We start from the raw sequence: 72,089 nt of genomic DNA on the forward strand, positions 1-72,089 counted from the left end.
AAGATTTTGATCCTAAAGACTTGTCTTGCAATCAAATTTAAAGCTATCCTCTCCCAGAAGAACGAGTCTATTTCGCCTGTCTTTGAGATGCTCGAGGCTTCCAGTCTGATGAAGTTATCACTTGTCGTTCTGTTTTAAATCTTTCTATGGTTAAACAGTTATTCGCTTATGCAAGGATGGATCATGGAAGCATCAATTGTACCATATGTGGATCGAACTACATCATCTCCAAACAGTGCTTCAAAGGTGCCCTGGAACTGCTTACAACTGGCTTGGCAAAAGTTTCTGACCTTCCAGGTGTGAAAGCCGATATCTAGAGTTATGGGATCTCTCGGGATGGAAGCCTTATCTCTATTCCGACAGAGAAGGATGATTTGAAGGTGGAACTCTGTTTTTTGGCCACGTCAACCCTAATGGCCAAAGTAGGGGCCTATGACAATATCACCCGAGAGAAGTATATATGGTGATCACATCAAAGATCAGTGTAAAACTGGTCTAACATCTTGTTTTGGACTCTCTGCAAAATGAGCAAGGGAAAGGGTCAATCTGAAGGCTTTGCTCTGCAGATCTGCTTGGACTGTTGAAGGTGACGTTTGGTATTACTGAACCGCCGCATCCCAAGAAATGGTTCAATGCTGCAACAATGAACCATTCCAGAATTTAAGAGTAATACTACCACCGCAGCCAATTCACTGAAGATCAAGATGGTGAGCGGTGTTGAGCAAGAGTCTCAGAAGCAGAAAAAAAGCACCGAATAAGGCACCAATGAAGAGAAAGATGGTCTACTTTGCGAATGATTAATAGGACAATCAGTGGAACGCACCTCTTAAACAAGTCTTCACCAAGCCCAAAAATCAGACCGATTCATTCAAACGGTTGGATGTTGTTGACCCAAAGTGGTCAAAAAGCGATAAAGAGCCCATGAAGAAGAAGCTCAAGTTGGTGCCAGAGGTGACTCAATCGGAGCTGATCCCACAAGTCCATCACACTCGATCGGTGGATTTTACTCGCATTTCTGATGGCGCTGCTCCTTCAACTACTTCTGTTGTTCCCCAAATGGAACCCAAGGATAGGGGAAAGAAGAATATGTAACCTCCATCCAAGACTCCTACAGCTGTTCAGACAGATGCGTTTCTGAAACTGTCTCAAGTGTTCAAGGTTGTGGCCAAGAAAATGAAGATGTTCGACATATGGTTTGAATATCGAACCTCTGTCCTGTTCAAGACCATCCTGGAGGAGGATCTACTGGAGAAGTTCAAAATGTGCATGAATAAGTTCAAGAGTTCAAAGAAGCATAGCAACAATGCCATAGTCACCTTGTCTAGACAGATAACCCAAGAACCAATACTTGAGGCTCGTATTGACGATCTTCAAGCTACTCTTGGCACTTAACTACCAGAAATGATGGATCATTTTCACTTGAGGATTCCTCAGAGATAGACTGTTCTGAGTCTGAATCAACCTACTTGCTTTTGCCTTCTTCTGCAACTAAGACTCGTTGATCTTTCTTCATGGCAAACTTCTTATCATATTTGGACCATCTTCTCTCAGCCGGTTTCTTCTCATCCCTCTTTGGCCTATTACTTTTTGCAATAAAATTCCTCTTTTTGGCACAGTTAAAGCATGTTTGACCATCATCTATATGGTCTTTTTTGTAATATGATTTAATAAAATTAGATTGATTTTTGCGCATGAATTTACCAAATTTCTTAACGAACAGAGACATAGATTTATTGCTTAATTGCTCAGCTGATGTAACGTCCGAAAAATCAACCTACGTAAACCACATGCATGCAAATTACTTGAATTGCTTAATTGTTTTATTTAATTGATTTTTTATGCTTGCACGATATTTATTAAATGATTAAAGGTATGATTACATGATTAAATGATTATATGACATTATTTCATGAGATTGAAGGATTTTACCCGAATATTCAATAATAGGCAGGGGAAAAGAGACCGGAGACGTATTTATTTAATGGGACGACCAAGACAAGAATATTTATTTTTCATTAAATAATTGCAAGGCTTCCTAATATGATTAAAAATGATTTAATTTTTCCTAAAATTTTTAGAGTTTGAATTATTTTACGAGTCGATCTCGATTTTTCCCGGGAAGCCGGTTTTGGGCAAACGAGGAGTTTTTAAAAGATCAAAAATATTATTTTTGGGAAACTAATTTTATAACCTTGTATGTTTCAATTAAATAAAAGTTATTGGGCCCAATTTAATTATTTAAAGTAGGCCTAGTTGCTCCTAAGCTTGCAAGCCCAAAACTCAAGCCCATTAACATGTTTCTTAAAATTATAAATAGGTACCTAGGACTTCTTCCACCCCATATTTCACTTCAAATCAGCCGAAACACACAGAACACACACACACACACACACACCATATTTTTGACAATAAGGGAGGAAGAAAATGCTAGGATTCTTAGTTCTCCGGTCATCCATCTTCGCACCCTTGCCAACAATTGAGTATTCGAGCGTTTTAAACGCAAATGCACGTTTACTAAACTCTTTTAAACAACATACAGATCATAATATCACTACAAGAAATTTATTTATCAACAACACACATGCTACAACGGTTTTAATTAAAACCGTTGTTAAAAATTTTTAACAACGGTTTTAAAACCATTGTCGTAGAGCGTTTTTTTAAGCAAAAGACAAAAGTTTTATAAAACCGTTGTCTTTTGAAGGTAATGCGGCTCGCTTTGGGGGCTCGACCAATTCTGGAGTATGGGTCATAAGGGACGTGGTTAGGTCCTAGGAAGAGTCCTAGCATGGCTAGGACTCGTGTATCAGGGCTGGGGAAGAGTCCACGAAGGTTAGGACTCTCCGCAAGCAACTCCTCGATCGGATGCTGCACAAGGGGGCTGCGGCTCGGTAGGGCCGTGGGCTAGGTGGTCTAGGCAGTGGCCAAGGATGGTCCAGAGAGGGTTAGGAAGGATCAGGGCTCCTGGTGGCTTGAGCAAGAGCCCACGCGAATGGAATACGGGGTCTCGCGCGGCGCTGTGTTGTTGCAGTGTCTTGCTGCATGGCTTAGAGGCTCAGGCTGCGGTGGTTCAGGTCAAGTACTGGTCTAGGGTCATTGAGGGTCGTGGGTGGTCAGTGGTTAAGGGTTGGTAGAGTCCTAAGTCAACTAGGAATCCTAATACACCTAGAATTCACGCACACACAAAAGGGTCTAGGGAAGCAGACTTTAACGCGGGACAAGGGGTGGTTCATGGGCTTGGGGCTGGTCAGTAGGGTCCATAAACGAGTTGGCTAGGGTCTGGCTCGAGGTGTCTCGGCCGTGGCTTGAGTAAATTATGAGATGGCTCGGTGTCTTCGATTAAGGGTCAAAACGAGAATTTAATAAGAGAAATTGAAACGATGGGACCAAGGGTTTGGTTCATGGCTCACAAGGGTAGTTTAGGTAATAAAGTGGTTATGTTTAAAATTTGAGAAAAAAATATTAAGTTTTGAATTTATTCGGCAATTAAACGCCTCACGAATAGTTAATTAAAGAATTAATTAGAAAGCCTGGAATTAAGCTGAATAAAATTTTGAAAAATTAGATTTAAGATTAATTAATTATTTTGGATAAGCCTGTGTCATTAAAAGTGAGAAAAAGATAAAATCGAGAATTTTTACGTCTAGTGGCAAAACGGTCATTTTACATTTGTGAAATATGTAAAAGCTTAGCAGCGTCCCAAAGGATCATAATGCATGTTAAATGATTTTTTTATGATTTTAAATGATGATTTTTATGAAAATATGAGATTTTATTATTTATGGTAAAGATGTGCAATTTTTACTGTTAAAAATGTTATTTTTGAATGTAATCATATTTTATGCTTTTAAAGGAAAAATGAAAAATATTTTGAGGGATGTGAATTGACTGTGACAAATGATATATGATATGTGGGGAATTCGTTTTAAGATGGAACTGTGAACTTATGATTTTGTGGGGATATCGTGAGGGACAAGACCCAGAGGGACCCCGTGCATGGGACAAGGCCCAGAGGGACCCTGACGATCGTATTTTCATGGTGGAGCCTAGTACCCACTCCCATGGGCCATGTGGAGCTGAAGACTGATCAGTCGGTCAAAGGATAAAAGCTAGTCACTTTCAACTATCAAACTTCACCCAAAATGATAAATGATTGAAAGCTTTACGATTAAATGATTTTTACGATTTATGATTTATTTATGCTTAAAATTATTTTAAATAGTTTATTTATGATTAAAAGCTATTTTAAATAAAAATATGATTTTTAAATACATGTGATTGTATATATATTATTTGTTATTCATGTTTAGAACGTGCTGAGTCATTAGACTCACTGGGTTTGTATGATGCAGGATTTGATGATATTATGGGAGACACCGACGATTAAGTGGATCGAGTGCCGAGATACCTTTATTTTCCGCACTAGCTTGATAGATAAAATATTTGAAAGATTTATGTTAATGACTATATTAGAGATTTTTATGCTTTATCTTATTGTTAGTTGATCTTTTTAAAGATTGAGATATGAATTTTGGTTAGTTGACGATTTATAGATTTATTTTATGCAATTTAAGTTTAAAATGTTAAGTTATTTTGGCCAATTAAAATATTAATTTAGTTTGAAAGGTGATTTTCGAAGTTTATGTTTTAAAAAAAAAGTCGAGGTCGTTTCAGTTGATATCAGAGCCAAGGTTTTCCCCAAAGGGTTGTGTACTGTCACTCTTCGAAGCCCAAGAAGTCACGCCTTAAATATGTGAGTTTTGATGCTTTATATTTTATATGCTAAAATTATTTTAAACGCTTTTATGATGATACATGTTATACATGTTAGTTGCATGTTGCATGAAAATATTTTAGTGCATGTTTGTTACGAGGTTTGGACGACGTATACAAAGATGCCTCCTAGATTTATTTTGCGTAGGAATGGTGAGGCTAGACATGAGGAGGAGATTCAACAGCCTCTACCTAATCAAGATGCTAGTGCCCGTGTACTAGCCGGCATGGCTCGTTTACGAGAGCAACATGTAGGAAATGGAGCGAGAGTTAGACCAGAGGCTGCATATGAGCGTTTTAAGAGGATGAACCCCGGGGATTTTCATGGCACTACTGATCCAGTCGTTGCTGAGGATGGATTCGATCTTTGGAGGTGATTTTTCGTTATATGGATATGGCGGACCTTGACCGAGTTCGTTGTACCATCTATCTGCTGAAAGGCGACGCTTTCTTATAATGGGAGGGAGCGGAGCGAGGGGTGAATCTAGCGACATTGTCTTGGGGGGGGGTTCAAGAGGGTGTTCTATGATAAGTACTTCACATCTGACGTTCGTTTTAGGCTTCAGAGAGAGTTCACGAGTCTCCGTCAGGGGGATTGGTCTGTTGCCGAGTTTTTGCAGAAGTTTGATAGGGGCCGTCACTTTGTGCCTTTGATTGCGAATGATGCTGCTGAAAAATTACGACACTTTCTAAATGGTTTGAGGCCGACTATCTGACGTGATGTGATGGTCAGTGATCCTACTGATTATACTACTGTCGTTCCCAAAGCTTTTAGAGTTGAGCAGTCACTTAAAGATATAGATTGGGAGATGCAGCGAAAGAGGAATCGTGCTCAGCAAGCTAATCAGAATAATAAGAAGCCTTATACGGGACCACCTAAGCAACTAGAACCACCAAAACCACAAGGAAACCACTTAGGGAGAACATTTCGAAGAATGATGAGAAACCATTGTGCAAGGAGTGCAATCGTCCACACTATGACAAGTGCATGTGGGGCACATGCCACTGCTTCAAGTGCGGAGAATTGAGACACGAGGCTAGGGATTGCCCAAAGTTCAAGCAACCCACTGTTGGAAGGGTCTAATTGGTGCAAGCTGAGGAGGCTGAGGCAGAGCCGGCACTACACTGATTACTAGGTTACCTAGTTGTTTAACATTGTTACGATGCTTTTATTGCATGAAATGTTGAAATGAGTTAAGGGAATTGATTGGAATAATGAAGAATTAGAGGAGAATAGGGTGGATGCACTACTTGAGCTGGATTTAGGAGACGACATTGGGAACTTTTGGGATAAAAATACAATTATCGAGATTGCGAGGATCGAAATGAAGAGGAAAATTTAAGCTAAGAGGGTTAACTATGAAGTGATTAGGGGAGCCAAGCTTTACAATTATCAAAGACAAGAAAAAATTCGAGGAAGAAATTCTATTCAGGGGGGAGATTTGTAACGTCCGAAAAACCAACCTACGTAAACCACATGCATGCAAATTACTTGAATTGCTTAATTGTTTTATTTAATTGATTTTTTATGCTTGCATGATATATACTAAATGATTAAAGATATGATTGCATGATTAAATGATTATATGACATGATTTCATGAAATTGAAGGATTTTACGTGAATATTCAATAATAGGCAGGGGAAAGGAGACCGAGAACGACCAATACAAGAATATTTATTTTTCATTAAATAATTGCAAAGCTTCCTAATATGATTAAAAATGATTTAATTTTTCCTAAAAATGTTAGATTTCGAATTATTTTATTAGTCGAGCTCGATTTTTCTCGGGAAGCCGGTTTTGAGCAAACGAGAAGTTTTTAAAAGATCAAAAATATTATTTTTGGGAAACTAATTTATAAAATTTTATGTTTCAATTAAATAAAAGTTATTGGACGCAATTTAATTATTTAAAATAGGCTCAATTGCTCCTAAGCTTGCAATCCCAAAACTCAAGCCCATTAACATGTTCATTAAAATTATAAATTGGTACCTAGGGCTTCTTCCACTCCATATTTCACTTCAAATCAGCCGAAACACATAGAACGCACACACACACACACACACACACACACCATTTCGAAAATAAGGGAGGAAGAAAAAGCTATGATTCTTCGTCGTCCGTTCGTCCATCTTATCACCCTCGCCAACGATTGAGTATTCGAGCGTTTTAAACACAAATACACGTTTTATAAACCCTTTTAAACATCATACAAATCATAATATAAATGTTTTAATTAATTATGCATGAAAAATACCGGTGTTCGATTATTTTACGTAATGCTTCGTATTTTCAAAGTTTTAACGATTTTACATTTGTTGATGTAACATTATGATTTATAAGGGTTAAGCTGCCAAAAAAAGATGTTTTATGGATCGAATAAACACAATTCATGTATGAAATGAGGGCTGGAACGTTTCATGATCAAAGGGAAGTGAGCCTAGGGTTTTCTAGCAACCAAGTGCATGCCCACCTCCATAGGGCGCGGTTGGATGCGAGGCTCGCTAGGGGGCTCGACCAGGTCTGGAGTATGGGTCATAAAGGACGTGGTTAGGTCCTAGGAAGAGTCCTAGCATGGCTAGGACTCGTATATCAGGGCTGGGGAGGAGTCCATGAAGGTTAGGACTCTCCCGAAGCAATTACTCGATCAGCTGCTGCACAAGGGGGATGCGGCTTGGTAGGGGTGTGGGCTAGGTGGTCTAGAAAGTGGCCAAAGACTGTCCGGAGAGGGTTAGGAAGGAGCAGGGCTTGTGGTGGCTCGAGCAAGAGCCCATGCAAATGGAATATGGGGTCTCGCGCGGCACTGTGTTGTTGCAGCGTCTTGCTGCGTGGCTTAGAGGCTCGGGCTGGGGTGGCTCGGGTCAGGGACTGGTCTAGGGTCAGTGAGAGTCGTGGGTGGTCAGTGATTAAGGGCTGGTAGAGTCCTAAGGCAACTAGGAGTCCTAATACACCTAGAACTCACGCAGATACAAAAGGGTCTAGGGCAGCAGGCTTTAATGCATGCCAAGGGCTTGTTCATGGGCTTGGGGCTGGTCAGTAGGGTCCATAAACGAGTTGGCTAGGGTCTGGCTTGAGGTGGCTCGGCCTTGGATCGAGTAAATAATGAGATGGCTCGATGTCTTCGATTAAGGGTCAAAATGAGAATTTAATAAGAAAAATTGAAACCATGGATCCACATGTTTGGTTCATGGCTCACAAGGGTAGTTTAGGTAATAAAAGGTTATGTTTAAAATTTGGGAAGAAAATATTAAGTTTTGAATATATTCGGCTATTAAACACCTCACGAATAGTTAATTAAAGAATTAATTAGAAAGCCTTGAATAAAGATGAATAAAATTATGAAAAATTAGATTTAAGAATAATTAATTGTTTGGTGTAAGCCCATCTCATTAAAAGTGAGAAAAAGATAAAATCGAGAATTTTTACGTCTAGAGACAAAACGGTCATTCTACACTTCGGAAATACGTAAAAGCTTGGCAGTGTTCCGAATGATCATAATGCATGTTAAATAATATTTTATGATTTTAAATGATGATTTTTATGAAAATATGAAATTTTATGATTTATGGTAAAGTTGAGTAATTTTTACTGTTAAAAATGCTATTTTTGAATGTCATAATATTTTATACTTTTAAAGGAAAAATGAAAAATATTTTGAGGGATGTGAATTGACTGTGACAAATGATATATGATATGTGGGGGATCCGTTTTAAGAAGGAACGGTGAACTTATGATTTTGTGAGGATATCGTGAGGGACAAGACCCCAGAGGGACCCTGATGATCGTATTTTCATGGTGGAGCCTAGTGCCCACCCCCATGGGCCATGTGGAAGATTGATCAGTCGACCAAAGGATAAAAGCTAGTAACTTTCAAGGATCAAATTTAACCCAAAATGATAAAGGATTGAAAGCTTTACGATTAAATTGTTTTTATGATTTATGATTAATTTATGTTTAAAATTATTTTAAATGGTTTATTTATGTTTAAAAGCTATTTTAAGTAAAAATATAATTTTTAAATGCATGTGATTATATATGTATTATTTGCTATTTATGTTTAGAACGTGCTGTGTCATTAAACTCACTGGGTTTGTATGATGCCGGATTTGATGATATTATGGGAGACACTGAGGATTGAGTGGATCGAGTGCTGCACTACATTCCTGAGGGACATTTATTTTCCGCACTAACTTGATAGATAAAATATTTGAAAGATTTATGTTAATGACTTTATTAGAGATTTTTATGCTTTATCTTATTGTTAGTTGATCTTTTTAAAGGTTGAGATATGAATTTTGGTTAGCTGACGATTTAGAGATTTATTTTATGCAATTGAAGTTTAAAATGTTAATTTATTTTGGTCAATGAAAATATTAATTTAGTTTGAATGGTGATTTTCGAAGTTTATGTTTTTTTTATTAAAAAAGTCGAGGTCGTTTCAGCTGATTTTTTAATTGGAGACTCTTCGACCGGAAGAGTTACTGTGGTTGCAGCAAGAGACTTGGTTGGTCGAGGTGTAGATGGTTCTTCCTCAGTTTGAATTCCAAGTTCGAACTCATATGCTTTGAGATCATCGAAAAGGTCATGAAGCTCTATCTTGTTTAGATTCTTTGATTCTCGCATAGCCACCGTCTTTATATCTTATTCTTTGGGAAGGGCTCTTATCACCTTCAAAGCAATTTAACGATTAAAATATTCTTTACCAATAGATATAAGTTCAATAATGATACTACTAAATCGTTCATCAAACTTAGAAAGAGTTTCTACAGGCTTCATTTTGACATTGTCAAACTTTTGGATGACAACAGTTAGTTTATTATCCTTGGTTTGATCATGACCTTCACACAATTGTGTGAGCTTCTCCCAGATCTTCTTTGCTATAGAACAAATTTTAATTTTAACAAACGTATTTTTATCTAAATTTTTGTGAAGGATATCCTTGGCCACATTGTCAAGGTTTGTCTTCTTCTTATCTTCTGCAGCCCATTCAGATCGATGATTTTCCAACATCCGTGGAGCACCTTCAGTTATAACAACAGTTGGATTAACTTTTTGAATTTTCATATGACTGTTCTGACAACTGAGCTCTACTTGTGCATTCTTCAACTTCTTCATTTATATAGACTAACAGACAAACACTCTACAGAGGACATTTAACGTAAACTTGCAACATTTAAAATGATATGTCACTATCAACTGCTGTGCAAACATTTAATGTTCTATTTGTCTGTGAAACTTTGAGTCCCGTTCTTATGAAAAGTTGCCGCTAGATGTCCTGTTTATGGTAACTGTTAGTTCCATCAGAACTAGTTGGATATTTGAATAATCTTTCCATTTTTAGGATAATGACAGAGATATCAGAAGGATAAAAATCTTTATCGGGAGTGGAGCAAGGCACGGTTGACTTGTAGCGGTGCAACCCATTGATCCTCAGCCGGTCAGAGAATGTTCTTCATAGGTGTTCAATAAATAGCTCCTTAAATGAAGTGGTTGAAGTCTTTAGACAGCCGGTTGGAAAATATCTAACGGCTAAAACTATTCAAGTTGCTGAGATGCTGCAAGCGGTTGAAGCGTTCCTGTTGTACAAGGGAGATTGCGGCTGTTTCCTGAAACAATTGGGTGTTGTTTTGATTTTGTCGATCACGAAAACTTAAGGGTAATAACAATACCTTAACATATATATAGTGTATTACTGAATAGTTGCATAGATTTAAGGACCATGTATATCAATATTTGTATATGTTCTCTAACCATCATCTGTAGAGTTTGAATTGATTGTAGCTTATTTTGATGATATTTATCCTAGATATGATAAATCAAATCTCAAAATATTTATTATCTTAATCCAAATAATATTCTTGATTTATCTTAAGGCATTGATCATTTCAATCCAGATATTATTCTTGATTTAACTTCTTTTAAATATGATACGTCTCTCACATTTATCTTAATGAAATATGTTGCCCACAATTAAATTATTTTATGAACTTAATAAAATAATTTAACAGAGCCTGCTTGAATTTTTTTTTAAGAATTAAATATATAAAATTTCCTACCTAGTTGTTTGCTATTAATATTTTGAGTAACATTAATAGAAGTTTACCACATATACTGATTATGATAATATGTATTGACTATGAAAAGTTAAAAGAAGTCATACAACTCATTAACTATAAATGTTTCAGATAATATTGTCCACTCGTAAACGGCGAGAATTGGAGAGATATTTAATTTGTTTTCTTTAAATATACAATATATTTTACTTTGTGAAATATATTAATCCAAATTCATCGCAAAAATAATAGTATATTAACCGTGACATTTCACCATAATCATATCATACCATATCACATCACATTTTTATCTATCCATATGTTATGCCATCATTTTTCCTATTCTAACCTAGCTAGCTTGGAATAAAGCTTTTATGCCAAATCTAAGTCTACTAGATTTTCACATGAAAGACCATATCATTTCAAAATGAATACATTCTCTCTCTAAAATCTCCTTAAGAAATATATTACTAAAAGTGTCTTATTTCATAGACTTCTAGAACATGAACATTTTTGAATGGGTTTTTCAATAATTTTCCAAATATTGGTTTTTTAGAAAAGTAATTTTTTTGTCTACTAATTTGTCCAGATTTTGGATTTTTTAGTTTATTAACTTGTCAAACTTTTATCTTAGTACACTAACTTTTAATTTTTGACTATTTTGGTTCATTTGCAAACATAGTTCTGGACATGTCAGTATTTTTCATCTCTACATCAGCAATTTCACATGACACATCAGCATTTTCTAGTAAAACAACAAGACTCCAACGAGATAAGACCAAAAACAGAAAACAAAATTGAAGTTACTACATCAAATCAAACATTAAATACTTAATGGACAAAATCTAACATGCAACAAGTTAATGAATTATTTTCCTTTTTTTTTTACTACATTTGTTAGAGTGGGGGTATTTTTTGGCTTTTACACGACTTTGAGCTCACGACTCTTCTTCGAAGGGTAAATGTTTGTCATTTTAACCAGATGGTGGTGACATATTTTTGTCAACATTATTAAATAAATTTATCAAACGATGAGTGAATTGATCATAAAAGGAGGATTAATACAATGCCAAGAGAAGCGTTATGGTAAGTGTCATACGAAGGAAATAGTAGATGCGTACCGAGACAAGAATGTGATTCAAAATGAAAGCAAAGTCAGCAAAGAGATTGATAGAAAAGAGTGGGCTAAAAAGAGTGAGATGATAAGAGAATACTATTTTGTTTTCAATTTTTTGGTAGATGTGGTCTCAACCCACTACTTTCTTGGACACATATATTCTCCAATGGCAGTCTCCAAGGGTAATTTTCATGTGCCAATGTCGAATGTAAAGGCTTTTCTTGCGAGCCGATCGATATTGGATAATTGGGTGTATTAGCACGACCTCTCGTTTGTGACACGAAAAACTTTAGGATTCCGTCCTTGAAACCAGTCCATCGTTCCCCAGTTTTGTTCATAAACAAAAATGTCTTTCATTAAGCACTGAAAAATATCATATGGTGGTGAGTGACTTAGGAATTTATTGTGAAAAAGGACAGTGTCCTAACTCTGTATTTAATGACCCAAAATTATTTGTATATATGAGATCCAATATGAAAAAGTATGGATATCACATTTGCAAATAATATTAAATCATTCGATGCATAATCATGATACTCATGGTAGCATCGAACTCCGGGTAGATGATCAGATCCCTGGGGATGATTTGCTCTTTCAAGAAAATCTAGAAATTAATGATAGTTGGATTGTGTAAGTTTTATTTTCTATATAAAAAGATATATTAATTAATGGATAAATAATTGGTTTTTTGCTTTATGAAATGAATTTATGATTCAATGGATTTTTACGATCGACTGAGATTTCGTCTGGATTTTAACAAAATAACCCAAATTTTAATCAATGAACATGATAAAAAATCGTGGAAATATTTACGAGATTACCCATAATAATGGAGAAAGAAACACGAAAAAGTAAGTTATTTAATATTTTTTGGTGTTAATCAATCTAAAGTTTTTAAAATATGTATCTTTGAAGTTTGTGACGTGCAAGAAGGGACATGAAACATCAACTTTAATCATCACTTTAAAAATCTAACTCTTCTTATATAAATATAATGCTAAGAAAAAATAGATATAATATAAAGCAAATTTAAATTTGAAGGAAAAAAATTAAGGAAAAATAAATTTTATATTCTAAAAATATTGAAAAAGTTTTGTTGATGTATTGATAACTGAAAATACCTAAAATTCAGCAGTAAAAAAGTTCATCAAAAGCATTTCAAAAGACCTTTTGCGCCTATTTCAGATGACATTATCTAAGGCTCTATACGTCTACCGATTTCGATATGGAGAAGCCTATGTTGTAAATACAGTTAATATCTTTTGGCTCTACTGAATCTGAACTCTGAACATTTTTCATATGTGGACAAATTCAATCATCAACAAATTATATGATTCAGAGAATGTTTTCAGCGCAAACACAAATTTATTATGACTGTTTATATCAATATTCCAGTAATTTATTTTCATATTCTATTTTGGGATAAAGATAAATGAGACCTGACATCGGGTGCTATTTTTGTTATAGTCTCAGTACGATCGATTATAGTAGTTCAAATATGAACGTTGCAAGTTTAAAACTCAGAATATACTCTACGAAGTGCAGACATTCATTATCTATATGATATTTCTTGAGTGAAAGATATTTTGTTTAACATAAAAGATATAAATGTCGTGTGTGTCAAACATCAATGTTGTCACTAGATGTTAGTCCCAGATGTTGTGACATCAAGCGACAACAAGCAGCTGAATAATGTACCACACAAAGAAATAACTTTAGAGATAATTATGCACAATTATAAATACTTATGTCATGCTTGAGGGAAAAATAATAACTAAGAAAAACAAATTGAGTTTACAAAACCAATACCAGTGATTCTATGAAAAACTATCTTCCCTAACAAGTCAAAGAATCAAATTGCAATCTTAAAACAACAATAGAATAACAAAATAATGCAAAAACTATATGCCAAAAACTGGAGCAACAAAATGAAATCTTCAACCAGCACTTTCACTAGTGTTGTCTTCAAATGTCTCCAACAACCACAACAACACAGTTGTAAATAACATTAATCTTCAAACTTGCAGCACTCTACTACTTAATTCTTCTCTCTGTGAGTATTTTTTTCTTTCTCTCGACACTTGTGCACAAAATATGATTCTCATGGTAAGAATTGTTTTATACACATGCTTTTTCCTAGAATTGTTTCCTTGATTATAGACATGCTTTTTCCTAGAATTGTTTCCTTGATTATAAACACAGTTATATATGATTTATAGACATGCTTTTTCCTAGAATTGTTTCCTTGATTATATACCTATAAATCGTGGTAAGATAAAATTTATAAGGAAACAAACACTTTTAATTATACCAGATCAATTCTAGAGTTAATCTCTATAAAAATATAGAAAGACAAAACTCTAATAAAATATTTAACAAAATCTTATCAATAAGAAAAATAAATTTTAAGGAATAAATTATATCTTTGAACCCAAAAAATATTTTTCCTTTCAATCTTTTTTCTTTTTTTTGCTTTTTTGGTAAAAAACAACACAAACACGACTTTCTAGGTTAACTTCATTTAACTCCTCCTGAATGTGAAAACATATATCTCACTGAATTTGATCATGTTAGCTTGGATGTTTTTATAAGTGTCGTCAACATGGAGAAGAAACATTTATCAGTTTATATTATGAGATATACAACTTCTGGACAAAAATAAAGTGTAAATGAGCTATATATGTGTGTATAGAAAAGTCAAAATTCTTTTTGAAATTGAAAGTGATACTGGGAGATGTTGTCAACATCGCATATAAACAATTCACAATTAGATCACATGTCTGAAATTTATTTAATATATTAAATTTTAAGCATAATTATGGCATGCATGTTAATAGTTATGTGATTTTATCCCGGTTAATAAGTTATTAGATTTGAAATTGTGACATTTGAATGAAACCTAATGTTCTTGATTTAGAATATTCTTGATTGATTTATGGTGAAATAGTGTGTCGAGTCGATGAGGAGTTAAATTTGAATGGTTTTTTTGAAATATACTCGCACCGGTTCAACTTTTGTTAGTATTGGGTAAAAAACAAAATTTGATTGATGATCAGTATGTTTTTGGCAGGAAAATTGTTATCATTGGAAGCCGTATCATTTAAATGATTGTCATAATCGCATAATTTTATCACTGTTAATTAACTTGTCTATCTTTTCCAACTCTATTTGCCCTTACTTTTCTTGTTCTCTGCACGAATTCTTGTTGTGTTTATCACAATTTTCATCTGTAATTTTTTGTTACATCTCGCAGATGACTAGAACCGAATACAATCCTAACGACGTGTTGGAACATTTCATGTTCGTAATCTTGATTTTGATGATCGCAAAACTTGGATAAACAATCGATTCAACAAACATATTTATCCCCCAAATATGAGTCCAGCTGGTGAAAAATTGCTCTGTCATTGTAGGCAGTTGGATTGGTAGGATCATAGTTCATGCGTAGCTGAGCTGTGACTTCAGCTAGCTTCTTGACACACATCAGATCAAAGAAATAATTCATCCTCTCCAGCGCTCGAGCAATCGTGGCAGCTTTAACTGTCTTTAGAACTGTTGTTTCCAAGGCGATGAACTTGTTCAAAACCGATGTTTTCTGCAATCACCTGGCAAACACTTCAGTCCTAAATCTGACCCATTCATTATACACTTTCAACTCTGATTCAGAAAACTCATTTATTTCTTCCCATATCAAATCAATATAAGTTTGAACCGGGTTGGTTGGTCTGGGCTCTTCAACAATTGTATATTCATGTAAATTTCCAAAGTTCAACCTCAGAAGAGCATGCTAAACCTTCAACAAATCAGTCAGAGCCATCCAAGGAAGCAGTTGCTGAACAAACTGAGCAAGTAATTGTATCTTCTTCCAAGGATGCTCAACCGTCATCTTCTGCTCCTAAATCTCCTCCAGCAGGTTTTCAACTATACACCATTGCTGAGTTGTCACTGGCAAATGTCGATGGAGTAATAAAATCAATTACCACTGACATCCAGCTGAACGTTTTAACTGATGAACCAGTTGAAGACCAGAACATAACTGAACAATCAGCCTCAGAGGCTGTTTTACAAGAACCTGAAGGAAGAACTAGTTCAGTCGGCTGCCACGACTGAACAAGCCAATCAAGCTAACATGGCTCAGTTGCACTAAAACCAAACAGAAAATGTGCCAGTGCCAACTGAAGTGCCAGCTGATAAACCAACTAAAGATCCTACCAGCTCAACTGATGCTCAACCTTCCACCTCTGCTGAATACACCCATTAGAAATCAGTTGAAGATATTATTCCAGCATTAGTTCAAACTGAGACTTAATAAAAAAATTGGCCTTGGTTATTTTCGATGACGAAGAAAAGGAGAAAGAACATGATCCATCTGAATCTCTGTCTCCTGAAATACCAGTGGCTGCTGAAATTATGCTCGAAGGAATTCAATCCGGTTTGCACACTCTTATCTCAACCATTTCCGATATGAAGTCAACCCATTTCTGCACACATTGAATATTGATTCTACGAAGTATAGTACTTTGAAGAGCCTTAACCAGGTAACCAAAGTCATTAATAACTTATTCATCCTTGTAAATCAGTTGAAGAAGGACAAAGTGACGGTTCCAGCTCTTTTCCAAACTCAAGACATGCTAATAAATCGCATTGATTTTGTGCAAACAACAATGACAAAGAAAATGGATTTGATGCAGGAACAATAGCTGAATGCTATATCCCAAGTCACTTCAGAGTTCTGTATCTTATCCAATAAAGTTGGCGGTGTTGACAAAAAGGGGGAAGAGTACAGAGAAGAGCAGCAACAACTATCTAAGAAAAGACCAAGTCAACCAAATGATCAAGGACCAGCTGATAAAAGAACCAAGAATGAAGAACCGTTCAGATCAGTTAGAAGGCAGTCTCTACATTCAGTTATTAGTCTTGGCAGATTTTCAGTTAGTAGAAGATTCTTTTATTCTTTCATTTTTGTATAAATCTGTACAGTGAAAGATTTTTCAATAAAAGATTATTTTATTTACAAATGTTCAGTTTGATCAATTCATAAATTCTAAGTTTTGTCAAACACAAAAAAGAAAGAAATTGTTGGAATTATAATTTCGGAGTTTGAAAAATTGAGCGTGAAAAGATTGAAGAACAGATCAAGACAACTGAAGATAACTGAACTGAAGATGTGAAACAGATAGTTGCCAGAACTAAAGATTAATGCACAAATTATTAAAGGCAACTGAACTATTCAGATCTAACTGAAACTGTGTAGCCAACTGGACAATCAGTTTAGACTGATCAATTACACATCAATCAGTTATTCCTATCGGCTATAAAGAGTCAACTGATAAATCAGCTTGACACGTCATCAGTTAAAGAGCGTATCCAACAACCGACAAATTGTACAAGAGCATACTGCAACTTATAGTAGGAATGCCGCATTTCAGAAAATATATAGTGTACGATTGTCAGAAGATTGTTGACGTGTCTAACATATATAAAGATTCAAATACATTCATATTACTGTTGGAAGAAAGCCTATAAATAACCGAGAAGATCAGCTGAGAAAAACACTCGAAGTGCGTACATTCAGTCTTGAGCTAAATAGTTTGTAAAGATTAGTTACAAGAAGCTCACACTCATCAGATTTATTTATAGCGTTAAGGCTATATTTTGAGCACATACATAAGCACTCATTGTTATCTTATTCGATCTTTTCAAATCAAGTTGTGCTTAGGAAACATATCAGTCGCGTACTGATAAAAGTTGTAAATATACTAAGAGTTTCAGTTTGGCAGTGTTAAGTCCAAATTGAAGTGTGTTATTACAATTGCTGTAATTAATCAAAGTCCAAATTGAAGTGTTTTATTACAATTACTGTAATTAATCAAAGTCTTTTAGTAAATATCATAACTTTGAGATAGAAGAGGTGACGTAGGGACATTTGAAGTCTCAGAACATCCACAAATCTTACGTTCTTTATTCTCAGTTTTATTATATATGTCATTCAATTATTTTCGCACTTTCATTAGTTAACTGATTTTCATTGACAACAAGATTCGCGAATTCAGTTTATCACTAAACTGATTCATCCTTTGAAAAGTTGTGAAAATTGTCAAGTGTTTATTCAACCCCCCTTCTAAATACTTTATCACTCGACCGATCCTAACAAGACATTTGAAGCCAAATTGCGGCACGTGGAGGTGTTCCACCCGGTGTGGCAAATCCTCCTACAGAACCCCATACTATTGAATATCTTCAAATGTTTGTGTTTCCGAGGATCCAATCCCGGGGCATGCGGGTGATAAAATATATGTGGATAATCCACCACACTTTTAAGTGATGAATCGTGTATCTCATGTTTCTCTGCAGCCTAGAAGAGCGAAAAGACAAGAAGGGTATGACACTGATTTTGTCCCATCTAAAAAGTTCCGAGCATCCTCATCCACTGCTAATCTTATGGATCCTGACTTCTCATCTGGAAATGATTATGATGATGAAGACTTTGAGTTGGACACAAGAACATGACCTGTTGCTGCTGAAAAGAACATGCCCCCTACTATAACCGAGGAAAAAATACTTGTTTTTGAAGAACCAACTGGTCTTACTGAGGATGAATATTCGCTGACTGAGTTTCTTCTGCTCCTGAAAGAAGAAAAAGCCTTAAAGAAAGCCACCTCAGAGGCTAAAGAGCCTGACGAAGAGATGTTGAAGGAATTCAACGACAAACTCCCTGAACAATCTCATGAATCTACCTATAGTTCTGACTCTGATTCTGACAAGTATTCTGGAGAAGAGGATGAAAATGATGATGCTGATAGTGAGAATGAAGAGATCATAATGAAAGAAGGTAGTGTTGCTGATGTTGAGGAAGATGTTGATGACACCAAGGAAAAAATCGATACTGCAGACTATGAGTTGAGTAAGTCATTTTCCACAAATTTTATTCTTAAGTTGCTCTTGTTTTGTGGCCCCTTTACATCAATCGAGGATTGATTGATGGAAACAAATGTTGATGTTGATGTCTACAGAAGGCAAAATTTGTTTGAGTATTTCAAAACTCGGAGACTTATGTCAATTATGAGCACTGTGGCTCCTTCTTTGCGAAGACTGGCCCTGGAATTCTACTCCAATCTATCATCCAGTGTGAATAATGAGATATTAGCAAAGTATGGAGGTGTGTTTGTCTGCTATCGGGTGTACAACTTCAATCCATCTTTTATCAATACATTCTACAATAGTTCTGTAGGTGATGAAGAAGAAATGTCGCCTGACATTAATGAAGTTACGTCTGCCCTCACTAGAGGTTTTATTACAAAATATCTAGACCATCCTAAGCAACTATCTGCTGCGAATCTGACTTCTTTTTATCCAATTCAACACAAGACTAGGATCCTACACTGGGCTCCCTCCACAAAACTACAGTGGTTACCAGACCATTTGGTAACTTGGTGTTTAAGACTATGTCAAAATTTGCTGATAAATGATCGAAATCAACGAAGTTGCCTTTTCCATCTTTAATCTATGGAATTTTGGATTCTCAAGGTTTTATAAGAGATATTGATGAAGATCTCTATGGTGTTGGTGAAATGATGAAGATTGTCCCAGCTTACTTTAATGGTAATATGAAGTTAGACCTCCCTTGATCTGCTACTGGTGTTGTTTTGATGTTGGTAACACGCCCTCTTTATCTGCTCGGAACTTTAATGTGAAATAGCTCGTAGCTCATTATGAAGCTCAAGTAGCCGAATACCACTTACTTCTAAACACGGCGGTTCATTCTGGGAAAAAAAAAGAGAGTAGAAGAATCTACATGTGCAAGTGTTGAAGCGCATAAAAAATGGAAGAAGGAGATTCAGATGAGCTCAACAATGGAGTTGGATAAACTCTAGAAACAATGTTAATTATATTTTCCTTTTTGATAATATTGCATATATTAAATCATAGATTTTTTTCTTACTAGGCTTTAAGATCTTTGATAAACTCTAGATATGATAGATTTATTTAAAAGTGTTTATTTTATAATAAACTCTTGTTTTCATATCTTATATGATTCTATTCAAAGAATAAAATACAGGGCAAAGAAAGCTCATCAATGATCAAAGATAGATACTTTGATCGATGGATGAAGTACAAAATTTAAGACGTCGTAGGAGATCAAGCACGTATATTGGTAACTTAATAAGAGCTAAGAGTCAAGACATATTGAAGTATTGTCGTGGAGTGTTGAAAACATTCATGCACAATAATCACTTTATTGATCATTAGAGTGATGTTTATCAAAGAGGATTTTGGCTTCACGAACATTGCATCTGTTGTTTTGGTTATTTGGTTTGATAAATATTTTTGATGCACTTTGTTCTATCAGTTTGTTAAGGAAGTTAACTTTTTTTTATTCATTGATATTGTTTTGTAAATTAAAAAGTTTTTCTAATGAATCTTTTGTCACGAGCACTTGTGAATAATTAATTATGCATTATTTTGTTCATCACAATTTAATCGTGTGATAAATTAAATTATTTTGTTGTATGTTATGTTAAGTTGTTACAACACTACATACAACACCTATATCTATTCACACAATCTCCGTCTGTTTAATACTTTTATGTCAAACAACCTTTCATTGACATCTCTTTCAGTGCAGCACCCTAAAAGCTTAATTATATTACGGTGCTGAGGCCCTGTAGTCATGCCTCATCCCCTAGGCAAGAAAATTCAGATGGCTTCTTCAGTGTTATCATCTGCCCGTTTGTTAATTCGCCATGTGCATGCATGAGTCACAAATAAATGATAAAACACAAGCCTTAAACGATTTTGGACAACACTTTTGTTTTCACAATGAGACAAAAGAGACACATATAAACAAGACCAAAACCACCTGCCCCAATCTTGGTGAGGGAAAAAATGTCGGTAGCAGCGGAAATCATGTGAAGATTGGTTGTTTACTCGTTCATATTCTGCATAGGACAAATGATTAAGAACATTATGACACCAACATGAAATTAACCAAAGAGAACTCAGGAATTTAGATAATGTTTCATGCACCTAGATTATTTGTTCTTTTGGAGTCAGATATTGTAAAGTACTTGGTGCACCAGACTGCTACCCAGAAAAATGCAGAAAGAAGGCGGATGGAAATTGTTGTGTATATTTTGTGCCTCTTGGCTGAAGAAGTTGATTCTGGCCAAGAACATAAAAAAAAACAGAAAATCATTTAATGCCTGAATGAAGACATCCTTTCAGCTTCATACCGAATCAAATATGGGATTTGGAAAAAAAATATATGTATCTGCTGAAACATAAATTGATGATTTCCAATTATTACAGCAAGTTGCAACTTGCAACTTCATTAATGTTGACTATTAACAGTATAGCTCAATCATGTTTTCCAAGACTATAATAGAAGCATAACTTGTATCTGATAAAGGCATATAGACTATATGAATGCGTTTCATGAATCTTGTATCAAATATTAACTAAGTTAAAGGTGCCTGAGCTGTTACAGAAGATACATTATTATGTTTTTATCACGACCTGTCCAAACTAGAAATAATCAATGGACCGGTAACTTTCATTTACTATGAATCGTTAACCGGTAACTTTCATTTAATATGATTCTTTAACCTTTTATCGCAACTTACTAAACGTAAAATGCGGTACTAGTATACTAGCCATGTAGACAGGATCACGACAAAATTTTTGTTATTCAGTCAATATGCCAAGATTACGATGATAGAAAAAGTGAAGCAGATATACCTAGTGTTTCACGTGCCACACGAATATAAAGTGGATCTCCTCCTTGGGGTAGAGTATCTGATATTAAGCAATTTATCCAGCCACATGACACATTTACTACCATTTCCATATATATATTTATGTTAGTGCAAGCCATACAAGAACACTCCGTTAAATAGATATCATCACACTACTGAGGGCTCGAGCCATAGCAGACAGTGAAACTATCAGGCAATTTCCGTTCTTCGTGTCTCACAAATCCATCGTCGTCATTGTTACATTTCAGGGTGAATTTTCTCCTTCTATCCATTCATGGGATCTATCCAGGGCCTGTCAATAGACTATTGGCCGAAAATCCCTTCAGATACCTGCACCCTTGAATATTATTTGGGTAACAAACTCCATAAGGTCCACATGAGCCATACCTATCATAGATATCTTTATTCAAAGTCATTATTGGAACCCAAATTTGTGAACCATTTTCCCATTTCAGAAACTGTATTATAACGATTTGATTCGCCACCAGTCTTAGTAAAACTCATTCATCCTTTGTCTCATATTTTAAAGAAACCCCTTCAGAACTGGAATGATAAATAAGACTGAATACATGATTACTCTTCCTAAATTAGGCGCCAATAAATCCAATATGTCCATTCCAGGGTCCCCACCTAGATTGACTATCTTGGCTTTTAAAGTAACGACCGAGGTGGTTCAGTCGACTCAATTCTAAACACAAATTCACCTTTTAATGGATCATTTGATGTCCTCCATGATGTCAGAACACGCCCCCTGCCGGATTTTGAGTCCCACCCAAGCTTCATTCCCTGTAGCAATGTGTCAGTAGCAAAATTAAATCTTTGCCAAACAATTTTGTCAGTCAGAAATTTACCATCTGTAATAACGAGTTTGCCTGAATCCAGGAGCACCAGAGCTGGCCTGGACAAAGGCAGATTCATTTTAACAATCAAGGTCCTGTCTTTTCTATCATCATGTAGACAAAGATCTCCAGAAGAAATCAAAAAAAGTTTGATGTCAAATCCACGCAAGGTTTCCCCTGTTAGCAACCTACACCACTATTAGTGGCTTGATCCCTCGATACCATATGCGCAAGTACCATAAATCTCCACATGATTTTTTTTGGAAGAAGAAGAACCATTGAAGAATCCAAGTAGAGGCAAAAATCTGGTCATTTTCTAAAACTTGGCATGACCACAAAATATTTCTAACATCAATATGGATTGTTGAAGTTGAAAATGTTGTACAATATATCGAACGATAAAGTACAGTAAACTTTTGTAAAAACCAGTGAATTAAATGGTGAAGAAAACACAGTAGAGCAAAGCTTAAAGTAAACAAAATCGAGGCCTGTACGAAGTACAATGTCCTTAAAACAGATTTGTCCCCTCCTGTATGTGCTTCGAGAATCGTCTTGGACGTCTGTTTCCCAAGATACAAAGGAACAACCAGCAGTGACTTAGCACGAGGTACTACTGTGACGAACTGAAAACATACATTTACTTTATCACCGAAATTTAACGAAGGCCAAATGGAAAGCTAACAATATGAAATGGGAGAGAATACTTGAAAAAGATAAGATTTTCATGTATATGAAATGAGGAAATGAACACACTATTTATAAGCCCCAAAATGCACACCAAGAGTCATGCAAGATTAACTAACACAATTAATCTTCCCATTAACTCAAGAATATGAAGAGCTAAAAGTCTTCAATTAACTCAAGAATGTGGAAAGTCAAAAGACATTTCTACAATTATGAGCCACAATTAACTCAAGAATATGGAGAGCCAAAAGACAGCTGCCACATTCAGGAGACATAATTTTTATTCAAAGTCTAAATTTGATTCAAATTTCCAACAATCCCCCACATTAATGAAAATTGATACGAATCTTGTGACAAAGTTCTACAGTTGAATCATGGATTGGATAGGTAGGTGTTACCCTATGAACCTTCCCTTATGAAATATATTTGCTTTACTAGCCGACCAGTAGATATGATGTCCTTGAACTATTCTGCTGTTTATGTAAATTAAGATATATTTCGCACAAGACTCTCCCTGATATTATTCAGTTCTCATGATTGTGTTCATTTTGGCCATGAACACTCGTCTGGTTCTGCGCGAGGGTCTAGAATTGAGCCTTACAATTCCTTCGAAGCGGCCTCACTTCTCTCTTACATAGGTGATTATATATTCTTCTCGTCAGAATCATTAAAATCTGTAATCTTATCCTCAACATTACTATTTCATTATAGAAATGAGCTAGGGATAACCCCCACGGTGATATATCAAATCAGTGCGATTAGGTTGTCCCATTGAACCTAGTTCTTGGGATCTCCAATCACTGTAGGTTGGGTTTTCCTTCACACCAATTTATTCTATAGGCTTGATCCCGATTCCCATTGACATTTTCGCAACTAACTCTCTGTTTAATCCCTTAGTTAGCGGATCCGCTATAGTATTCTTTGACCTTACATAGTCAACAAAGATAGCTCTAGTTGAGAGTAGTTGTCTAATGGTATTGTGTCTACGACGTATATGCATAGACTTACCATTATATATTTTATTTTGTGCCCTTTCAATCGTAGATTGACTATCATAATGTATGCATATAGCGGGCACTGGTTTTTCCCATCCCGGGACATCTTCTAAGAAGTGACGCAGCTATTCAGCCTCTTCAGCACACTTGTCAAGAGCTATAAACTCAGATTCCATCGTGGATATGACTATTACACTTTGTTTAGAAGATTTCCACGTAATTGCTTCACCTCTTAAAGTGAATACAAATCCGCTTGTAGATTTTGAGTCTTTCATATCATATATCCAATTTGCATCACTGTATCCTTCAATAACAGCAGGATATCTGGTATAGTAAAACACATGATCACGAGTGTACCTTAAGTATCTTAGCAATCTGGTAATTGCTTTCCAGTGTTCAACTCATGGATTACTCGTGAATCTACTCAATTTTCTTACTGCATAAGCTATGTCTGGTCTTGTACAACTCATTAAGTACATCAGACTTCCAATAACTCGATAGTATTCTAATTGAGACATACTCTCATATCGATTTTTGATAGATGATAACTGGTATCTATCGGGGTTATAGCCAATGCAGAGTCATCATTATTGAATTTCTCAAGTATTTTGTCAACATAATGTGGTTGACTTAGAACTAGCCCTTCTGATGTTCTATAAATTTTAATTCCAATGATTACATCGTCCAAGCCCAAATCTTTCATGTCAAATCTTGAGTTCAATAACTTCTTGGCGGATTTGATCATCTTATCATTACTACCAATGATAAGTATGTCATCTACGTAAAGACATAAAATGACATATCCATTTTTAGTGTTTTTTATGTATACACATTTGTCACATTCACTGAATTTAATTTCACTTTTCATCATGGCTTTATCAAATTTTTCGTGTCAATGCTTTGGTGCTTGTTTTAAGCCATATAGAGACTTCACCAGTTTACAAACATTATTTTCTTGCCCAGTCGCAGAAAATTCTTCAGGTTGTTCCATGTAAATTTCCTCTTCTAAATCTCCATTTAGAAAAGTTTTCTTTACGTCCATTTGGTGTGCTTCAAGATTTCGCAAGGCGGCAATTGCGAGTATCACACGAATAGAGGTTATTCTCGATACAAGAGAATATGTGTCAAAATAATCAAGCCCTTCACGTTGATGGTAACCTTTGATTACCAATCTGGCTTTATACTTATCTATGGTTCCATATAATTTCATTTTCCTTTTGAAAACTCATTTACAGCCTAGGGGTTTGCTTCCCGGAGGAAGATTTATTAATTTCCATTTATGGTTTTGTAAAATAGATTCCATTTCGGAATTGATAGCCTCTTTCCAAAGGGGTCCCTCAGATGAACCCATTGATTCCTTGAAGCTTTGAGGTTCACTTTCTATCATGAAAGTGATGAAATCCGAACCAAAGGATTTCTCAGTCCTAGCTATCTTGCTACGTCTAGGTTCAATATCTTGGTTAAGCTCTTGTTCCTTTTCAATTGTCTCATGTGATCTTTTTGAAGAACTTGGTTTTTCCTTATATTTGTATGGAAACAGGTGTTCAAAAAACGAAACTTTTCTTGATTTCATTATCATATTCTTGTGAATGTCTGGTATTTGAGATTCATGTACAAGAAAATGATATGCGCTACTATTTTAGAAAATGCAATCAACAGTTTTTGGTCATATCTTTAATTTCTTTGGAGTGGGTACTGCTACATTGGCAAGACACCCCCACACTCGTAAGTATTGGTAGGAAGGACTTCTACCTTTCCATAACTCGTATGGACTTTATCTTGCTTCTTTCTGGGCACCTTATTTAAAAGATAATTTGCTGTTAGAACAGCTTCCTCCCACATGTTCTGTGGTAAACCACAACTTAATAACAACACATTCATCATTTCTTTCAAGGTGCGATTCTTTCTCTCTGCAATGCCATTTTGCTGAGGAAAATAAGGTGCAGTTCTTTCATGTTTGATACCATGTTGAGCACAAAACTCAGCAAATGGTGATTCATATTCCCCTCCATGATCACTTCTTACCACCTTAATTTTCTTTCTAAGTTGGTTTTCAACTTCACTCTTATATTAGACAAATTTGTCAATAGCTTCATCCTTATTTTTAATGAGATACACATAACAAAATTTTGTGCTATCGTCAACAAAAGTAAATTGAATTATTTATTTCCACCACGAGTTTGTACCCTTTTAAATCACATATATCATTGTGAATTAGATCAAGTGGTTCACTATTTCTTTCAATTGTTCGAAAATATGATCTCGTTAGTTTTGCCTCAACACAAGTTTCACATTTGTATTGTTTATCAATTTGTAATGCAGGAATGCTTTTCATGTTAATTAGTCTACGAATTGTATCATAATTAAAGCATCCAAGTCTACCATACCACAAACAAGAAGACTCAAGCAATTAAGCAAAAGTATTAACTTTATTAATCACATGCTTAATAGTCATTACATTGAGTTTTAATAATCCATTACAAACACAACCTTTGCCTACAAACATTCCACTTTTCAATAAAACAACATTATCTGACTCAAAGACAATGCGGAAACCATGCTTGTTAAGAAGAGACCCTGACACCAAGTTCTTGCGGATGTCTGGTACATACAACACATTGTTCAGAGTCAGTTCTTTTCCAGATGTCATCTTTAGAAAAACTTTTCCTTTACCCTTGATTTCAAAAGTAGCGGAATTTCCCATGAATAGCTTTTCCCCATTCTCGGATTCTTCAAGAGTAGCAAACATCTCCTTGTTCGAGCAATAATTGGCGAGTGGCACCAGTGTCGATCCACCACTCCCTCGGGTTTGAACCCACAAGATTAACTTCTGATATTACAGTACAAAAATTCATGTTCGAAACCTCTTGAGAAATGTTTTCTACCACATTCGCCTCTCGGTTTCTCTTCGGCTTCTTACATTCAGAGGCCTTGTGACCGATACCATCAAAGTTGTAGCATTTTCCAGAAAACGTTTTCTTCGAAATGCCTCCTTTGGGTCCAAGGTTCAACCTTTTGTTGGAGGAAGAAAAATTTATCTTTTTCGAGCTTTGACCATGCTCGACAACATTTGCCTTATCAGCAACATGAGAAAACAATCGTCTTTCCGAACTCTTTTTGTCTTCCTCAATATGAAGTCAAACAATGAGCTCTTCAACATTCATCTCCTTGCGCTTGTGCTTCAAATAATTTTTGAAATCCTTCCAAACTGGTGGTAGCTTATAAACAATAGCAGCCACTTGGAATGATTCGCTCAAAGTCATCTCCTCACCGTGAATCTCGTGCAGAATCACCTGGAGTTCTTGAACTTGGATGATTACCGGCTTTGAATCCACCATTTTAAAGTTTAGAAAACGGCCTACAAGAAACTTCATGGCCCCGGCATCCTCGATTTTGTACTTTCTGTCAAGGGATACTCATAGCTCTTTAGCCATTTTCTTTTCGCAAAACACATTGTAGAGCGAATCGGCCAATCCGTTCAGTACATAGTTTCGGCATAAGAAATTAGAACGATTTTATGCCTCCACCGCACTAACAGATTCAACATCTCCCTCACCCTCTTTGAGTTTAGGAGCATCCTCAGACATGAATCTGGCCAGGTTCAGCATTGTCAAGTAGAACAGCATCTTCTGCTGCCACCTTTTGAATTCCACACCAGTGAACTTCTCAGGTTTTTCACCGTGACTAGCTGGGACAGCAACCGCAACAGCACGTGGGGTAACATGAGGGACAACTTGAGGCGGCACAGTAGGGACAACATGACCAGTTTCTCTTTGCACGCTGGTTTCAGTATCCATATCTGAAACAAACCACGTAATGAGTAATCTGTTTTAAGATTGTTACACAATATATCGAACGATAAAGTATAGTAAACTTTCGTAAAAATCAGTGAACTAAATGGTGAAGAAAACACAGTAGAGCAAAGCTTAAAGTAAACCAAACCGAGGCCTGTACGAAGTACAATGTCCTTAAAACAGATTTGTCCCCTCCTGTATGTGCTTCGAGGATCGTCTTGGACGTCTGTTTCCAAGGATACAACGGAACAACCAGCAGTGACTTAGCACGATGTACCACTATGACGAACTGAAAACGTACCTTTATTTTATCATCGAAATTTAATGGAGGCCAAATGGAAAGCTAACAATATAAAATGCAAGAGAATGCTTGAAAGAGATAAGATTTTCATGTATATGAAATGAGAAAATGAACACACTATTTATAAGCCCCAAAATGCACACCAAGAGTCATGCAAGATTAATTAACACAATTAATCTTCCCATTAACTCAAGAATACGAAGAGGCAAAAGTCTTCAATTAGCTCAAGAATGTGGAAAGTCAAAAGATATTTCTACAATTATGAGTCACAATTAACTCAAGAATGTGGAAAGCCAAAAGATACTCCAAATTCATGAGACATAATTTTTATTCAAACTCTAAATTTGATCCAAATTTCCAACAAAAAAAAACACTAACATAAAAAAAAATCGCCAGGGCCCAGAAGAGAGTCGCCATAAACGAGTTTTTGATGGGCCTGATGTACCGAAGAAGATTTCGTGATGATGATGTTCTGAGATTACAGGACTGACCAGCAACAGGAAGGTGCGGCACGAGAAGACTAGCTTTCGCACATATGAACATACTGTTGGTGGCCGTGTCGTTGCATGGCTTTTTTTCCTGAGATTACCTAATAGTTGGGGCAGTTAAGCTGTTGCATTTTTTTTTAACAACGTTGCATTGCTTTCTTGCATGTATTTAATGAATCATTATCCCATGAAAGGTCACCCCTTTCTAGATTTATATTATATAACCTTAACAAAATTTACAGACTTTCAATCCGGATTGTGAAAATGTAAAGAACCATAGACCTCTGCATTAATTCTGTAAAAAAAAGTTGGCAATTTAGTGTGTTATATATCTACTAAATTTTATTTTCCCGCTTCAAATTGAATTATGAATGTCAAATAGATCGGTCTAGCTAGAACCTCTACACTTGTCCGAAACAGGTCCAGTCTTGGCGAACTATGTAACCTCACTGGCCCCATAGGTCCAAAGTTTTAGCACAAGTAAAATGTCCCGTATTATGCTTTTTTTTAACTCCAATATCCGGGCTTTTGTCCAACTAATCCCAGCAATATTATGATATTATATGAGGATAATTACATCAAGAATCCTCTCCAAAACACTACAAATTTTCGGACATACTAGCTGGAAGAAGGGACACTGTCTGCTACTATTCCTTCATCATTTTTAGCAAGGAACCTTCCAAGATATTGAGCCAATTAAGGTTCTGTCCAAGAACAGGCAAAGTTGGTTCAATTTTAAGAATTTTTCATATCTTATGTTGCACATACAGTGCACCATTCGAATCAGAGTTCGGCGGCAAGGAACAGTCAGCTAACGAGTTTTTTCTCCCAGAGGTTTGACACAGTTATAAAAAATTCAACTATATTTAAATTTTATATTTACCTCATTCAGATGAAAAGTATAAAATAAATCCAATATCTTCTGAAACTACAAACATCGTCATTAAATTTGCACTCCCCGAGGTTTGACATAGTTATAAAAAATTCAACTATATTTAATGTTACATTTACCTCATTCAGATGAAAAGTATCAAATAAATCCAATATCTTCTGAAATTACAAACATCGTCATTAAATTTGTATTTATCTTACATTAATTTTGTATTTATTTTACATTTTTTTGTTATCATGACAGACGTGATAGATGTAGAACCTTTCTATATAACAAGCAGAATACCCTACTTATTTTTATATTTGAACAAAATTAAATTTTTACTGACGTTTGAGGTTATCTTGATAAAACTAGACTACTGCTCAAAGTAATCTTGTTGAAATTTTTATTCACAAAATGCTGCAATTATGAATCAATTTCTTACACTTATTTATTTAAAATCTATTCGAGCTCTGCTCCACCATAAAACCACAATATATTAAAATCTATTCGAGCTCTGCTCCACCATAACTTCATCTCACAACAAGTAATATCAAAGTCCCAGTTTATCCCGAACAAATCCGTGCCGAGTTCTTTCATGATTCAGGAAAAATATGTGAAGAACCGAATTCATGATATCCCAAGTGTATATCATACTCAAAAATTCAAGGAAACCAAATAAGCACAATGATGGACGAACTACTTATACACCTTAATTATAATGAGATTGAAAGACTTGTGACAATCAAGTTAACGGCCATTGCAAGCCATTTACAGCAATAAATATTTATAATTAACCACTTTGCAGAATATGACACTCATTGCAATCATATTTCGAAAAGTTTAAGGGGAGAAAGGTGAACCAATCTCATAGACTTGTAACAACACAATAAAGGAAGGATAATGACATTAAAATGGAATGAATAGCCATGAAGGAAGGACCTTTCCGCTGGTTGCTTTCAGCCTATGAATAATGGATGGAGCTTCAGGTAAATAACACCAAGAATCCTCTCCAAAATACTTCAAATTTGGGCCAAATAGCTGCAAGAAAGGGAGAATTTCTGCTACAATTTCTTCATCGTTTTTGAGCAAGAGAGCTGCCAAGATATTGAGCTAAGTTTCTGTCCAAGAACAAGAAAAGTCGGTCCAATTTGAAGAATTTTCATATCTTCTGTTGCAACATACAGTGCATCATTCGAATCACGGTTCGGCAGCAAGGAACAGTCTTTCGTTCGAGGATCCCAAGAAATATTTTCTCACATATTAATCCAAGAAAACAAGTCAATGGGTTTTTCGTTTTAAAACTCGATATGTATGATTTAAATTGATATATCATGATATGGCCCTTCTTCTTTCCAATCAACTTTGAACCATTGATATGATATCAAACCATTGGACTATTTTAATATCAAATCCGATGTTAGTTATGATATTCATGAGAAATTCGGTTGTTAATTATATATATTTGTTCATTGTAAGCATGATATAAAATATTTGTCATTGTTATTGAAAAGTACACTAATCGTTTTTCTTTAAAATATACTATAAAATTTTTTTTCTCACCTTTCGGCCGGAATATATACTTACATGCATATAAATATTTCTGACACAATTTAAAAATAAATCAACCAACTATTATTTTAAATCCAAAAGAAAGTAATTTCAAAACATAAAATCGTAAATGTCAACCAAATCTAAACTAACATTTTTCAAAATAAAGGATAAACATCTCAAAATCTCTCAAAAGAATAAAAGTCACAAATTTTTTAACGTAAACTTAATCATAAACTTAATTTTGCGAAAAACTAGCAACGGTCCTTGGGTTGTGTGCACCTTCATACCAGCTAATTCAACCATCAAGTCCTCCATCAATATCAACATCAACATCATGCTCACCTGCATCAATCAGATCTCGTGAGTCTATTGATCAGCAAACCTTAACCATGATAGTAAGTAATACATATACATTCACATGCAACAGTGAAAATAATTTTAAGAAAATAGCTTTTCATAAACATGCATAAACTTTAACATTTTTCCTTTCATCATACCATATTTCCTTTCATCATATATGTATATGTTCCATTTTTATTGAATTCAGATCCTCAATTGTGACTTTCGTATTAGCTATAGGTCGATGAATTCATCTACGTATTACCACAGTACCGGGCGACAGGGACATCAACAACACTCTCACCGTAAACTGAGCATTGGCTTAACGTATCATCATATAATTGTATCATTGTATTAGTCAGAATTAATTCACCTCTTTCAATTTTTCATATTTCCATCACTTATAAAAATTCATGCTGATAAACCTAAATTAATTGTGGCGATGAAAATAAAATTCAGCAGCATTCGTTAAGAACAAAGACAATATGAATAGCACTGTGTCAAAAACAGAAGCAGTAGAACGAATAGAATATCAAAAACAGAATAAGATGTTTTCTAACGGAACTAATCTTAAATGTTACTATTAAGGGTCACCTAGTACTAGTATTAATTGTAGCATTAATTACTGTACGAAGTCATTTAATTCGCTTTAGCGATTTTAGTATAAAACAGGACGGATTGTTTTATAGCTTTTCTGCAGGAACCTATTTCGGTACTAAAGCTGATTCTATCAAAAGTCAGAAGACATTTTCTGATTATAGACGTTGAACTCAGTCACCTATATATATGGAACAAACCCATATAGAAGAATGCGCTGAATCCTTCTCAAGAATCAATTGTATTTCACAAAACAAGAAAACCACGAATCTTTGATATCTTCGAGTTCAACATAAAGAAAATTAGCACACGCTTCATAACAGATATCTGATCTATTGAGATCATTTTGTGCTACTGTTTCTTACACTCTTCATAATTATTCACAGTACTCATATTTTATCTAGAAGAGTTTGTAATCTGAAAAGAGTCTTTTCAGAACTTTGTTGTATCGTATTTTTACTGTGTTGAGTAACTAAGAGTTTCAGTAGGCAAAGGGTAAGTCCTGCTGAAGTGGGTGTGTACAAGAGTTGTACTGTAAAATCCAAAGTCTTTTGGTGATACCTTCTGGAAACAGAAGAAGGGGAGACGTAGAAGACTTTATCTTCGAACTTCCATAAACAATTGCTGTCTACTGATATTACTATTTTCATTCACTCCATCGGATTGTTTCCGCACTTAATATTGTAATCTGTTGGAAGTATTCTCGACAAGATCAGCTATTGTCTCTAACAGGATTCTAGCACTTTCTTTATCCAAGAAAGAAAAGAAGAAATTGGAGAAGAGTTCATTCACCCCCCCTCTAAACTCTTCCTCGATCCCCAACAATTGGTATTAGAGCGGGTTATTCTTGTCCCTGAAAATACATACAGATGGCACACTTCAGCAAGGTTCCCATGTTCTCGAAAGAAGATTTTGATGATTGGAAGATCCGTATGCAAGCTCACCTTGCAGCGCAGGATGATGACATGTGGTATGTCATCACAGACGGACCATTAAAGATCTTAAAGCCAAATACAGGTATTGCTGTTACTGAGGGTGAACCTCAAATGGTTGAAAAACCACGAAACGAATGGACTGGCGAAGATAAGAAGAAAGCCAATCTCGATAATGTCGCGAAGGACATTCTTTACAAAACTCTTGATAAGAACACATTCAACAAAATCAAGATGTGTTCTACTGCTAAAGAAATCTGGGAAAAGCTCATTCAGATATGTGAAGGAAATGAGCAAAGAAAAGAAAATAAACTGTCTGTAGCAATGAAGAAGTTTGAGAATTTAAAGATGAAGGCTGGTGAAACTCTAAATGATTTTGATGAACGTTTTAGTAGCCTAGTCAATGAGCTAGCAGCTCTGGGCAAAGAGCACGGCAATCGAGAAATAGCGCTCAAAGTAATGAGAGCATTACCCAGAGAATGGGACGCTAAAACAATGGCTATGAGAGTCTCTAAAGATCTAAACAAGTTGGAATTACATGACTTGTTGGCTGACTTAAAAGCCTATGAGTTCGAACTAGAAGTAAGAGGTGGAGAAGAGCCCTCAACAAACCTGCCAACCAAAGCCCTTGCTGCTACTACTGCTATTACTTCTACTGCCGCTACTGCAAGCATCTCACAAGCAGTACCTGCAACTATTACTGAGAGTACTTCTGAAAAGACTGCTGAAAAAATCAGCAATGAAGCTATGTCCTTATTTGTGAAAAAGTTCTCTAGATTCATGAGAAAGAATCACCGAGCCTACCAAAACCCTAATCGCAACTTCAAGAAAGATTCACCATCTGGTGATATGGCGTGCTTCAACTGTGGAAAGATTGGCCACTTTATTGTTGACTGTCTAAAGCCCAAGAAAGATGACCAGAAGAAGAAAGAGTACAAAAGGAATGACAAAAAGTTCAGAAAATACCGCAAAGCGATGATTGCTGAAGAAAGCAAATCTAAATGGACGGATTCCAGCTCTGAGTCATCTGACTCAGAAAGTCATTCTAGTGAAAGTGATGCAGAAGAGATTAAATGTCTTATGGCAGATGTTGAATCAAACTCAACATCTGAAGAGGTATTCGACTTCGACTCTGACAAATTTCCACGAACTGATTTAATCAAAGCATTACATGACATGGTAGGGGAGTACTCAAGACTTTCTCAATGATTCGAGGAAGTTAAGATTAAAAATCTAAACTTAAGAAATCAAGTCAGTAAATTCACTTGCTTGCAAGAGAATAGCAGCGATGATTTGAAAGTGGAGATGAGTAAGTTGAAAACCGAGAATGAGAGAGTAAAAGCAGATTACCAGACAATGAAATCTAAAAATCAAAAGCTGTCTGTTCTGGTAAATGCTTGGAATAAGTCGTCCATTTCATTGGAAAAGATGCAAGAATTGCAGAAGCAATCCGGAGATAGAAGTGGTCTCGGATTCAGCAATGATGAAAGCACTTCTGAAATCAGTACTCAGCCAGAACTGGATACCAGCAAAACAAAATACATTTGATTTTTTAAATCCACTGTGGCATATGAACCGGAAGTACCGACTGTTCAAGTTGAAAGAAATGTAAATCAGATGAACAGAAGAAAGAATTATGGTCTTGGTTATATTGTACCTAAGGGAAGAGTTGACCAAAGTTCTGGATCCAGTAGAGGATTCAACTCAGGAAGACAACCCCCTATGAAGGTTAAAAACTACCAGTACTATAATTCTAGACCTGTTCAGAAGAGATACAGGCTAGACAACAGGAACAGAAGGGAAGAACAACATTCTAAGATGCATAGAAATAATAGACCATCTGCTGCACACACCTCTATGGATACCCGAAGTACAAAATCACCAAAAATTGTACAAATATGGGTTCCTAAGGGACTAATAAGGTTGGACCAAAGTAGATTGGGTACCAGATACTAAAATTTGTGTTTGCAGGAACAAGTAAAGAAAGCTAAAGTAAGCAGCTCCACATGGTATCTGGACAGTGGATGTTCCAAACACATGACTGGACAAAAAAATCTACTTTCAGAAGTAATAAGTTGTACTGGACCAAAGATAACTTTTGGGGACAACTTAAAAGGTAAAACAGTGGGTAAGAGTAAGATTATTAATGGTAACATAACTATCAATGACGTACTACTGGTTGAGAATCTCTGTTATAATTTAATCAGCATTAGTCGACTATGTGATAATGGTTATTCTGTAGTTTTTCAGAAGCACACATGCATAGTTAAAGATTCTGCTGAGTCTACTGTATTAACTGAAAAGAGAGAGGGCAACACCTACAGAGTTTCTTGGAACTTAGATCATGTTAATACTCCTACTTGTTTAGTTGCCTCTCTTAGTGATAAACATTGGCTCTGGCACAAGAGGTTGAATCATCTGAATTTCAAATCTATCAACAATCTCAAAAAGCATAATATAGTCGATGGTTTGCCTGACATTAATTTTGTTAAGAATCATGTTTGTTCTGCTTGTCAACTTGGGAAACAGATAAGATCCAGCTTCAAGAACAAAGGTAGCAAATCAACCTCAAGATGTTTGGAATTGCTGCATATGGACTTATTTGGTCCAATCCCTATCATGAGATTAGGGGGAATGAAATATACCCTTGTTGTTATTGATGATTTTTCTAGATTTACTTGGGTAATATTTCTTGCTGGAAAAGATCAAACCAGTAGCCTCCTGATCAAGCTTCTGAAAAAGATTCAAAATGAAAAATCCTTTTCTATCATTAAAATCAGAAGTGATCGGGGTACTGAGTTCACTAACAGAATTCTTGAGTTGTACTTAGATGAACAGGGGATTCATCATGAATATTCAGCTGTTAGAACGCCTCAACAAAACGGAGTAGCTGAGAGGAGAAATTGAACTCTTAAAGAAGCTGCTAGAACAATGCTAGCAGATGCGGATATTTCTCAGCGCTTCTGGGCAGAAGCAATCAACACTGCATGTTATACGCAAAACAGAACAATGATCAACAAAAGGAATAATCAGACTCCTTATGAGATATGGAAAGGGAGTAAGCCTAATATATCTTATTTTCATGTTTTTGGCTGCAAATGCTTTGTGCTCAATAATGGCAAAAATTATTTAACTGCATTTGATTCAAAATCAGATGTTGGACTATTCCTTGGTTACTCTGCTATGAGCAAAGCTTTCAGAATCTTCAATAATAGAACTCTTACTATTGAAGAATCAGTTCATGTTGTCTTTGACGAGGACAGCAGTGCTCCTGAAATATCTAATATGTCAAATTTGAGTAACGGGTTAGACAAAATTCACTTGTAACTGGATAGTGAAGATGATGCAGAAGCTAGTATAAAAGATGTTCAAAATCCAGAACCAGACATTCCATTAGCAGAACCAGAAGTACAAATATTAGACATACCAGTACCAGCAGCTGATAATCTAGAACCTGCTACTGGTTCAGAAGAGATCAATCCAAATATATCAAATCAGGAAGAAATCCCTTTAAACCCTTTTATTTGGAGAAAATCTCATCCTCCCTCTTTGGTTATTGGAAATCCAGCAGTGCCTTTGAGAATCAGAAGGCAAATGATTAATGAATATATGCATGCTGCTTTCATTTCTCAGGATGAACCAAAGAAAATTGAAGAAGCCCTTCTGGATCCTAGTTGGATTGAAGCTATGCAAGAAGAGCTGAACCAATTCAAAAGAAAAATGAAGTTTGGTTTCTAGTACCTAGACCATCTCACCAAGCTGTCATTGGAACCCGGTGGGTATTCAGAAACAAACTAAATGAAGAAGGCACAATGATCAGAAATAAAGCAAGACTGGTGGCTCAGGGTTTTAGACAAGAAGAAGGAATAGACTATGATGAAACCTACGCACCAGTAGCAAGGCTCGAAGCTATCAGAATATTTTTGGCCTTTGCTGCTTTCAAAAATTTCAAAGTCTATCAAATGGATGTAAAGAGTGCTTTTCTAAATGGTCTACTACAAGAAGAGGTCTACATCGAACAACCTCCAGGTTTTATTGATCATTTCTCACCTCATCATGTATTCAAATTACACAAAGCCATGTATGATCTAAAACAGGCACCTAGAGCGTGGTATGATACTCTATCACAATTTCTTGTCAATCATGATTTTACAATTGGGACAGTAGACAAAACTCTGTTCACTCTAGTCAAGAATAAACATATCTTATTAGTACAGATTTACGTTGATGATATTATTTTTGGGTCAACTAACCCCAAACTATGTGCAAAGTTTGCTAAGTTGATGCATGATCGATTCGAAATGAGCATGATGGGAGAATTAACATTCTTCCTAGGATTACAGATCAAACAACTTGATACTGGAATTTTCATAAATCAAGCCAAGTATACTAAAGAGCTTCTGAAAAAGTTTGGTATGGAAGCATGTTGTGCTGCTTCAACTCCAATGAGCTTATCTACCAAGCTTGATAAAGATGAAAGTGGAATTCTAGTAGAGGTAACTCAGTATCGTGGTCTCATTGACTCATTGTTATATCTTACTGCCAGTAGACCAGATATTATGTTTGCTGTTTGTATTAGTGCAAGATTTCAATCTAACCCTAAACAATCTCATTATATTGCTGCTAAACGTATTTTGAAGTACTTGAAAGGAACTCAAAATGTCGGCTTGTGGTATCTTAATGATTCATTGTTCAATCTTATTGGATATTCAGATGATGATTATGCAGGTTGCAAATTAGACAGGAAAAGCACAAATGGTTTCTGTCAATTCCTTGGTGATAGGCTGATCTCATGGTTTAGTAAAAAGCAGACTTCTATAGCCACATCTACTGCAAAAGCAGAATATCTGGCTGCTGGAAGCTGCTGTTCTCAAATACTATGGATGCAACAACAATTAAAAGACTACGAAATTCAGGCCTCCGAATCACCCATCTTCTGTGACAATACCAGTGCCATTGCAATCACACAAAATCCAGTACTTCATTCCAGAACGAAGCACATAGATATCAGACATCATTTCATCAGAGATCACGTGCAGAAGAAGGACATTCGTCTGGAATATGTCCCTACTGATCAACAAACAATAGATATCTTTACGAAACCTTTGCCTGAGAATAAGTTTTCTTATTTTCGAAATACACTTGGATTGATAGACTTAAATTAATTGTTTTGTTATCTTCATTCCATTGATGTATTGTGATTTATTCCTCTTTTGTGATTGTTCAGTTTTAGTTTGCAGACAATAAAAGCTAAGCGAAAGAGACAATCAGTAAACAGAATATAAGAATTTCATTAATGATAGAAGCGGGAGCGTACATTCTTTATTTCTTTTTTAACGTATGCTTTCCAGATTGCCAACCAAGTGGACAGCTCTCTGGTAGAGGTACGCAGAAACTCCTCTGAAAAAGCAATCTTTTTCAGAGTCCTCTGCTCCTTTAAGAGCATGAGGAGGTAGACGCCATCTTCAGAGAAGACGTCTGCGTTATCAGCACTATGAAGACGTCGATAATACTTCTCCATTGCTAACAGCTCCTTGGAAGAAGACACCAGCCCACCTTCAAAGGCGGACTGAAGCTCCTGGACCTTAGTCCAGGTAGCAAGTGCCTTTTCCAGCACCTTGTCTTCAATTGCCTCCTTCCTTGCAGCTATCACTTCCTTCATGAACTCCTTGGCCAAATCAGGACTATTCTCTCTTGCCATATTCTTTCTGTTTAAAAGTGACTATACGACTAACCTCTATGCCTGTATTTATAGATGACAAACCAGGTACCAAAGATCGAGGTAATCATGACTGCAGTAGGAAATGTGAAGCGTTCTGTGTCAAGCTATCGACGGTTCAATTACCAAGAATTATCATTTAATAATTGCATTAATTTAGGGGGAACTTTATTCTGATTATACTTGATTTTATGTCAGATGCAGAAAGTGATTTGTCTTTTCGATAAAACAAGGCATTCTTTTCTTTCTTCCAGTAGAAGCTATCATAAGACGACAAATTCCCTTCTGAATTATTTTTATTATTCAATGAAAGCAGTAGATAAACAAAAGATGTCAAAATATTCTTTAACCATAAGCTTTACATTGAGTTTATCTACTACATTTGTTGTTATCAGCAGCTTGAAGTACTTTTCTTGTTACAAAGTACTTCAGCAGGAAAAGGATGGTATTCTTCGAAAAGATTCCAGCAAGCTTGGGTCTTATAAGACTCTGGCAAGCTTGGGTCTTGTCAGCACTAACATATTTGAAAAAGATGTCTTCAAACATCTGCTTACGAGAGACTGAAAGTTGTCTTTGGAATTCCTCTGCTGATTCTGACTCTGTAGAAGACTTCGAGAGATCACTTTCACCTATTATGTGTATTGGTTTGATAAAAGAAATCTTAAATGAATTAGTTTGTGAACTTGCAGGCACTTATATAGAGTCTCAGAAAGCTGAAGAGACGGCAATTTGGTTACAGGAATACCAAGATTCATCCCTCTTGTCCTCAGATATCACATCTCTGCATTTATTGGTTGCATTTATCGAGGGGGAACAGTATCTTAGTCAAACTAAGATTTTCGTATCTTTTTCCGAAAACAGATAGAATGTATGTCCTTTTGATAAAACAACAAGTCTACTAGTTTTATCAAAGTGCTCAATTATTTCAGTACTTTAAAAACTTCCAGTAGACGTTATCATAAAACGACAACTTCTCTTCTGATTATTTCAAAAGTAACCGCTTGGACAGCCCGCTATTTTCACTGAGATTCAAATTTTTAAAATCATTGGTCAGTCTGACATGATCTGTCTATCATTTCAAAATACTCAACTGTAAACATATTGACACGTGTCCTTGTGTTTACATTGACGGCTGTACATTCTTTTAATATATCAGTTTCTTACTTTTCACCGTTACTGCTTCAAAACTTTTGCTACTCAGCTACTGCTTTATCTTAAATATTTCTTCTCTATTGCAAAATATATCTGATTAATTTCTACATAAATGGCCGGAGCATATACTCTTAATGCCTATCAAGTCAACTTTACTTCAGTTCTCAATATCAAATATGAGAATCTTGTCAAAATGTTCCAAGCCCTAGAAAAATCAGGACTCCGAAAATTCTTGGAAGCGCCTACTGTAATATATAAAACTGCTCTTCTGGAATTTTATGCTAAGGCAACTGTGGAAGAAGGGAAAATTGTATATTCTCAGGGAGATGCATCTATCTCCATTGACGCCGCACTCTTGGGATCGACCTTCTTCCTTACTCAGGTACCTCTGAACTTTCTGATATTTCTAAACAGGAGATGTCAGCTGCTCTCTGCACTTTCTCAGCTTCTGGAGAAGAAGTATCTCTATCTTGTTTCAAAAAACTTCTGAAAATAGAATATCAAGTGCTTGCTGACATTGTCGCTAAGGCACTATTGGTCAAAGCTGGCACGTTTGATAAACTGACAAAGGAGAAAGTCCAAGTGATGGTTGCCATCACTTCAGAAATTAAAATGGATTGGAGTCGTTTCTTGTTTCGAATGATGAAGATATGGTTACAAGAAAAAGCTCTGGATTTGCTGTTCAGATCAGCACAATGCTAAAAGATGCTGGTTTTGCCTTTACAAGTGAACAGGATGCTGCTTCTGTGACAATGATTGACGCTGACAATGTATTCGCTTTAAGGCCTAAGCCAACTGTGGCTGAATTTGTTGCTTTAAAAAGGGAGATTGGAGACACTACTTCTAAGGATCAAGGATTTCATATGAAGATTAAAAGAAAGAGAGTGGTTATCTCTACTGATTCTGACAAGACAGTGTCCGAGGAGTCTGCTGCTCCCATTCAACCATCTCTGCCCCCTACTCCCAGCAAAAAGAAAGCTCCAACTAGTTCTTCGGATCAAGAAGACAGCATCAATCTCTGAATTAGATAGTGTTCCGATAAGGAAAGTGTTTCCAGAAGTTGTTTCTTCTACACGACCCACTGCTCCTATTTCACTACCAACTGCTATCTCTGTTCGAACAACATCTATTGCTTCAACTTTCAGACCTGTGTCTGGAATTGTTATTCGAAAATCAACTACGTGGTCTTCTGGTTTTCGACCCGTATTGCCTGTCTCATCATCTGCTAAAGGGAAAGAAAAACTGACTGAAGAACCACAATCTCTTGGACCCAAGACATTTGTGACAACTGGTGTTGATCTTCACTTAGCAGAAATAGAAAGTTCTGCTAGTGACGACATAAATTTCTTTGATGAATGGCACAAAGTTCGAGTTTTCATTCTTTCTCATACTTCAAGAAGAAAGGTTCTTATGCGAAAATGATGAACACTGAAAGGAAAGTTTTTAAGTTTGCCAAAACTGAAAATGTGATTGAAGCCATGCGTAGACGAGGCTACATCTTTGAACAGCTAAAATCTCAGAAGTTAGAATCTGTTCTGAAAACTCTCGAATCAAATTTTGATCCTACAATTCCTACTACTGCTCAAGATAAACATGTTATTCATGTTCTGACTGCAAGATTGAGACATATGAGCGAGCAACTTCTTGCTCAAGAACAAGCCTTTGAAGAGCCCATTCAATATCATGTAGGCTTTGTTCCAGACTTTACTCAGATTCAGACAGTTGAGGAACAGACTCCAGCTTCACCAAAAGCTCCTGCTCTCAGTACTCCTGCATCACCAAAGAAGCCTATTCAATCCTCATCTCTCCTATCTGTGCGTGAACTAGCTTTGGTGGAAGAAGTCATTGAATCAATCGCCTCTACGCTCTCTACTGCTCCAGAAAGCGATCTAAATACTGCTTTAGATCAATTATCTTCTCCAACAGCAGACCAACCCATACCAGACTCAGATGCTGTCCCATCCTCTTTATTGCCAAATCTAGAGAACTTTTCTGCTGAACATCAAGCACAAATGGAAGCTCTTTTGAAACAGCAATCTGAACCTGTCTGCGGAACAAACATTTGGAACTACTGAAGTTGTTCCATCTGAAGAGAATATGGTTCCTGCATTTATTGCTCATGTTGAAGAGATTGTTCCTAAGATCTACTGCAGAACCACTTGTTACTACTGTTCCAGACGCAAGCTCTGCTGAACCTGGCCACTCTACTGATCCAACAAATGCTATTCCTCCTACAAAATTTCAAGACTCTACTGCATTGTTTGTCGCCAATGCCTTTACCAACTGACACTGATACCAGACTTGCCGAGATAAGGCAACGCTTGCTTGCACGAACTCCATCACCAGAATCGGAACCATTTAATTTAGAATTTCATATTGCTACTCTACAAAAGGAGCTCCAGAATCTTTCTGATATAGTCAAGCGGTTATCTATTGAAAATTCCGTAGAAATTAGTGGTGCTCAGTTTTTCCGAGACCGTATGTCCAAGGAAACATATAAAACGACGGAATCTATGCATAAAATGTATGCTGAAACCATTGTTTTTCGACAAGCTATATCCAGAAGTTCTATTCAACTCACGCTCGCTCAATCTGACATTCTTGACCGACTCACCAAGCATGATGACCTTATTCGCTCAGTTTCCACCACCATGGAATTAATGGATGCCAAGATTGATTCTCAATCTCAATCTCTCACCATTCTTAATAATCGAATTTCTACTCAGGTTCCATGTCTGGAGATCTTGACTAATGGCATTCAAAACTTGTCTGGACGAATGGATGATTTCATTGCTCGTATTATTGCCACTGATGCCCAAAAAGGCGGAAGTAGAACAAAGAAGAGGAAGAAATCAAACAGAAGCAGAACAAATAAGAACAGGAGACCATACGGAATCATCAGCTAGAAGAGATCAGTATATTGGAACTGATGATTGACAATCTTTGTTCTTTAATTTCACTAATATTATCTTCTGATTGTTATCTGTTTTATAATGCTTTTATGTTTTTATATTGTTCAGGTTTTGGCATCACCACAAAGGGGGAAATTGGTAAACCTAAATTAATTGTGGCGATGAAAATAAAAACCAGCAGCATTCGTTAAGAACAGTAGACAATATGAAAAGCACTGTGTCAAAAACAGAAGCAGTAGAACGGATATAATATCAAAAACAGAAGAAGATGTTTTTTAACGGAACTAATCTTAAATGTTAAAGCTAAAGGTTACCTAGTACTAGTATTAATTGTAGCATTAATTACTGTACGAAGTCATTTAATTCGCTTTATCGATTTTAGTATAAAATAGGACTGATTGTTTTATAGCTTTTCTGCAGGAACCTATTTCGGTACTAAAGCTGATTCTATCAGAAGTCAGAACACATTTTATGATTATAGACGTTGAACTCAGTTACCTATATATATGGAACAAACCCATATAGAAGAATGCGTTGAATCCTTCTCAAGAATCAATTGTATTTCACAAAACAAGAAAACCACGAATCTTTGATATCTTCGAGTTCAACATAAAGAAAAGTAGCACACGCGCTTCATAACAGATATCTGATCTATTGAGATCATTTTGTGATACTGTTTCTTACGCTCTTCATAATTATTCACAGTACTCATATTTTATCAAGAAGAGTTTGTAATCTGAAAAGAGTCTTTTCAGAACTTTGTTGTATCGTATTTTCACTGTGTTGAGTAACTAAAAGTTTCAGTAGGCAAAGGGTAAGTCCTGCTGAAGTGGGTGTGCACAAGAGTTGTACTGTAAAATCCAAAGTCTTTTAGTGATACCTTCTGGAAACAGAAGAGGAGGAGACGTAGAAGACTTTATCTTCGAACTTCCATAAACAATTGCTGTCTACTGATATTACTATGTTCATTCACTCCATCGGATTGTTTCCGCACTTAATATTGTAATCTGTTGGAAGTATTCTCGACAAGATCAGCTACTATCTCTAACAGGATTCTAGCACTTTCTTTATTCAAGAAAGAAAAGAAGAAATTGGATAAGAGTTCATTCACCCCCCTCTAAACTCTTCCTCGATCCCCAACACATGCACATGTAAATCATTTTTCTTTTAAATCAAGCATGCAACATGTCTTTTAGCATTAACGTTTTATCATAAAATTTCATAAACATCTGAAATAAACATTTTAATATATATTATAGCATTCAAGGCCCTGCCAGGATGTCTAATATTTTTCAGGTGTAAAATGATTGTTCTGCGCTTGAAACCCTAACTTTCCCAATTTATCCTTAGACCTTAAAACGACGACCCAAATCATTCCAAACTTAACATGACACCTTAAAATACACTCATAAATATTTCTTAGATATAAACTTATGCTTCTCGAGTAGTTTCCCAACTCGTATTTAAACTTAGACTTACATCTCGGTTTTAACCCGAATGGACTTGAAACTTAACTAAAACTTACTAAATTTGAACCATGGCTTATTAACACCTATCTAACCCTTTTCATCCTGACCCAAGACAATTAAAACCCATAGAACCAAACCTAGGCACTTACTGAATTTTTTCCCACAAAATTCGAAAACCCTAGTCCCCTAGCCATGAAACCTTCGGCCTCAGCCCCTAACCAACAAGACTAGCCCCTAGACCACCTTCCTAGGACCATGACCATGCCCTAGGAAACCTACTGGACCAGTCCCATGGAGCTATACCCTTGCAGCCCTTAAACTTGTCGCCTAGGAGTCTTTTGCGTCCAAGCCTCATGCGATCACCCTAGCCTTCGAGCCATCCCTCATGCAAACACCCTAAGACCATCCTGCAGTCCCCTTAGGTCCCCTAGTCATGCCCTAATAGCAGCTAAGGCCATGCCCCTTTAAGGAAGCCCTAGCCTCCACGGGTTCTATTTTCGTGCAACCCTTAACCCCTCGCGTCCAGCCCTTATGCAGCATCACTTAAGCCTCCTAAACCCTCTGAAATTCATCCATTTTGGTGTCCCTACCATGACAGCCCCTTCATGCATCATTATCAAGAGTTTCAAATCATGAAAACATAAGTTTTGGTTGTATAAGACATCAAAAACGAAAATGAAGAAAAAAGGTTAACATATTTTTCATTCAACCATGCATCCAACATATAATATGATGTGATAATGAGAAAGAGGAAAATTAAGGCGTGCCTTTGCGTATTTCACGTACGGAAAACAACTTACGATGTGAGGACGTTGAGGAAGAGACGCGGGAGAAGCTTGCTGAATTTCCTTCAAGTTTAACGTGACTTTGCCTTTCCAACGTGTGTGTGTGTGTTGTTGATGGAGAAGAAGAGTCCTAGTATGATTTTAGATGAGGGGGCGTGAGTTTGAAGGAAATAAAAGACTTGGAAGCATTGATTATTTGATATAAAATATATGGTGCAAGCTTAGGCTCATTAAGCTCAATAGGTAATATTTTGTTTAGGAAAGTTTGTGAAAATATTAGCAGAATTCTCAAAAAGTCCATATTGTCATCGAAAATCGATTACCGGTTTAAAATACGTTTCGACGTATAAAAACACCTCAAAACATCTCATTTTCGAAAATTTCATTTAAATTGCACCACGCATTAAATAACTAAAAAGAATTATTTAATAAAATATTTTCTCTCATATGGTCATCGGTCTCCGTTCCTCAATCGCTTCTTGAAACCTTTAAAATATAGTTTTATGCATTCATGTAGAAGACTACATTTTAAACATGTAAACATGCACACCATATTTAATTCATGTAATTAAAATCATTTAATTAAAATACATAAGAAATTTGATAATTTGAATGCATGTGGTTCACGTGGACCTTTAAATTTTCGGGATGTTATAGTTTTGACTTGATTTGAAATGACAAAGGAATTTTTTATGTTTGATTTAGGCCCTAATGCGGTCAGATATAACAACCTTTCTTTTGACATCGCCCCTTAGATGAGTAACATATAAGAATTGATCAGGAAGACCATGGAAAATGAGAGGATAATAATGCAATATGAATATAAACAAGAAACGAATATGATATGTCCATGTTATGCTTATGATGCATTTCGAGCTATGTTTTGCATTCTGTCTATTCTTTGTCCCGACCCTTGTTGTGACATGTTACTCCAGCTTGTCACTTTTGATTCTTTAAGATTATCTATACGATATGTTTATGCTACGTTTTTAACCATGTTTTACATTTCTACCCATTCCGTGTCGTGACTTTGGTTGCGACAAGGTACCTTCGAATATTCATGATTATATATATATATATATATATATATATATATATATATGTTATCTTGTTTTACGTTTCCACGTTTCGTTCAAGTTTTTATCGCATTGTAAAGACATTGATATGATTTACGATTTAGAATAGGTTTTGCAAAATTTGTACCACGAGGCTTTTTATTTACAATTTTATGATTGTTGAGCAACGTCGGTGTTGACCAACCCTGATATCGAGGCGTGGCATTTAAGTGGTATCAGAACTCACCAGGTTCATAATCGGCTAGAGAAATTGCTATAGTAAATTTGACAAAGTCATATTTTGGCAAAAGCCCACTTATTCTTATTCTCATCCTAAAAACAATTCTGAAATCGTCAATAACTCAAATAATAATTTATAATTCATTTGCTCTCTTTATATTCCCTTTTGCACTTTCTAAAACATTGATTTGTATTGCTTACCCTTTTTCGTTGAATTTAATAAAAAGTTTTTTGAATTATTCATTGGTTGATTTCATGTTTGGACCATTATTAACTCATCTACATGTATTTTCAAACGAATATCTTAAAAACTTGTACACTTGTAGTACATGGACGGGACCAAGAGGCCAAGCTTTTCCCTACCTGGAATAGCCACCATCCTGGAGAATGATATAGGAAATCTAGTGCATGCTTCAATTGTAGGAAAATAGGACATTGAATGGCTGATTGTCCTGAGCCGTTAAAGAGAGTGACATGGTCAAATGTTGATGCTACCCAAAAAAGGAGAATAAGCCAAAGACTCGTGTGTTTACCATAATTCAAGAAGAGGCAAACGACACAAAATTCGTGGATGGTATAATTCTAATCATCGAAACGTCAGCTTATGTAACTATAGGATTGTGGTGCCACTCATTTGTTTATATCTAAGAGGTTCACCAAAAATTTAGGGCTTGTACCTGATATACTTATTGAACCCTTTAGAGTAACATCTCCATCTAGTAAAATAATTGAAACATATAAGGTGATCCTAGACTGCAAATTTGTATCATTGAACACAAATTCCAAGATGAGTTGATTCAACTCACCTTGAGTTTGATGTCATTTTAGGAACGAATTGGTTGCAATGAATCATGCATTAGTAGATTGTTGCATGAAGAACTTCAAATTATAAGCTCCAAACCAAGAAGAAATTGTTTACCATGGAAAAGTCAAGAAACATAAATCCTTCTTATATGCTTTTCATACTTGGAAAGTGCTGCTACTTAAATTATAATTCACTCAAGTGTAGGTTGTCTGCAAGTAATATATTTCGTAAGTACGAGATCGATCCACAAAGAGGTTATTTTAAGTTTAAATTTATTAATTTATAAATTACCAAATGCAAGAATGAAATTTAAATTATTAATTTGTCAAGGCTCAAAAATTTATACTTTGTTTATATAATATTGTTTAATTAAAAGTAAAACAAAGGAACCCACCATAAATAATGGTTCCAAGAAAATTAAATATTTAAACACATACATAATATAATATAGTTTCCACTATATAAAAAATACCGAATTAACCGATATTTTATATATGGTCCTATGATTATATATATAACTGTATAAATATATAATTGCATAAAGTAAATGTTGAATTAAATCATTATATTTCATTTAGAACAACTGGCAAAGCCACGCTATTGTCTAAATGAAATATATGATTTAATAAGTTAGTTGCGGTAAAGTAAAAGTTAGTTGCGAGAAAGTAAAAGGTAGATGCGAAAAATAAAAGTTAGTTGCGGGAAAGTAAAAGTTAGATTGTTAGATGTTAGTATTAAATCATAATATTGCATTTAGAACAACCGGCAGAGCCACACTATCGTCTAAATGAAATATATTATATAATTATATCTATATATATATATATATAATATAACAATAATAATAATTGATAAATTATTTATTGTATCAAAATTAAACAATAAATCACGATAACCACTTCAATGGTATCAAGCATTTGATGTAAATTGATAACAACAAATAATTCATTTTTATAACTACAATAAAAAGAAGTTAGCTAAATGAAAAAAATATAGAAAGAATATACCAAATATAAACAATCTTACTTCACCAAGAATTCATCCTCTTCACCGTGACATAATAGATTTAGCTTGCCATGAGCTTACTTTTGATCAACACTAAAATCATCACTCATAGTTGAGAAAAAGAAAAATATATTGGAACTTAGAACTTTTATACACACACACACACTATATTTTACAATATGATATAATGATTCTCAAGATAGCACAAGGCCTCTATTTATAGGCCAAATGAGAGAAATGGTCAAAAATTTTATTAATGCCATGTAGTTGTAATAATAGTTTTTGTCTCCTCCAACTTCAATTCCATGACCCTTCTTTCAATGCTATGTTCCACGACTTTAATCTCCAAATTTGAATTTGCTCAAAACAAAACATGTAGGACATTGTCTATAGATGAATTTGGCCATTTGGTTCACCTCATTTGGTTAAATATTGAATTATTTATGATTTGTTTACTATAAGCTGGTCATAAGTAAAAGTAAATATGTCTTTCTTTTGTTATTTGCACAATTTGATCATCTTAATGAACTTTTTAGGCATTCATGTCTTCTGTAAAGTTGTAGATAATTTTTCAAAGGATTCCAACATAGTTTGAATCACCTCCATTTGAATTTTGTAGCTTGAGTTATCATTATTTTACCAACAAGTAAAAAACCTGAAAATAAAACATATTTAGTAAGACATTTAAATATAAACAAACAATACTAAAATAACATAATTTTATAATTTTAATGAAACTTAAATTTTAAAATACAGGTTTTAACATATAATAAATTATTAATTTTAAGTTTCATCACACACCCTCACATTATCTTATTACTAGTTCCCTTAATAATAAAATAAAATTTATCAGAAAATCACAAGCTAGATTCTTTATTCCTTTATATATTCAAATACAAACATATTCATTTTAAAAATAAAATCATATACCGATTTTATATATATATATATATTTGTTTAATATAATAATATATAATTAGACGTGTTTTTATTCTTATTTTGTTTTCACATAATATATAAAGTAACAATATATATATATAAATATATATATAATTTTTAAATTTCTAAATTTTTTATAATAATATAGTCAAAAAAATAATTCACACCACCCACCATAACATGTATAATATCAAAAATATTATTGTGAAAGTCACAACTCCATATTCTATCAGGTCAAAATATTTAATGAATAGCTAGTTTTCACTCATGGAGTTGGAATAAATATTAACTCTCATTGAAAAAAAGCTAAGTATTAAAGCAGATAATTAAATAAACTAATATTGAAAACAAAATAGGAAAATTTACAAAAAAATAAAATCCTTTTTTTTTCTTTTTTTTAAATAACGTGACTGCAAAATTTTACAATAAAATAAAATTTTTTATCCAAAAATTCTACCATAAATGTCTATATATATATATATAAACATTTTTATAACGGATACATCCGATTACCTTTGAAACTTATCTAACACAAACAAATCTTTTTTTATATAATTTTTTTTAATACATTGATTATACATCAATCAAATCTATAAAACAATTACAATGAACAAAGTACTTTGCAGCCCGTTATTTATTTAATTTTTTTTTTAAATATTTTTTTGGAGTTATATTCTTGTATTTAACTATTTTTTAATAATTAATAAAAGTTAATTAATTGTTTTCTCATTTCTCATCACTTACTCACAAAAAATGTGTGAGTATATATTATACTTTTACAAAAAGAATTTTTTCAATTATGTATGTTAACAACCATACAAACCATATCTTTTAACTATATTCTCATAAAAATTTTAGAAATTATTTTATTTGAAAACACACACAATTATATATGTAAATAAATAAACACATCTATATACATTTTTATATTAATTGATAATATATATATATATATATATATATATATATATATATATATATGAATTGGTACATATGAAAAACTAATTTTCCTTGTAGTCTATAATTTGAATATAATGAATATTAAAATCTAGCATATTGTGATTTTTCAATAATTATTAACTAATGTGTCTCAGGTGTATTTTACTGACACCTTACTCGATATTTAACTGAAAATTATTATCATTATTACTATATATAAGTATATATTTTTATTTTCATATAAAAAAACTAAGAGAAGAAGAAGAGGAGATTATTCATATTGTAGGACCGAGCGGTTGCCGTTTTACCAAAAGCTATAGCTAGTATTAATGTGCAACTCAAATCTTTTAAACCGCACAGCAGCTCAAGCATCATGATTCGATCGCTCTATTAAGCAGGGACAATTATTGCATCCAACAATCTCCCTCCCAATAATTGCACTCCTTGCAATCAATGGGAATCGAATCCGTGACCTTGGCTCTGATACCAATTGTAGGAACGAGCGGTTGCCGTTTTACCAAAAGCTATACCTAGTAGTAATGGTGCAACTCAAATCTTTTAAACCACACAGCAATTCAAGCACCACGATTCGATCTCTCTACCAAGCATAGACAATCATTGCATTCAACACATATCTTTAAAAAAAACATTAAAAACATACCGTTGAATCACAAGTTTAGCATCACATGAATTTTTTTCTTACTCTTGGATGTTGGCCAATTAAGTTGAGATAAGAATGGATCTGGCTCATGACTAAATCCTTGCAGTAAATCAATAAGTTCGCCTTCACTTGTAGCAGAAACTAACATCCTTCGTGAAGCTAACGAAATAAATCTCTGTTCCACAACATCATCAAGAAATGACAACAGTTTATCATAATAGTTGTTAACATTTAACAAACCAATTGGCTTATTGTGGATATTTAATTGTGCCCAGTAAACAGTATGAAATATTTCCTCCAAAGTACCGAAACCTCCTGGAAAAGCAATGAAAGCATCTGAATGTTCAATCATTTGAGTAATTTGTTCATACATTTTGTCCACTTTCATTTCTTATCCTATTGTTGGTCCAGTAAGATTGGCTAAAGTAATCGAAATAATGCCTAAGACTTCACTTCCACTTGTATGCACAGTTGTAGCAACTTTTCCCATGAGACCAACTTCACCACCACCATATACCAAATGAATCATTTTTTTAGCAAGTGTTATTCCAAGCTTTTCTGCTACTTCTTCATAAATTGAATCTTTTTCTGCACAAGATCGACAAAATACTTAAATATTTTTTTATTTTACTTACCTTGGATGTTAACATATTTAGAAATATGTTTTCTGTAATTGTTAGATCGCATCATATGAATTTATAAGTGTAACATGCCAAAAGTCAATATTTGAACAGAAAATTATTATAAAATAAAATAAAAATGAAATAAAATTAAAACACATATATACAACGTAGTTGTGATTGTGGCTCATATCTTCCTCTGATTTTACGTTTAGTAACGGCTTCAACGCCTTCTATGAGTCGAGGATATGCTTCCCACCAATTTTCTTATAAATTGACAAACAGAGTCTTTTAACGTCAGATTCCCAAGACTAAATTGTATATATATATATATATATATTTATTTATCTAAATAGATATGCATTTCTACAGTAGGATCTTTGTAAGGCTGATTTCACCGTCCATATTGATATTCCTCATGTTGAAATTGCCACCATAGTTTAAGAATTTCATTTTGCACATATCCACTAGAATACGTATCAAGAACCTCTAGAAAATTATCCAAAGGCTCTTTACTCAGACCATTCTTAATGAATAAAATTTTATCTTCTCTATTCATGTATGTCATTCCAACATTTTTGCATTTCCCTTTACAAGTCCACCTTGCACATTTATAACATCCATCTATACGTTTAGCTCTTCGATTTTTGGCATATGTGCTTTTACCAAATCCTGGCATATGTCTTATTATTATTTCACTTGCTTCCCCAACCAATCGGACTTTTGCTTCAATTATTAAACGGACATCATTCGGTATGTCATATGACATCATCAACCTTAGTCGCTAACATCTAGCTTTATAAATTTTTTTTAACGCATTATCAGATAAACAAGCAAAATATTTACGAAGATTCATAATACATGCATCCATATTATTATTATATATTATTATATATATTTCAATTATTTTGGGAAAACTGAAGAAACCGACTTAGACAGTCACGGAGTACCGTTATCCGCCACTTAACCGAGAAATGAACTAAAATCCGCAAAAACAGAATGAAAATATCAAACAACTATTGTGGATCATATAAAGGCTTAAACTCGTCATTAAGAATTTCATTTTCTATAAAAGGCTTAAGCCTTTGCCCATTAACTTTAAACACATCATTAATTTTGGGATTTTCAATATCAACAGTACCATGAGGATAAACAAATTTAACTATAAATTGTCCTGACCACCTCGATCTTAGTTTTCCTGGAAATAAAAGCAAACGAGAATTATAAAGTAAAATTTTTTGTCCAATTTCAAATGACTTTCTCATAATATTTTTATCATGAAAGGCTTTAGTTCTATCTTTATAAATCTTTGAATTTTCATATGCATCATTTCTTAATTCTTCAAGTTCATTTAATTGCAATTTTCTTAATTTAGATGCATCATTTAGATTAATATTAAATGCTTTAATTTCCAATAAGCTTTATGTTCAAGTTCAACTGGTAAATGACAATGCTTACCAAAAACTAACCTATATGTGACATCTCTAATGATATTTTAAATGCAGTTCTATATGCCCATTATGCATCAGTTAATCTTAAAGACCAATCTTTTCGAGTTGGATTAACTGTTTTTTCTATAATTTGTTTTATTTCTCTATTTGCATGTTCAACTTGACCATTACTTTGAGGATAATATGGAGTAGAAACTTTATGTGTAATGCCATATTTTCTTAACAAAGAAGAAAATGATTTATTTATAAAATGACTTCCTCCGTCACTAATTATTGCTCTAGGTATTTCAAATCGACTAAAAATATTTTCTTTTAAAAATTTTATGATCATTAGTTCTACATGCAATATGCTTCCATCCATTTTGAAACATAATCAACAGCGACTAAAATGTAGGTAAATCCAAAAGATAATGAAAATGGACCCATAAAATCTATCCCCCAGCTATCAAATATTTCAATAATTATGATTGGATTTAAACGCATCATATTTCATTTTTAAATTGATCCCATCTTCTGACAATTTTCACAAGATTTGCAAAATAAATAAGTATCTTTGAATAAAGACGATCAATAAAATCCACATTTTAAGATTTGTGTAGCTGTTTTATTGGATGAAAAATGACCTCCACATGCTTCAGAATGAAAAAATTTAATCACATTACTTACTTCATTGTCGGGTATGCATCGTCGAAAGATTTGGTCAGGACAATACTTAAACAAGTAAGGTTCATCCCAATAAATTTTTTTTACTTCTATCAAGAATTTATTCTTATCCCGTGAATTTCAATGAGAAGACATTTTATTTGTCATAAGAAAATTTATAATGTTAGCAAACCGTATCATAATAGTAGCATAAAACAACTGATCATTTGGAAAATTTTCATTTATTGGTATTTCATTATGAGATGATTCAGTCATTATTCTAGATAAATGATCGGCTACGACATTTTCTTTTCCTTTTTTATCTTTAATTATAATATCAAATTCTTGTAACAATAAAATCCACCGTATTAGTCTTGGCTTAGCATCTTGTTTATTTGATAAATATTTTACGGCAGAATGATCAGTGTAAACAATAGTAGCAGAATCAATTAAATAAGATCGAAAATTATCTAATGCAAATACTACTGAAAGTAAATCTTTTTCAGTAGTTGAATAATTTATTTGAGCACTATTTAATGTTCTACTAGCATAATAAATTGCATAAGGTTTTCCTTCTTTTCTTTGTCCTAACACAGTTCCTATAGCATAATCACTTGCATCACATATTAATTCAAATGATAAGGACCAATCTGGAGGTTGTAAATAGGTGATGTAATTAAAATATTAATTATTTTTTTAAAAGCATTTTCACATTTATGAGTCCATTCAAATTGTGTATCTTTTGTTAAAAGATTTGAAATTAGTTTAGATATTATGCTGAATTTTTTTATAAATCTTCTATAAAATCCTGCATGACCCAAGAATGATCGAACTTCTTTGATCGTTTTTGGTGATGTTAAATTAGCAATAACATCAATTTGGCTTTATCAACTTCAATTCTTTTTCAGATATCACATGTCCTAAAACATTCTAGATTTAATCATATAATGACATTTTTCCTAATTTAAAACAAGATTTTTTTTAACATCTTTTTAATACTTCTTCTAGGTTTTCAAGACAATTTTCAAATGAGTTTCCAAAAACAGTTATATAATCCATAAAAACTTCTACAAATTCTTCAATCATATCACTGAAAACACTTAACATGCATATTTGAAAAGTAACCGGAACATTACATAAACCAAATGGCATTTTTTAAAATGCAAAAGTTTCAAAAGGGCAAGTGAAAGTAGTTTTTTCTGATCTTCTTATAATATAGGTATTTAATAATACCCCGAATAACCATCAAGAAAACAGTAATAAGAATTACCTGCTATTTTTTCTAGAATTTGATCTAAAATGGTAGTGGAAAATGATCTTTTCTAGTTGCATCATTTAATTTTCTATTATCAATACACATACGCCAACTAGATGGAATCCTAGCTTGTAATAACTCTCCCTTTTCATTTTTTATAACAGTGATGCCTGACTTTTTAGGTACTACTAATGTTGAACTTACCCATTTACTATCTGAGATTGGATAAATAATTCCAGCATCTAATAATTTTAATACTTCATTCTTAAAAACTTCATTCATATGTGAATTTAACTTTTTTGTGGTTATTGATATGTTTTAGCATTTTCTTCCAAGTGAATTCTATCTGAGACTGGATAAATAATTCCAGCATCTAATAATTTTAATACTTCATTCTTAACAACTTCATTCATATGTGAATTTAACCTTCTTTGTGGTTGTTGATATGTTTTAGCATTTTCTTCCAAGTGAATTCTATGTGTGAAAATTAAAGGATTTATACCTTTTATATCTTTCAAAGTCCATCCGATTGCATTTTTATATTTTTTAAGTAATTTAATTAAATCTTCTTCTTGATTTGGTAGAAGAGTGGAAGAAATTACAACAGGGAATGTTTTATTTTCACCAAGAAATACGTATTTCAATTCTAATGATAAAACTTTTAATTCAAGTTTTGTATTATCATCTTCTTTAAAATTATTTTCAAACTCAAAACTTTCCATTGAAAAAACTTCAGATTGTTGATTTTCTTCTTGTATATTTTCTTCCACAATTGTTTCTATTTCATTATCATATTCGTTTTCATTAATACTTGAGTGTTTACATAAATTGAACACATTAAGTTCTAGAGTCATATTTCCAAAAGATAATTTTATTATTTCATTTCGACAATTAATTAAAGCATTTGAAGTTGCTAAAAATGGTCGTCCCAATATTACTGAAATTTCATTATGTACTTCTATTGGTTGTGCATCCAAAACAATAAAATCTACAGGATATATGAATTTATCAAGTTGAACCAGAACATCTTCTACAATACCTTTAGGTATTATGATTGACCTATCCGCCAGTAATAGAGTAACAGAAGTGGGTTTTAATTCTCCTAAATTAAGTTTCTCATAAACTGAATAAGGAAATAAATTCACACTTGCTCCCAAATCTAACAATGCTTTTTAAATTTTATTTTCTCCAATAATACATGAAATTGTTGGACAACCAAGATCTTTATATTTTAAACTTGAATTATTTTGTAGAATAGAACTTACTTGTTCAGCCTTGAATGCTTTCTTCTTCACATGAAATTTTCTCTTTACAGTACATAAGTCTTTTAAAATTTTGCATATGAAGGTACTTGTTTAATAGAATTTAATAAGGGAATATTTATCTTTACTTGTTTAAAAACTTCATAAATATCACAATCATTCTTTTGTTTTTTATGATTTGTTAATGCATGAGGAAACGGGGGAGGTTTATTTGACTCATTTACTATTCCAGATGATTTATCATTCACCATGGTGATCCTTAGAATTTAAGGTATCATCATTCTCAAAAGTATCAGGATTATCATCCTTACTATTTGAATTTAAATTATCGTTGTTTTCATTACTATATGGATCATTAACTATTTTACCACTTCTAAGAGTAATAACATATTTTATTTGATCAATTTTATCATTATTTAATTCTTGATTTTGATTTTTAGGATTAGGTTGAGGTTGAGATAAAAAATTTCTTTTTTCATGAATATTAAGTGAAGATGAAAATTTTGCAAGAGTTTCTTTCAAATCACTCATAGATTGACTGTTTTGAATAATGATAGACTCTTTCTTTTGGATAAATGCATGAATTACATCTTCAAAGTTTTTTCTTGGAGGTGTAACATATGGAATATAACCTTGATGATTTTGGTTATTTTGAAAATGTTGTTGTGAAGGTTGTGCATTATTATTATTCCTTCAACTAAAATTAGAATGATTTTTCCATTTAAGATTATATGATTGTGAAAAATGATTTAATATTGGTTTTTTATAATTTTTAACATAATTTGCTTGTTCATGGAGACATTATTTAAATGAAGGTAATATTGGACAATTTTTTGTAGAATGATCATGTGTATCACATTTATTACAAATAATTTCTTGAATACTTTTTAATTGACCACTATTTTCCATTTCTAATGACTCAATTTTTCTTGATAAAGATGCAAGTTTAGCTTGAATATCTGTATCGTCTTTAAGATTATAGATACCACTCTCATTTTTTGAATTATTGATTTTAGTTGGTGGTGGTTCTATTGTTCTTATATTATCCCAATTTTGAGCATTTTCTGCTAATGAATCCAAATACTCCATAGCTTCATTTGGATTTTTATCATCAAAAGATTCATTACATATAAATTCTATCATTTGTCTATCTTTAGGTATTAGACCTTCATAAAAGTGAGAATCTATCATCCATGTTTCAAAACCATGATGTGGGCATGTATTAAGTAATTCTTTATATCTATCCAAATATTGTTAAAATGTTTCTCCTTGTTTTTGAGAAAAAGTTGAAATTTGTCTTTTAAAAGAGTTTGTTCTATGGGAAGGAAAATACTTTTTGAGAAATTGTTGTTGCATTTCTTCCCATGATCTTATTGAACTTAATCTTAAATTTTGTAGCTATGTTTTAGCTTTATCTTTTAAAGAAAAATGAAAAAGCTTTAATCGAACTATATCCATGCTACAATTTTGATCATTATAAGTGTTACAAACTTCCTCAAATTCTCTTAGATGTAAATATGGATTTTCAGAATCTAAGCCATGAAAATTTTATAAAAGTTGAATAATTTGAGGTTTAAAGTTGAAACTAGATGCATTAGAAGGAAAAACTAAACAAGATGGGGCAATAGTTCTAATAGGATTTATATGGTGCCTAAGTTTTCTTAATTGATCATGTTCTTGATGATGATGATGATGATTATTATATTATTATTATCATGATTATTAGAATTATCATCCATGTTTAAATTATTTTCAGATACTCGAATAAGTCTACCACTTTTTTTACGACTCCAAACACTCATACAAGTAAAAACAACACAATACTTATAAATAAAAACATAATAACAAATGTAAACTTAATTTATACCTCCCCGACAACGGCCAAAAACTTGCTACTACTTAAATAATAATTCATCCAAGTGTAGGTTGTCTGCAAATAATATATTTCGTAAGTACGAGACCGATCCACAGAGAGGTTATTTTAAATTTAAATTTATTAATTTATAAATTACCAAATGCAAGAATGATATTTACAATTTATAAATTTGTCAAGGCTCAAAAATTTATTCTTGGTTTATGTAATATTGTTTAACTAAAAGTAAAACAAAAGAACCCACCATAAATAATGGTTCCAAGAAAATTAAATATTTAAACACATACATAATATAATATAGTTCCCTGATAAGTGCAAGATTTGCACTTAATTTATATTAAATTCCATCTTGAATTATGCTTGTTTCGAACAGAATTATGAGTTTTTGGTTTGTTTTGATTGTCTTTTCAGGAATGGAAAAAAAAGCGGACACGGAGCCAAGTGAGCCAAGTAAACAAGTGCACAACCAACACACTGTCGGACAGAACCTTGCGCGCAGCTGCGCCACATTACGCGCAGGCGCCGCGCTTACATGACAGAATCAGCCAGAGACTTGCGCGTGGCAGCGCCACATCACGCGCAGGCGCGCGCGCACCAATACATGCGAGAACCAGTAGCTCGCGCGCCACCGCGCGACATCATGCGCGACCGCGCGTGCATCAAAGAACATAAAGTCCCGAGAGGCACGCGCGGCAGCACCACAACTCGCACGACCGCGCGCCGAGTGTCCAGAATCGTATATAATGCGCGAGTTAGGTCAGAAAAAGAGAGAGCCGCCTAAGGAGAAATCACACGCACGAATCGAGCCGTCATTGGAGAAAAGCACGAGAAATCGGAGCGCATACACGAGACGAAGATTCAGAGTGCGAAGAACTGTCACAAATACAAAGAACAACGGATCCGGGGATGGAGACGACACTTCGGATTAGTTATCTTTTCCTTCGCTTTCTATATTCTACTGTGTAGAGATGTCTAGACTTACGAATATGTCTTGTTTTCGCTTGGATTTCGTGATGAACTAAATTTTCATTCTAGAGAATGATGTAGCTTTGTGGATACGTAATTTGACATGGTTATTTTATATGATTGAATTCCATTTTATATTTAATTGTGTTTCTCCGTGTTTATTTCTCTGCAATTTACTGGCCATAAATTGTTTGTTGTTTGATTAATTCTATAACTCGGGAGAGGGACTAGGATTATAGATCATTAGAGACACATCGTTGAATGTTTATAGCGATCGGAAGGCGTATAAGGCTTAGGTAAGAACATTGTTTGCAATTATCAATCAAACTTAGATTTTATTAGGAATAATTAAATCGAAGTTTGATTGATACAATTTATTCGTCACTTGGGAAAGGGGGAATAAAATAATTAAGTGTTCTTGGTCATTACATAATTGGAATTTGTGAATATACAGTTAACTGAGAATAATTATCGTGGAAACTTGGTGAATTCATTTCTCTAGATATCTTCTCTCATTGTTATTTCTTAATTCGGTGATTAGATTAATTATTTGTTTTCAATTAATACGTTTAAGTCAACCAAATCTCTTTTGATCTTTCTAAATAAAGTTGAGACTATTTTAATTACAAGCATTGATATAATTTTAGTTTACACTCCTCGTGGGATCGACACTCGTACTTAAAAATTCATTTTACTATAACTTGACGTCGTGCGCTTACGAGCAATTAAGAAAACATGCAACAAGTTTTTGGCGCCGTTGCCGGGGATTGTCAAATTTGAATTTATATCAGTATTGTTACCAATTAGTCTAGATTTTAATTTAGAGTTTTTATTTTTTATTTTATTTTATATTGATTGAGTTTTTCATTTTTTCCTGTTTGACAGTGTATGCTAAGATCGCAAAACTCAGACTTGCTGATTTTTTACCCGGAGATCGAAAGAACTGCGAGAAAATTAAGAAAAGCAAGAAGGGAAGAGATCCGAGCAATGGCTGAACATAGAGAAAATGACAGACACATCCCGCCAGAGTCTATACCTATCAGAGATCACTTCCGACCAGTGATCAACAATCATTACTCTGGTATTACAAGAGGGACCATCAACGCAAATAATTTCGAGCTGAAGCCTGCTCTAATCAATATGGTTCAGCAAAACCAGTTTGCTGGGACTGCCACTTCTGATCCTCACGTTCATTTGAGGACCTTCTTGGAGATAACGGATACGGTAAAGATTAATAAAGTTCCTGATGATATTATTAGACTGCGTTTGTTTCCATTTTCTCTCAGGGATCAAGCAAGAGGATGGCTCCAATCGCTTCCCTTGGAAAGTATCACGACATGGCAGGAGCTGGCGACGAAATTTCTGGCAAAGTACTTTCCCCTTGCAAAGTCTGCACAGTTGAAGATTGAGATTAGCACGTTCAGACTGACTGATTTTGAGCAATTGTATGAGGCATGGGAAAAAGATACAAGGAGCTGTTGAGAAAGTGCCCGAACCATGGCTTCGAAGTGTAACGCCCCAGATATAACGACTGTCCTCACTGTATCAAGACGAGTCTTTCCAGCGTGCTTATGTCCTTACTCACCACGCACCCTGGGAAACTTCCCAGGAGGTCACCCATCCCAAAATTGCCCCAAATCAAGCACGTTTAACTTTGGAGTTCTTATGTGATGAGCTACCGAAAAGAAGATGCACATTCGTGATATGAGTAGTACCAATCAAATCTTTTAAGTTCTCTTCAACTGTACAGTCCATTACATTGAACAGTCTCGGAATCCCTCTCATTCTGGTGTGGGATCGGTTCATTCATGTTCCCTCCACCTAGAAGCCTGCCAGGAGCCGCTCATTGTCCGTGCAACCTCATGGCACCGGCGATCACCCCCCGCCCTCTTCGGCCCCGGGCCTCACATGCTCACCAGCTTCCACTTGGTTCGTCCCCGAACCACACTGTACTAAGAGAGATCGGCTCTGATACCAACTGTAACGCCCAAGATTCGACGACTGTCCTCACTGTACCAAGACGAGTCTTTCCAGCGTGCTTATGTTCTCACTCACACGCATCCTAGGAAACTTCCCAAGAGGTCACCCATCCCAAAATTGCCCCAAGTCAAGCACGCTTAACTTTGGAGTTCTTATGTGATGAGTTATCGAAAAGAAGATGCACCTTCGTGATATGAGTAGTACACATCAAATCTTTTAAGCCCCCTTCAACTGTATAGTCCATTACATTGAACAGTCTCGGAATCCCTCTCATTCCCGTGTGGGTCGGTTCATTCATGTTCCCTCCCACCTAGAAGCCTGCCAGGAGCCGCTCATTGTCCGTGCAATTGATGGCACCGGCGATCACCCCCCCGCCCTCTTCGGCCCCGGGCCTCACATAACGCCCCATATTCGACGACTGTCCTCACTGTACCAAGACGAGTCTTTCCAGCGTGCTTATGTCCTCACTCACACGCATCCTAGGAAACTTCCCAGGAGGTCACCCATCCCAAAATTGCCCCGAGTCAAGCACGCTTAACTTTGAAGCTCTTATGTGATGAGCTACCGAAAATAAGATGCACCTTCGTGATATGAGTAGTACACATCAAATCTTTTAAGCCTTCTTCAACTGTACAGTCCATTACATTGAACAGTCTCGGAATCCCTCTCATTCCCGTGTGGGTCGGTTCATTCATGTTCCCTCCACCTAGAAGCCTGCCGGGAGCCGCTCATTGTCCGTGCAACTGATGGCACCGGCGATCACCCCCCGCCCTCTTCGGCCCCGGGCCTCACACGAAGACTGGGTGAAGATTGAATTATTCTACAACGGTCTAAATGGGCAAACAAGAGGAACAGTGGATGCTGCAGCTGGTGGCACGATCTTTGCTAAATTTCCCGAGCAAGCTTATGACTTGCTTGAACAGATGACGATAAATAGATACCAGTGGCCATCTGAAAGAGCAGGAGTAAAAGGGACAGCCGGAGTGTATGATGTGGACCCTATTGCATCACTCACTGCACAGGTATCCGCACTGACCACACAACTCGCAGTTATGAACAAAGTGAGCACAGCAGAGACTGAGGGTCCATCGATTGTTGCTGAAGAACAAGCTCTTCCTGAAGAAGCTCAGTATATCAACAACCGAACTTTGGAGGATTCGGAGGATATCGAGGTAACCCTCGCCCTAATACTTATCATCCAGGATTAAGAAATCATGAAAATTTTTCTTATGCAAATAATAAAAATGTGTTGAATCCTCCACCGGGGTTCAATACATCAAAGGGGGAAGGAAAGCCTTCGTTTGAGGATTTGGTAGGAACATTTGTTGCTGAGTCTGGCAAAAAGATGGCAAGGAACTGAATCTCGACTGAACAACATGGAGACTCACATGGGAAATATGGGGGCCACAATGAAATCTCTGGAGACACAAATCGGACAGTTGGCCAACGCTTTGAGAGATCATAACAGGGGTCAAAATTACATGTGTGTCGAGGAGTACAAAATTTTATGAGATGACAAGTTATGAACTTATCTTGGTGTTTGGAGTAGGTAAACGAGAATAGCAGAACACACACACACGTGAACTGTGAGTAATGTGGCATGTGTTTGATTCAATATGATGTGGACTATAATCTCTGAGGCTAGTGGTTATCCTTTTATTCCACAATTCTTCTTCGTTCAGTTATTTTCTTTAGGATATGTTGAGTCTAGTTTAGTTAATGTTTTATTTTATTTTTCTCGGGACTAGCAAAACTTTAAGTTTGGGGTGGTTTGATAAGTGCATTTTGTGCACTTAAATTATCCTTACAATTCATATAGATTGTTAGTTTTCTTGGGCAGAATTATGCGTTTTTGTTATTTTTATTGTGATTGCAGGAATTTAGGCACGACTACGACATGTGCGTGAAAATGAACTAAAATGGTGCTTAGGAGAAAAGTGTGAGAAAAGCAAGCATGCTGGGAAGTAAGACCAGCGCATATGCGCGACTGATTATCACGCACTTGCGCCACTAAGGCAGAAGGCTCCGCGCACATGCGCGGAGCAAGGGCGCGCAGCAAGAAGAAACTCACGTACTGAAGAACCCGCGCCTATGCGCGAGTTAAGGGAGCGCATATGCGCGCGACGCGAATCTCAGAATTAAATAGGTTACAACGTGGGTTTAGAAAGGGGTTCCGAAAATATTCTAGGGCATCCGACATATCATTGAAAAAGTTAGAGCACGGAGCACGGGACGCGAAGAACAGAGATAGAAGACGCTGAATCCGGACACGGAGATGCACTTTCATCTCTCCTAAACACGTTCCTAATTCGGTTCTTTACTTTTACGTTTTTAATGATTACAAACAGGTTTTGTATTGATTTAAATTCGAGTATAAACTAATTCCATTTTCTAGAGATTGATGTAGTCTTGGGTTACCCTATGTTATTGACGTTTTGACTTTTCATCTAATCAATTTTTCGTGTTTATTAGTGATTTCTTGTCATTAATGCTTTTGGATTACTGGCCATAATTCGAATGATCTAATAATTGAGATCTAACACTCGAGAGAGGTGATCGAAATTAGGACAGGGGAAATCGCATCGTCAGATGTTTGTAACGTGCAAAAGACGTATAACTTTGGCGAGTCCATAAGAAAACCTTGTTTGCATTTATTACTTGTTACACGATTTTGAATAGACATATTAAAATTGGTAATAGGTAATACAGTTCTATTTATCACTTGAAAAAGAGAATAGAAAATATTGAGTTCTTGGTTAATAAATATGATGCAATTTAATTAAATGTTAGTCAATTTTAATTTAGTATAGGGGAAACCAGACGAAATCATATCTCTAGATTTATTTACTCAGTGAATCTCTACTGCGTGCTAGAATTACAGGAATTGTTATTTTCTTTGAATTCATTATAAACCAACCATTTGATTTGTCTAAATAAAGTTGAACTATGTCAATTATGGTAATTAATTTACAATTTTAAATAATTACTCTTCGTGGGATCGATATCTGTACTCAAACCAGTACTAAAACTTGACATCGCACTCTGAATCTTCGTCTCAGTGTATGCGCTCCGATTTCTCGTGCTTTTCTCCAATGACGGCTCGATTCGTGCGTGTGATTTCTCTTTAGGCGGCTCTTCCATATCCGCAGAGGTTCAAAAAGAAGAAATTGGATGATCAGTTTGCAAAATTTTTGGAGATCTTTAAGAAGATACACATCAACATACCATTTGTTGATGCTTTGGAGCAAATGCCGAATTATGCAAAATTTATTAAAGATGTGATGTCCTAAGAAGAGGAAGTTGCAGGATTTTGAGACTGTGAAACTGACTGAAGAATGTAGCGCCATCCTGCAAAAGAAATTACCACAGAAATTAAAAGATCCAGGGAGTTTTACTATTCCTTGTTTTATTGGTGGTTTTAAATGTAGTAAAGCTTTATGTGATTTAGGAGCAAGCATTAATTTGATGTCATTTTCTATTTACAGGGATCTGGAGCTTGGAGAAGTCAAACCTACCACTATCACCTTACAACTTGCAGACAGAAGTCTCACGTATCCACGTGGGATCATCGAAGATGTACTGGTAAAAGTGGATAAATTTATTTTTCCTGCTGACTTTGTGATTTTAGATATGGAAGAAGATCAAGATGCTCCATTAATCTTTGGGAGACCGCTTTCTGGCAACTGGAAGGGCATTGATAGATGTGCACAAGAGTGAACTCACCCTGAGAGTTGGCGGAGAAGCAGTCATTTTTAACATCTATCACGCCATGAAGGGATCGAATGAGGTAAGCACTTGTAAGAGCATTGATATTATAGACTCATGTATGTCTCTTGAATGTGCAGGAACTAGGGATCCCATGGAGAGCTGTTTGATAAGTGCCGCAGGAACTGTTAATGAAGACAATTGGGAAGTGAAACAGCAACTGATAGCTCTTGAAGCATCACAGAAAGAAAGAAAAACGGATGCACCGCTTGAGGAATTGGAGGTAAATGAGCAAACAAAGGTAATACCTCCTTCCCCTGAGTTGAAGAAGCTGCCGAGTCACCTTTGATATGCATTTTTAGGTGAAAAGTCGACGTATCCGGCAATCATCTCTTTCTCTCTTACTTGTACTGAAAAAGATAAATTATTGAGAGTATTGAGGAAATTTAAAACTGCTTTAGGATGGTCGATTTCTGATATTAGGGGAATTAGCCCCACTGTATGCATGCATAAAATTTTGATGGAGGAGTCATATACTCCTTCTGTGGATCACTAGAGGAGGTTGAACCCAGCAATGAAAGAAGTTGTAAAAAATGAGGTACTGAAATTACTGAATGCTGGTGTAATTTATGCTATTTCTGATAGTAGTTGGGTATCTCATGTACAAGTTGTGTCTAAAAAGGGTGAAATAACTGTGGTTAGAAACGAAAATGATTAACTGATTTCTACTCGTACTGTAACCGGTTGGCGCGTATGTATTGATTATAGAAAGTTGAACAATTCTACACGAAAGGATCATTTTCCACTGCCTTTTATTGATCAAATGCTTGATAGACTTGCTGGCTATTATCATTATTGCTTTTTAGATGGTTATTCAGGCTATAACCAAATTGCTATAGCGTCAGAAGATCAGGAGAAGACTACTTTCACGTGTCCCTATGGCACGTTTGCTTTTAGGAGAATGCCGTTTGGGCTATGCAATGCACCTGACACTTTTCAGAGGTGCATGATGGCCATATTTGCAGATATGGTGGAGGAAATAATGGAAGTCTTCATGGATGACTTTTCGGTATTTGGTTCGTCGTTTGATCATTGTTTACATAACATATCCCTTGTTTTGCAGAGATGTCAAGATAAGAACTTAGTTCTTAATTGGGAGAAGTGTCACTTTATGGTCCAAGAGGGTATTGTTCTTGGACATAAAGTGTCTTCTAAGGGATTAGAGGTGGACCGAGCTAAAGTCGTCGCAATCAAAAAACTTCCCCCACCAAGGAACATCAAGGGAATAAGGAGCTTTCTAGGACATGCGGGGTTTTATCGATAGATTTATTAGAGATTTTTCTAAGATTACTAAATCCCTGTGTAATTTGATTGAAAAAGAGTCGACTTTTATATTTGATGATGATTGTTTGCAGGCATTCGAGAAAATCAAAATGGCATTGGTGACTGCACCGATCATGATAGTGCCGGACTGGAAGGAGCCTTTTGAGCTAATGTGTGATGCAAGTGATTATGCATTGGGCGCTGTCTTAGGCCAAAGAAAGGAAAAGATGTTTAGGGCAATTTACTACGCAAGCCGCACAATGGACGTTGCACAGCAAAATTACACTACGGCCGAGAAGAAGATGCTTGCAGTAGTATTTGCATTCGACAAATTCAGACCTTATTTGATTGGCACAAAAGTAATCAGTTTTCACTGACCATGCAGCTATTCGCTACCTATTCGCCAAGAAGGATGCAAAACCACGCTTGATAAGGTGGATTTCGCTATTACAAGAATTTGACTTTGAGGTCAAGGATAAAAAGGGTAGTGAGAATCAAGTAGCTGACCACTTGTCGAGGCTTGAGCTGGAGGATAAGAAAGAGGAGGGAGCCATACAAGAAACATTCCCAGATGAACAACTTCTTGAGGTAAGTTCTGTACTTCCTTGGTTTGCTGATATTGCTAATTTTTTGTCTTGCGGCACCCTCTCCCCAGATTTGAGCTATCATTAGAAGAAGAAATTCGTCCATGATATCAAGTTCTATTATTGGGATGATCCATTTGTGTATAAGAGGTGTGCTGACCAAGTGATTAGGAGATGCGTGGAGGGTATCGAAGCACGTCAAATTCTGGAGAAGTGTCACTTCTTCACCATATGGTGGACATTTTGGAGCGGCACGAACAGCAGCTAAGGTATTGCAATCTGGTTTTTATTGGCATAGTTTGTTTAAAGATAGTTATACCTTAGTAAAATCATGTGATAGATGCCAGAGGTTAGGAAACATCTCCAGGCTTCACAAATTACCACTGACAAATGTTTTGGAAGTAGAACTTTTTGACGTTTAGGGCATTGATTTCATGAAACCCTTTCCCACTTCTTTTGGTAATTCTTATATTTTATTAGCTGTGGATTATGTTTCGAAATGGGTGGAAGCAATCGCCACCAATACTAATGACGCTCATGTTGTAGTTAAATTCTTGCATAAGAACATCTTCACAAGGTTTGGAACACCGAGAGCCATCATAAGTGACGAAGGTATGCATTTTTGCTATAGAATTTTCAACTCACTTTTGGCTAAATACAGTGTGAAAGCACAAAGTGGCCCTAGCATACCATCCTCAGGCAAATGGACTAGCTGAGGTATCCAACCGGGAAATTAAACAAATACTAGAAAAAACTGTCAACACAAACCGGAAGGATTGGGCCACTAAGTTAGATGATGCATTGTAGCCTATCGGACTGTGTTTAAGACACCTATTGGGATGTCTCCCTATAGGCTGGTCTTTGGTAAAGCATGTCATTTGCCGTTGGAATTGGAGCATAGAGTATTTTGGGCCGTAAAGAAATTAAATTTTGATTTGCAAGCTTCGGGAGATGTTAGAAAACTGCAGTTAAGTGAGATGGATGAATTCCGAAATGACGCTTATGAAAATGCCAAGATCTACAAAGAGAAGACTAAGAAGTGGCATGAGAAAATCATTGTCCGAAAGGAGCTCAAACCGGGACAGCAAGTACTGTTATTCAATTCGCGTCTGAAGTTGTTTCCTGGTAAGTTGATGTCGCATTGGTCAGGACCATTTGTTGTGGAAACAGTGTATCCTTATGGGGCTATCGAGCTAAAGTGCAGTGATGGGAGAACCTTCAAGGTGAATGGACAGCGAGTTAAGCCGTACTATGGGACTGAAGTAAGGAATATCGACAGTGTCAAGTGGGCCGAACCATAATGAACAGACTGGTGACAGTCGGGCTGACGACGTTAAACCAAGCGCTGTGTGGGAGGCAACCCACAATTATTTTTAGCATTCGTTTTACTAATTTATTTCAAAATTTTTTATTTTAAATTTTCTCTGTCCAAGTATTAATTTGAATCTTTTTTATTTTTGTAGGTATTTAAAAAAAAATGAGTTTGGACAGATGCATGCGCGCCACCACGCAGCATCTCGCGCACCAGCACGCTCAGAACCCGTGGGCAGAACAGAAGCTCGCGCGTGGCCGCGCAACATCTCGCCCGACCGCGCGCTCTCAATCATTGCAGCGAGACAGAGGCTCGCGCGCCATTCACCTTCACAAATCAACAGGACTTATAGGGTAACATTTGGCTAAACAAAGTGGTAATATGAGGACAATCATTAACCAAACAAAGTCCAATATCATGAGGTGCGCACATGTACACAATCAAATTCTATGTCTATCGACGACATTTCTCAAGTGTCCATAGGCTTAACTTTGGCAACTCTTCTCCACTAGTATATTGGGTACGCGTGACTCGGTTAATAGGTCTTTTAAGCTTATAACGTTAGGCTATGGCTAATGGCTACAAATGAGGATAGGGAATCAAAAGTGAGAGAAAACAAACCAATCTCTAGAGACACACTTGACGATATCAAACACTCCCCAAATAGATCGAACACAATATTCCGTACGCCGAAAAATTGAACAAGATTTGGTTAAAACCCTTACTTGTACCAGAGAATGGCCGGAATTAGGAGACGTGGTCGGAGTCACGGTGATAATTTAGGGCGGCGGTCGGCTTTCTTCGAGAGGCGGCGGCAATCGGTGGTGTTTTAGACGAGGGTTCAGTGCTTTTGGTGAGGGAGGGCGGCTGTTTTCTGAAAATGGTCGCGAGTCCTCTATTTTTTTTTATAACAGGTCGGGCGCATATGCGTGCCCTAAAGCAGCGCATATGCGCCGAGGTTACTGTTCGCGTGTGGACTCTCGCGCATATGCGCGTCCATTAATGGCGCATATGCGCCAATGTCTCTGCCATAGTCGCGCATGTGCGCGAAAATAAATCGCGCATATGCGCCGATGTCTCTGCCTTCCGAGTTGAGTACCCTGTATCCTCGCGCATATGCGCGTCCTTAATGGCGCATATGCGCCAAACCTTCTGCCATACTCGCGCATGTGCGCGAAAATAAATTGCGCATATGCGCGGAACATCCTGTCCATAAACTTTGACTTTTTTTTAAATACCAGCAAACATAACAAAATGCAAATTAATACTTGAATTGAGAAAGTTAAAATTAATAAAATTAAGAAATGGAAATAAAATAATAAAAACAAAAGGAATGCAAAAATAAATAAATGTGGGTTGCCTCCCACACAGCGCTTGGTTTAACGTCATCAGCCTGACTTTTTCCTGTCTACTTTGGTTCTCCCATTGGGATGTTTTCCATGTGTCGCACTTCATTTCCAAAGTAATGCTTGACCCTTTGACCATTTACTTTAAATGTCTGACCATTGTTGCACTTTAACTCAATTGCACCATGTGGGTACACTGTTTCCACTGTGAATTGTCCAGACCATCGTGATTTTAACTTACCATGAAACAACCTCAGTCGAGAATTGAATAATAACACCTGTTGCCCTGGTTCGAAGTCTCGTCGAAGAATCTGCTTGTCGTGCCATTTCTTGGTCTTTTCTTTGTATATCTTAGCACTTTCGTATGCATCATTCCTGAATTCCTCCATCTCATTCAACTGCAACAGTCGTTGCTCGCCCGATGCTCCAATCTCTCTGAAGAAATCCGAGATGAGCCCCAATGCAAGTGCGTGGAAATCGTTCGTGTTGGCTCGGGTTCTCCCATCCTCGCACTACCACGATGTAACCAAAGACAAAGTTTCACTTGTCTTTGCTATTTTGATGGGCAAATCTGTTGACTTGGGAAAAATAATATATGGATCGATCATGAGAGCCGGCACAGGATTAGCCACGGTCGCCCTTCCATGCCCTCAACTTTATTTAGAAAGATCAAAAGAGATTTGGTTTACTTAAACGAATTAATTGAAAACAAATAATTAATCTAATCAGCGAATTGAGAAATAAGAATGAGAGAAGATATCTAGAGAAATGAATTCACCAAGTTTCCACGATAATTATTCTCAGTTAACTTTATATTCACGAATTCCAATTATGTAATGACCAAGAACACTTAATTATTTTATTCCCCCTTTCCCAAGTGACGAATAAATTGTATCAATCAAACTTCGATTCAATTATTAATAATAAAATCTAAGTTTAATTGATAATTGCAAACAATGTTCTTACCTAAGTCTCGCTAAAGTTATACGCCTTCCGAACGCTATAAACATTCAACGATGTGTCTCTAATGATCTATAATCCTAGTCCCTCTCCCGAGTTATAGAATTAATCAAACAACAAATAATTTATGGCCAGTAAATTGCAGAGAAATAAACACGGAGAAACACAATTAAATATAAAATAGAATTAAATCATATAAAATAACCATGTCAAATTATCGTATTCACAAAGCTACATCATTCTCTAGAATGAAAATTTAGTTCATCACAAAATCCAAGCGAAAACAAGACATATTCGTAAGTGTAGACATCGCTACACAGTAGAATATAGAAAGCGAAGGAAAAGATAACAAATCCGAAGTGTCGTCTCCGTCCCCGGATCCGTTGTTCTTTGTATTTGTGACAGTTCTTCGCACTCTGAATCTTCGTCTCGTGTATGCGCTCCGATTTTTTGTGCTTTTCTCCAATGACGGCTCGATTGGTGCGTGTGATTTCTCCTTAGGCGGCTCTCTCTTTTTCTGACCTAACTCGCGCATTATATACGATTCTGGACACTCGGCGCGCGCGGTGGCGCATGATCTCGCGCGGCTGTGCTCGATGTTCTGTCGTGTGGCTTGCTGCTGCGCACGCGCGGTCGCGAGTTGTGGTTCTGCCGCGCGTGCCTCTCGGGACTTTATGTTCTTCGGTGCGCGCGCGGTCGCGCATGATGTCTTGCGGTGGCGCGCGAGCTACTGGTTCCCGCATGTATTGGTGCGCGCGTGCCTGCGCGTGATGTGGCACGGCCTCGCGCAAGTCTCTGGCCGATTCTGTCATGTAAGTGCGCGCGGCTGCGCGTGATCTTGCGCAGCTGCGCGCAAGGTTCTGTCCGACAGTGTGTTGGTTGTGCACATGTTTTCTTGGCTCACTTGGCTCCGTGTCCGCTTTTTTTTCCATTCCTGAAAAGACAATTAAAACAAACAAAAACGCATAATTCTGTTCGAAACAAGCATAATTCAAGATGTAATTTAATATAAATTAAGTGCAAATCTTGCACTTATCAAACCCTCCAAACTTGAACTTTTGCTAGTCCCGAGCAAAATAGAATAAAAGCTAATAAATAAGGAAAAATTTACTCACACTATTAAAGTCATGGATATGCGAAAAGTGATATTGACCTCCGACTTATCTACTTTCATGTAATTCACGATTTCCCAAGAGTCACGTGTGTGTGTTATGACAATGTTTGTTTACCCCATCGAATGCTCAAATAGAGTCGTAATGCCCATTCGCCTTACAGAATCAAGAAATCATTAGTTCAGTTCAACTCACACTCCATTAAAATATAAATTCACATTCACAGATCACATAGGACTTTATCGGTGATTATTTGGCTCGAAAGATGGTCAACACAATAATGCCAATGATGAAATCACACAATGAGATGCTTGCACGCAAGTGATTAAAGTCTATACTCATTGACAATGTTTTTCAGGTATCCATAGGCTTGACTTAAACAACTTTTCTCCACTAGTATATTGGATAAATGTGACAAGGTTAATAGGTCTTGTAGGCTTGTAATGTTAGGCACAGGCTCACGGCTACAATAAAGGGTATGGAAATCAAAATTTGAGAGAAATAATCAAATCTTCATCATTTTCACTATCATTTCATTCAACATCACTTTATTGCTTTCTTCTCATTCATATCCTTCATCTCCCATATATTTTCTTTTACACCACTTTTGATTCACACATTTTTTTTTCTTTTCAACTCCTTTTAGCACATTTAACTTTTTTTTTCTATTCAAGGAGTATTTAAATCATTACAACACCCATGAACTTATTTCTCTCAAAATTAGATAAGACAATAAGTGTAAGCTTCATTAGGTAGTCGTTGTGGGATGTAGAATAGATACAAGTGGGGGCTAATTGTATGTCATTGACATACACCACTTGATTTTTAATAGGCTCAAAATGGGACACTAGGGATATTTCATGTTCATTTGGTAGGCTCAAAGGCTCAAAACGGCTCCAAAGATTGCCTAAATCATTCCTATGTC

At 35.5% G+C, this 72,089-nt stretch overlaps 2 protein-coding genes and 1 long non-coding RNA gene across 3 annotated transcripts; all 3 read right to left on the reverse strand.

The window, feature by feature from the left end:
- Window positions 1-20,604: 20,604 nt before the first annotated feature.
- LOC142537966 (uncharacterized) lies at window positions 20,605-21,794 on the reverse strand. Its single transcript, XR_012818619.1, has 3 exons — window positions 21,682-21,794; window positions 20,971-21,105; window positions 20,605-20,882 (listed from the first exon to the last, which is right to left on the reverse strand). It is a non-coding gene; the product is annotated as an uncharacterized LOC142537966 (long non-coding RNA).
- A 3,647-nt stretch (window positions 21,795-25,441) lies between these two features.
- Window positions 25,442-27,554, reverse strand: LOC142537784 (uncharacterized). The gene is made up of 5 exons (XM_075643278.1): window positions 27,360-27,554; window positions 27,102-27,290; window positions 26,702-27,046; window positions 25,969-26,280; window positions 25,442-25,735 (listed from the first exon to the last, which is right to left on the reverse strand). Exons 1-5 carry the CDS (start codon window positions 27,552-27,554, stop codon window positions 25,442-25,444), a joined length of 1,335 nt encoding a protein of 444 aa, XP_075499393.1.
- A 41,600-nt stretch (window positions 27,555-69,154) lies between these two features.
- On the reverse strand, window positions 69,155-69,481 carry LOC142537785 (uncharacterized). Its single transcript, XM_075643279.1, has one exon. The coding sequence runs from the start codon at window positions 69,479-69,481 to the stop codon at window positions 69,155-69,157; it is 327 nt and encodes a 108-aa protein (XP_075499394.1).
- Between the last annotated feature and the right edge of the window lie 2,608 nt (window positions 69,482-72,089).

Source organism: Primulina tabacum, chromosome 2 (assembly GCF_025594145.1).
Source record: "Primulina tabacum isolate GXHZ01 chromosome 2, ASM2559414v2, whole genome shotgun sequence".
NCBI classification, from domain to species: Eukaryota; Viridiplantae; Streptophyta; class Magnoliopsida; order Lamiales; family Gesneriaceae; genus Primulina; species Primulina tabacum.

Coding starts and splice junctions, on each gene's coding strand:
- LOC142537784 (XM_075643278.1), bottom strand. CDS start 27,554: ATGGTGGATTCAAAGCCGGTAATCATCCAAGTTCAAGAACTCCAGGTG. Junction 26,281..26,701: donor TGTTTGTAGGCAAAGGTTGT/GTTTGTAATGGA, acceptor GTCTAATATAAG/AGTGAAGTTGAAAACCAACT. Junction 25,736..25,968: donor TCCATACGAGTTATGGAAAG/GTAGAAGTCCTT, acceptor TACAAATATAAG/GAAAAACCAAGTTCTTCAAA.
- LOC142537785 (XM_075643279.1), bottom strand. CDS start 69,481: ATGGAGGAATTCAGGAATGATGCATACGAAAGTGCTAAGATATACAAA.